At 38.9% G+C, this 72,089-nt stretch overlaps 4 protein-coding genes across 4 annotated transcripts; 1 reads left to right on the top strand and 3 right to left on the bottom strand.

Annotated features, from left to right (window-relative positions):
* Positions 1–33,727: 33,727 nt before the first annotated feature.
* Positions 33,728–38,607, top strand: LOC110941402 (eukaryotic translation initiation factor 3 subunit I). Its single transcript, XM_022183036.1, has 8 exons — positions 33,728–34,039; positions 35,560–35,775; positions 36,463–36,590; positions 37,558–37,677; positions 37,756–37,845; positions 37,983–38,069; positions 38,158–38,237; positions 38,349–38,607. The coding sequence occupies exons 1-8, from the start codon at positions 33,856–33,858 to the stop codon at positions 38,425–38,427; spliced, it is 984 nt and encodes a 327-aa protein (XP_022038728.1). The 5' UTR covers positions 33,728–33,855; the 3' UTR covers positions 38,428–38,607.
* A 1,790-nt stretch (positions 38,608–40,397) lies between these two features.
* On the bottom strand, positions 40,398–42,395 carry LOC110941403 (spliceosome-associated protein 49). The gene is made up of 4 exons (XM_022183037.2): positions 42,255–42,395; positions 41,662–41,873; positions 40,906–41,029; positions 40,398–40,798 (listed from the first exon to the last, which is right to left on the bottom strand). The coding sequence occupies exons 1-4, from the start codon at positions 42,286–42,288 to the stop codon at positions 40,677–40,679; spliced, it is 492 nt and encodes a 163-aa protein (XP_022038729.1). The 5' UTR covers positions 42,289–42,395; the 3' UTR covers positions 40,398–40,676.
* Positions 42,396–45,618: 3,223 nt separating this feature from the next.
* LOC110943677 lies at positions 45,619–46,260 on the bottom strand. Its single transcript, XM_022185410.1, has one exon. It carries the CDS (start codon positions 46,258–46,260, stop codon positions 45,619–45,621), a length of 642 nt encoding a protein of 213 aa, XP_022041102.1.
* A 1,705-nt stretch (positions 46,261–47,965) lies between these two features.
* Positions 47,966–48,706, bottom strand: LOC110943678. Its single transcript, XM_022185411.1, has one exon. The coding sequence runs from the start codon at positions 48,704–48,706 to the stop codon at positions 47,966–47,968; it is 741 nt and encodes a 246-aa protein (XP_022041103.1).
* Between the last annotated feature and the right edge of the window lie 23,383 nt (positions 48,707–72,089).

The following is a 72,089-nucleotide window of genomic DNA, read 5'->3' as shown; positions in this document are numbered from 1 at the left end:
TCCACGAAGAGCAGGTGGTCAGTATTGCACGACCCGTTCGATTAGTTAGACTATTTACAAATAATGTACAATGTGATTATGAAGTTTGCTAATTTTATTTGTTTAATTAGTTTGAAAGGCTATCGGAGTGAACCGACAAATTGATATTATATAAAACAATGATTTATTAACTAAAATTGTAAACTAAACTAAAAAGTTAAAACAATAAATTAGAATACGGATCACACCCGGTTCGATAATTGCAAGACCTAGGGTTCCTACATGTTTTAATTCAACTCAATTGCATACGATTAGCGGATTAGTGTACCGTGACTTAGGTGCCAATAACTATCAACGTCCTGAAGAACGGACAAGAATGCACTTTGTAATCAACACAAGTAAATCCTAACCACGACAACGCATAACTACACATAACCATTTCGCAAAGTCATAACTTTTAACATCGTTCGACAATTTATGAATACGAAACAAATGTAAACTATTGTCAATGGTTTCAAAAATCAATACAAGTTGTCACAAAGTCGAATCAAAGAACAAATGCATAAACCCTAGAAAATACAACTACCTACACCGGGGTGAATCCGACGAAGCTAGCCGCTCATGATGTGTGACAGATCTTCAAAAGCTTGATATGGTCGATGGTCATAAGTGATGAAGTTGAGAGACCAAGAGTGATGTACGGCTGCCAACTCTTGTCGATTCCTCCAAAAAATAAAGATTGCCCCAAACCTCTGGTGATGGTGGCTGCCCTCAATCCATGGACTAGGAAGCCCAACTTTCGTGGATAATAACAATGAAGTTGGGCCGTAATTATGAGCCCAAAAGTCCATCTATCTTTCTTTATTTGCACCAATAACCGATGATGATGTTGTGTGCTCTGTATTACATGTGATGGCTCCCCTTTTATGCGATGATGTCACCCATGAATTCAAGGTTTATGGTCTTTGATGGCTGCCTTCTTGTCTGCCGTAATGATGAAGATATCATATGATGATGTTTTTTATTTATTTTTATTAGGTTTGTTAAAAACCTTTTAAACCACCACAAAACATCACATGACATTCCTCCATTTGACTTTAGGGTTTAAAACCCTTTTAACCTTTTCACAAATCACCAACAACTCCACATGATGTTCTTCCAATAGTCCTTTTTTTTCTTTTGTGAATGATGGTTGCGTGATGATTTGTACCGTAGCCCACAAGCACCTGGATTTTATTGGTTCACATTTTTCTTGTATATTCAAGCTACTTATTGGCCCAAACAACTCCCGACCAATGTGATATATTTTGCTCATCATCCTTGCTCATTACATTTCACCTCCAAGCCCGTTAACTTTACCGATTTAGACGGTTAACCTGTAAAACCACAACCAGTCGCAATAATCTAATTCCAATCATATAATCATATAAAACAATCTAAACCACACAGAATCAACCCTTAAACACCCATGTTTCACACTCTACATCACATCCCCACACTTGTCGTTTGCTTGCCCTCAAGCAAATCTGTCTTTCACTTTCACGTGGGTCGAACGAGAAACACACTTCCCATTCCCGAGACAAAGGCTAAGGTCTAATGTCATACCCGGTTCAAACTTTGACACATTCGGAAATATTTAACGGTATAGTGAATAATCACATAAGAATGGTTACCCAAGATTAACCCGCCCTTGAAACTAATAATTCATGCACATCCCTCACAATGTTCTCTCCACTCGGTTTAAAATTGGCTAATAATTGATGCATTAGAGCTTTTGAAATATCATTCAAACCGATTAGAACACGTACCCGCATAGGCTTGCAACTCAATCGTTCTCCACCACCGAACACGAATACTAAGTACAAGTCATAAGGTCTTTGGAGGGTTGTAATGGGGCTAGGCAAAGGGTAGGGATAGGATATTTGAAAGTGGCTAAAGTGATGAAAATTCGCCTTTTATTCAACAAACTAACACTCGTATTTTTTTGTTCTTTTCTCAATGATTTCTCTATATTTTTTTCACAACATTTTCTGTTTTTTTTTTCTCTCTCTCTTTTTTTTATTATTATTTTTTTATTTATTTTTTTTTTTTGCAAACACAACTATACAAACACATAATCCTATAATCGAATTTTCAACACACGGGTTTAAAAAGAAAAGGTTTAATGGTTGTGGGCTAAATGGGTTGGTCAAACGAAAGGATTAGCCTCAAAGTGGGCGACTAGGGGATTTATTTGGGTAAGGATGGATAAATGGTTTTAAAGGAAAAGGTTTACCTAATGCCTTAATCATTCTTGTGCTTTTATTCGGTCTATGGTCTCAAACGTATCAAAAGATGCAAGTTCTACAATACATGACTAATGGTCCACTCAAACAAAGAAACATAAATATGTAATTCTATGATGTAAAAGTGGCTCAAAACCTCACATATATAAAGGGTATGGTATGTGACATGCATAATGTACTAGTTTCTTAGGTGGATTATTCCCAAATAACCACCCGCTAAATACTTGTCATGCTATTAACTTGAACTTGACCATGACAAAAGACCAAATGGGTTGTGACATCCCTCGTTGACTTAGTTACTTGTGCTTTTAAGATCGCTTTTGAAACAAGATATTTTGAAAAATTTTTGAAATTTTCCCACATCCCCACACTTGAGGTAAACATTGTCCTCAATGTGTAGTGTTTAAATGAACGGGTCAAAAACGAAAATTTTTACTACTCCCCCATCCCCACACTTGAAGTACATATTGTCCTCAATGTGTAAGAACTAGAGTATTAAACGCACAAGGGATGTGACACGGCTAATTCCCCCAAAATTTCACCCAGGAAAAATAATATACAATTTACATTCCACTTATTTGTTAACTAAAAATCAGAAGTAAAAAGAAACGTATGCACCTGATTTCTGAGCTCATTCCTCGTGTGCTCCTCTTCTCTTCTTGAAAGTGGTTGTCCCACGAACCCAATGTACCTACAAATCTTAATCCTTGTGTAGAAGCATGCTTCTCACAACCATCAAACTTTGTTAGTTACCTAGTTCTACCACTTTTATGAAATTATTACCAAGTCATACTTTATTTTACTTTGATTTATGTGGAAAATAATATACAACAATAACAAGCCTAACTCACTTTCGTAGGAATCACGGTTGCATTTAGCTTATGCAACAAGCCCTTTTAAACCCCCCAATAGCTTGGGAGGACGAGAGGTCTCGTGAGGGTTATATAGGGAACACACCCACAACGTTCATTTATCTAAGAAAATAAAAATAAGACGAAAATAATACAAACTCTACAACAATTATACCTGACTTACCTCTCATGGCGGTCGAAGTGCACATTTGCCTACCGAGTTTCCAACATACGCTCGGTAATTAGCATGCCGAATCCATACTCTTTTTATTATACTCGGCATGCATATTGTACAACTTTGGGGTCGCTTCTTACTAAACTGGCCAATGTCTTGCAAGACCACCCTTCGAATCCTTATACCCGCACCTGCATCCCCAACTTTGTTAGTTGGAGTGATAAGTTTGGGAGAAGGAGAGATATGACTTTGAGCTTCTTTCAGATCCGATTCGTCTTGCGGTGTCATGTCTTCCGCTCGGTTCAAACATTCATTTTCTTGCTCCAGAAGATCTATAACCTCTTCCACCACATCACTATCAACCAGGGTACCATTAGCCAAAACCTCTTTGTCTCGCCTAAGTTGGGCCATCTCCTCGGTTAGTTGACCAACCTGAATAACCAAAGCCTCAAATGATTTGTCTCTCTGCTCGTCTTTCTTTTTCATTTCTATCATCATGTCCATAATCATATCGAGCTTAGAGTTTAACGAATCTTGAGGCTCCTCGTATGTCGGCTGAGGGGAGTCATGATAATAGTCATCATACTCCTCCTGGTAACTCGGGAAATGTGGCAAGTCGGGTTCATAGTTGTTGTAACCCTGCTCTTGCTCATAATGGTAATCCATCTGCGAATAGTAATATTCTTGGTAATCTGGTGGTGGTGGTGGTCTATCGTATGGATAGTGTGAGGATGGACCATTGAAATTTTCATAATCCGCCCTCCTATATTCATACAATCTGCTGAGGTAGTCTTCCCGATCCTTGTTAGCTTGAACTTTTTCGTAGAAAACAGAGCAATCCTCTAAATAATGCTCTCCGCTTCCGCAACACTCACAGGGATCATCATCTACCCAGTTCATATTGAAAAGTAATTCCTGCAAAACATGTACCTGCACACACAAGCTCGACCACCCAAAGTAAAATCACAAAAATACAAGAAAGAAAACTAACACTAAAATCGAACAAGTAATGAAATACTAAGCGTACTAGCTCCCCAGCAGCGGCGCCATTTTGACGTGACCGTGTCGTCCCGATCAGTCAAAAACCCAATTAAACCTAGGTAGCTAGGGTAAGTAGGGTATCGAATCCACGAAGAGCAGGTGGTCAGTATTGCACGACCCGTTCGATTAGTTAGACTATTTACAAATAATGTACAATGTGATTATGAAGTTTGCTAATTTTATTTGTTTAATTAGTTTGAAAGGCTATCGGAGTGAACCGACAAATTGATATTATATAAAACAATGATTTATTAACTAAAATTGTAAACTAAACTAAAAAGTTGAAACAATAAATTAGAATACGGATCACACCCGGTTCGATAATTGCAAGACCTAGGGTTCCTACGTGTTTTAATTCAACTCAATTGCATACGATTAGCGGATTTAGTGTACCGTGACTTAGGTGCCAATAACTATCAACGTCCCGAAGAACGGACAAGAATGCACTTTGTAATCAACACAAGTAAATCCTAACCACGACAACGCATAACTACACATAACCATTTCGCAAAGTCATAACTTTTAACATCGTTCGACAATTTACGAATACGAAACAAATGTAAACTATTGTCAATGGTTTCAAAAATCAATACAAGTTGTCACAAATTCGAATCAAAGAACAAATGCATAAACCCTAGAAAATACAACTACCTACACCGGGGTGAATCCGACGAAGCTAGCCGCTCATGATGTGTGACAAATCTTCAAAAGCTTGATATGGTCGATGGTCATAAGTGATGAAGTTGAGAGACCAAGAGTGATGTACGGCTGCCAACTCTTGTCGATTCCTCCAAAAAATAAAGATTGCCCCTAACCTCTCGTGATGGTGGCTGCCCTCAATCCATGGACTAGGAAGCCCAACTTTCGTGGATAATAACAATGAAGTTGGGTCGTAATTATGAGCCCAAAAGTCCATCTATCTTTCTTTATTTGCACCAATAACCGATGATGATGTTGTGTGTTCTGTATTACATGTGATGGCTCCCCTTTTATGCGATGATGTCACCCATGAATTCAAGGTTCATGATCTTTGATGGCTGCCTTCTTGTCTGCCGTAATGATGATGATATCATATGATGATGTTTTTTATTTATTTTTATTAGGTTTGTTAAAAACCTTTTAAACCACCACAAAACATCACGTGACATTCCTCCATTTGACTTTAGGGTTTAAAACCCTTTTAACCTTTTCACAAATCACCAACAACTCCACATGATGTTCTGCCAATAGTCCTTTTTTTTCTTTTGTGAATGATGGTTGCGTGATGATTTGTACCGTAGCCCACAAGCACCTGGATTTTATTGGTTCACATTTTTCTTGTATATTCAAGCTACTTATTGGCCCAAACAACTCTCGACCAATGTGATATATTTTGCTCATCATCCTTGCTCATTACATTTCACCTCCAAGCCCGTTAACTTTACCGATTTAGACGGTTAACCTGTAAAACCACAACCAGTCGCAATAATCTAATTCCAATCATATAATCATATAAAACAATCTAAACCACACAGAATCAACCCTTAAACACCCATGTTTCACACTCTACATCACTTGGCACCACATCCCGCGTATTTCTTGATCAAAGAATGAGAAGTCGGAACGTCTACAGTTACCGCAAACAGCGATGCCGCACCGCACCGCACCGCAAGTGGGACTGACACCACAGAGCAAGTAGCACCAATGGCAGCCGCCTGTCAGGTCTACGTAAGCGACAGACTAACGTGGCATCACCTCCACAACCGACATGCCTGACACACCTGCAAAGGTGCAGCATGCCGTCAGTCTATCCATCCACCTCCTCCTTCACTCCTCGGCTATAAATACCAACCCCAAACCAGGTTTGAAGTATCTCTTCACAACTCTCTCACTACTACTACTATCATACTTTGCTTCCCAAGCAGACTACTGATTCTCACGCCGGAGAGTGGTAACAAGGAGCACCCCCCACCCCATCCTCCTTGTTACGAGTCACGGTTTGTTTCCTTGTGCAGGAGATCAACCCACCGGTGATCCAGCCAGCGATCCTTAAGAGGAAGGGATTAACCCTTCTTGACGAGACCAGTGAGTTAACCCTGCCGGTTAACCATTGTTTCATCAAGTCAGGAGGAACATGAGCAGCACTTACGGCTTATCTTGGAACTTCTTCGAAAGGAACAACTGTACGCCAAGTTTTCAAAATGCGACTTCTGGCTTCGTGAAGTTCACTTTTTGGGCCATGTGGTAAACAAGGATGGGATTCATGTTGATCCATCCAAGGTAGATTCGATCAGGAACTGGCCTGCACCACGTACACCAACGGAAATACGCCAATTCTTGGGTTTGGCGGGTTATTACAGATGATTCATCAAAGACTTCTCAAAGATCGCACAGCCGCTTACATTACTAACACAGAAAGGTGTTACCTATCGTTGGGGTAATACACAAGAAACGGCTTTTCAACACCTAAAGGATAGGCTATGCAGCGCACCTATTCTCTCATTGCCAATGGGCACAGACGATTTTGTGGTCTACTGCGATGCGTCGATTCAGGGTCTTGGTTGTGTATTGATGCAAAGGGATAAAGTCATTGCTTACGCCTCGCGCCAACTTAAAGTTCACGAGCGGAACTACACTACACATGATTTAGAACTTTGAGCTGTTGTTTTCACGCTTAAGATATGGCGACACTACCTGTACGGTACCAAGTGCACTATCTACACCGATCACAGGAGTCTCGAGCATATTTTCAAGCAGAAGGAATTGAACATGCGGCAACGTCGATGGGTCGAGCTACTTAATGATTACGAATGCGCTATCAAATACCATCCAGGCAAAGCGAATGTTGTGGCTGACGCCCTCAGTCGGAAAGATACTACGCCTAGACGCGTGCGAGCATTACAACTTACTATTCAGTCCACTCTTCCTGCACAGATACGAGATGCTCAGGTAGAAGCATTGAAACCAGGAAACGTCAGGGCTGAAGCCCTACGCGGCTCAAGGCAGCGATTAGAACAAAAGGAAGACGGCGCCTATTACGTAACAGGACGCATTTGGGTTCCACATTATGGCAACTTACGCGAGCTGGTAATGGATGAAGCTCATAAGTCCCGCTACTCGGTACATCCAGGTTCGGACAAAATGTACCACGATCTTAGAACTACGTACTGGTGGCCTAGCATGAAGGCCTACATAGCAACTTACGTCGGCAAGTGTTTGACCTATGCGAGGGTCAAGACGGAATATCAGAAACCATCAGGCCTACTGTCACACCCCCAAAATCCCACACGCGGAGTACCACCGCTTGGAGGCGTGACTGACCAGGATCAAACCATCAATTATATTAAACATAGCATTTAATAATAATCATAAGTATAATTGATATTCAAAACCAAACGTTATATATGTAGCGGAAGCATTAAATGTAAAACCCAAATCATAAGTATCAATGTGTGAATGTAAAAGTGTTTAATAAGCATTCACGAGTTCTTGTCCACAACGACCCGCTTCTCCTCTGGTGCAAGCTCCAAGTATACCTAAGGTCCTGCAAGGCATGCAGCAAATAATCAACAAACTAGTTGAGCGAGTTCACAGGAAGTAAGTTCATAACATAATGCATAAGTATAGCTAGTGGGGGCTTCCCATGTTTATCCTGGCTAATGAGGGCTTCTCATTAACGGTACTTACTAGACTAACTTCCGACCATGTGTTCTTCTTTACCGAGAACAGGAAAACGTACAGGGTCACGTAGGCTTTACGTGACGTGCCCTTCCCCGAGGACAGTGGTACGTGTGGGGGCTACGTAGGCTTTACGCAGCGTGGCCTTCCGTCCTGGAAGCCAGTGAATGGTATTGGGTTACGTAGGCTTTACGTAACGTGTCCTCCCGACCCGGGAGACATATGGCAAATAATCTGGGTTACGTAGGCTTTACGTAACGTGTCCTGACTAACCTGAGGACGATGGTCTATAGTCTAGAGAAATGCGTAAGTACGAGTAACCATTCCACATTCAACATATCCAACCCAATTCCCAACCCGGGAATCCCATGCCTTGGCTGTGTGAACTCACCTTGGTTTGCTCGGCAGATACACAAGAGAACAGGTAGCAAGTAATTGATCAATCACGTCCTATCATGTATTTATTCAAGTCAGGTTCGATTCATGTATAGCACGTAGGGTTACACAGAGTTAACAAGCAAGCACACTAAGCATGGCCCAAACAAATCAAATCAAATCGTGCGAGTGGTAACCAATCCGTCCGGATGGGCATTCCGTGCGGGTGGCATTTCGTGCGGATGGCCACTGGTCCATCCGGGTGGAAATCCGTGCGAGTGGCACTTATCCGGGTGACAGTTCGTGCGGACTGCCAGTTGGTCCGGATGTGGTTTAACAATTCGTGCGGATAGTCGGATCGTGCGGATTGACCATCCGTGCGGGTAGTCAGTCCGTCCGGATTGACAGTTCGTGCGGATTGTCAATCCGTGCTGACTGTTGGTTCGTGCGGATGTCAGTCCGGGTGATAGTTCAGTTCGTGCGAGTGAGCAGTTCCGCTCGTGCGGACAGTGGGTATGGACAGTCCGTGTTACTCGGTCCATTCTATTACTCGTGTGATCCAGTTCATGCTTACCCTTGTGCGATCGGTTGAATATCCGGATGTTAAGCATTCGGTTACAATCACATAACAGTTTCCAATCAATTAACATCTTAACAGTTATCAATTAACACCGATTCACAAATCAATTAACCCAATTATCGGCTAAACCTGGTATTTTATCAAGAACCCTAACGAACCCTAATTTATGAACATGCATCCAATTATCATCAAGTTGACGGTCCGATTAACGAATCCGAACATATATCAATTCATAACGTCCGATTTAACATCTATGTCCGGCCGATTAGCAAATCTGTTCGGCCAGTTATCATTACACGAATCGTTCAACAACAATCAAATCAAACAATCATACTAACTGAATCGATCAATCATATTAACATCATGACATCATCCGGCCGATTAACAACTATCCAATTATCATACAGGCAATATCCGGCCGGTTAACAAACGATCCGATCAACACACATTTGATTAAATCACAAAATCACAATTAAACACTAACCGATTAAGAAGAGGTGATCCGATTAAGAATGATGTCCGATCGGGAATATGCTTGTCGTCTTGGGTTCGCGAACGAGAGGGAGAGAGAGAGTTTAGCTAGGGTTTTGTGTGTGTTAAGATATTTTGTAACAATGAGAAACAACCAAGTCCCTAAGGTGTTTAATTGGTGCGCATAAGGGAGTGGGCCGGCCCATCCGCTTGGGCTGCCCTTGGGCCGAGTGTGTGTGTGATCCGATTTTTATTAACAACAACCACATTTAATACACAATACACGTAGCACATAATGACATATCATTTATTTAAATCAAATCTCGTAATCATAACATGTACGAAGTAGGTCTAAAGTCCGAGTTGTCACATTATCCCCAACTAATTGGAAATTTCGTCCCGAAATTTGGTATGCACTCACTGAGGAAGCTAGGTAAGTTCCAACGTTCACTGATTTTCCTGGGGTGTCACATCCTCCCCCCGTTGATCTGGAATTTCGTCCCGAAATTCCGAAGTAGTAGCTTCAGCCTCAGTAGTGGTAGCATTGGTTTCGAATAACTGGGGGTACTTTTCTGTCATCCTGTCTTCGCGTTCCCAGGTGTACTCTGGGCCACGTTTGGAGTTCCAACGAACTCGTACAAGAGGGATTCTCTTGTGTTTGAGGACCTTCACATCCCGGTCCGTGATTTCAACTGGTTCCTCGACGAACTGCAACCGCTCGTCGATAGTGAGTTCTTTGAAAGGAATGATGAGGTTCTCATCAGATAGACACTTCTTTAGGTTCGATACGTGAAAGACATTGTGAACTGCCCCGAGTTCAGCTGGTAGATTCAACTTGTAGGCTACCTTGCCAATCTTTTCTATAATTTCGAATGGTCCGACGTATCGCGGATTCAGTTTGCCCCGTTTGCCAAAACGTACCACGCCCTTCCAGGGTGAAACTTTCAATAAAACCCGGTCCCCGACCTTGAATTCCAATGGCTTTCTACGCTTGTCCGCGTAGGCTTTCTGACGGTCGCGTGCTGCCGCCATGCGTTGTCGTATCTGTGCAATCTTCTCCGTGGCGTCCACAACAATCTCTGGACCCGTGATCTGACTATCTCCCACCTCTGCCCAGCAGAGAGGTGACCGGCATTTACGCCCGTACAATGCCTCAAATGGAGCGGCTTGAATGCTGGTGTGATAGCTATTATTATACGAGAACTCCACCAAAGGGAGATGCTTTTCCCAGCCGTTGCCGAAATCGATAACGCATGCCCGAAGCATGTCTTCGAGAGTTTGAATCGTTCGCTCAGACTGCCCGTCCGTCTGAGGGTGATATGCTGTGCTCATGTCTAATCGTGAGCCAAAGGATTTATGCATTGCTTGCCAAAGTTCTGACGTAAATCGTGCATCGCGATCCGAAATGATAGATGTGGGCACTCCGTGCCTCGAAACAACTTCCTTAAGGTAAACGTCTGCGAGTGTGGAGAACTTATCTGTTTCCTTTATGGGTAGGAAGTGTGCAGACTTGGTGAGTCGATCAACTATGACCCATATTGTATCGTTCCCACGCTGGGATCTAGGTAAACCCGTAACAAAATCCATGGAAATTTCCTCCCATTTCCATTGCGGTATCTTAGGCTGCTGCAGTAGGCCAGCTGGTTTCTGATATTCGACCTTGACTCTCGCACAGGTCAAGCATTTTCCAACGTACGTAGCGATGTGGGCCTTCATACCAGGCCACCAATAGGTTGTGCTGATGTCGTGGTACATTTTATCCGACCCTGGATGTACCGAATAGCGAGACTTGTGAGCTTCATCCATCACAAGTTCGCGTAGACCGCCATAGAGAGGGACCCAAATCCGGCCCGTTACATAGTAGGCGCCGTCTGCCTTCTGTTCCATTTGTTGTCGTGAGCCGCGTAAGGCTTCAGCCTTGACGTTTTCGGGCTTCAGTGCTTCTGTCTGAGCAGCTCGTATCTGAGCAGGAAGGCTAGACTGAATTGTAAGTTGTAGCGCTCGTACACGCCGTGGTAAAGTGTCCTTTCGACTAAGGGCATCAGCCACAACATTGGCTTTGCCTGGGTGGTACTTGATAGCGCATTCGTAATCGTTCAGTAACTCGACCCATCGTCGTTGACGCATATTCAAATCCTTCTGCTTAAGGATATGCTCGAGACTCCTGTGATCGGTGTAAATCGTGCACCTGGTACCGTACAGGTAGTGTCGCCATATCTTAAGCGCGAAAACAACAGCTCCCAGCTCTAAGTCGTGCGTCGTGTAGTTCCGTTCATGAACCTTTAGCTGACGAGAGGCGTAGGCAATAACTTTATCTCTCTGCATCAATACGCAACCCAGACCCTGTATTGATGCGTCACAATATACTACGAAGTCATCTGTGCCCTCTGGCAATGAAAGAATAGGTGCGCTGCAAAGCCTATCCTTCAGATACTGAAAAGCAGTTTCCTGCGTGTTGCCCCAACGGTAGGTGACACCCTTCTGTGTCAGTAGTGTAAGTGGTTGTGCAATCTTCGAGAAATCCTTGATAAACCGTCTGTAATAACCTGCCAGGCCCAAGAATTGGCGTATCTCTGTTGGTGTACGCGGTGCAGGCCAGCTTCTGATCGAATCTACCTTGGATGGATCGACATGTATCCCATCCTTGTTCACTACGTGGCCTAAGAAGTGGACTTCACGAAGCCAGAAGTCGCATTTAGAAAGCTTGGCGTACAGCTGTTCCTTCCGAAGGAGTTCCAAGATAAGGCGAAGATGCTGCTCGTGTTCCTCCTGACTCTTGGAGTAAATCAGAATGTCGTCGATGAAAACAATGACGAACTTGTCGAGATAGGGTTTGCACACCCTGTTCATCAGATCCATAAATACTGCAGGCGCGTTCGTTAACCCGAATGGCATGACCAGAAACTCGTAGTGACCATAACGAGTTCTGAAGGCTGTCTTGGAGACGTCCTCATCCCGGACTCTCAACTGATGGTACCCCGACCTCAAGTCTATCTTCGAGTAGTAGCACGACCCCTGCAGCTGGTCGAATAAGTCGTCGATGCGTGGAAGAGGATAACGGTTCTTCACCGTCACCTTGTTGAGTTCACGGTAGTCGATGCACATCCTGAACGTACCGTCCTTCTTTTTCACGAAAAGTACTGGAGCTCCCCAAGGCGAAGAGCTTGGACGTATGAAACCCTTTTCCAAGAGTTCTTGCAGTTGCTTTGACAATTCCTCCAATTCCGATGGAGCTAGACGATATGGTGCGCGAGCTATGGGTGCTGCTCCTGGAGCGAGCTCGATCTGGAATTCGACCTGACGATGAGGCGGTAATCCAGGTAAGTCTTCAGGAAACACCTGAGGATAGTCACGTACAATTGGAATATCCTCCAATTTCTTTTCCTTTGCTGATGCATCTGAAACAAGAGCCAAAATGGTTGTGTGACCTTTACGTAAGCACTTCTGAGCCTTCAAGAAAGAGATGATGCCAACCACTGCACCACTCTTGTCGCCTTGAACTTCTAGAGGTTCCTGACCCAAACGAGGAATGCGAATAACCTTTTCGCTGCATAAAATTTCTGCCTGGTGTTGAGATAACCAATCCATCCCAATCACGACGTCGAAGCTACCCAAAACTATGGGAATGAGATCAATAGAGAAGGCTTGACCAGCTAAGATAAGATTACAACCCTGAACTACGTGCGTGGCTTCTAGACTTTTACCGTTAGCTAACTCGACTACATGTTTGGTGGGTAAAAGTGTTGGTGCACGTTTTAGTAGTTGACACATTTTCACAGACATATAGCTTGTATCCGCACCCGAATCAAATAAAACAGTAACGTAAATATTGTCGAGGAGAAACTTACCCATAACAACGTTGGGATCGTTCACTGCATCGCCTCGACCTAGCACAAAAGCACGACCACGAGCTTCATTGCCGTTGTTGTTGTTGTTCCCGCCGTTATTGTTGCCGTTGCCCTGGTTGTTATTGTTGTTGCGGTTCTGGTTCAACTGAGGGCAATCGCGTTTGAAGTGACCTTCAGCCCCACACTGGAAACATCCCCGGTTTCCACGCTGTGGCTGCTGCTGCTGCTGCTGGTTCTGTGGAGCTGGTTGCTGAGGCTGCTGAGTCTGATTCGCAGGCCGTGGACTCCTACAGTCTTTGGCCTCGTGCCCCATCTTAAGGCACCTTTGACAACGACCCTTGTTACACGGGCCGTGGTGATGCCTGTTGCAGTTGTGGCACCTGGGTTGACTACCCTGATATCTCCTCTGTCTGTGACCACTAGAGGATTGCTGACTGGGACTCTGATAGTGATCGATCTTCTGCTGCTGAGCTTGTGGCTGAACAGATGCTGAACCTTTGCTAGAATCTCCATCCCATTTTCTTTTACTGTCACCAGATGTAGCAGGAGTAACTGAGGTGGTGACGTTAGCAGTAGCATTAACACGCTTGGGCAGTCTATTCTGATCCACTGCCTGATCAGTGATGCGATGAGCGAGGCGCTGGATTTCTTGGATGTTTTCGAGGTTAGCCGACGTCACGTGGCTCTGAATCTCTGGCGCCAATCCCTTGAGATACAACTCAATGCGCTTGTACGGAGGGTCCACCATAGTTGGACACAGAACGGCCAGCTCATTGGACCGTTTGGTATACGCCTCGATTTCCGATCCAACCATTTTCAAGTTATACAGCTCGTCTTCCAGCTTGTGTATATCTTCCCGCGTGCAATACTCACGCTTGATGAGTTCCTTAAAGTCGTTCCATGGGGTGGCGTTAGCAGCTGCCAACCCTAAGATCTGGACTTGGGCGTTCCACCAAGTCAATGCTATCCCCTCCAAAGTGCCGGTGGCAAACTTGACCTTGCGAGCTTCAGGGCACTCGCACATTTCAAAGACTGATTCTAGCTTCTCGAACCAGTGGAGTAGTCCCACTGCTCCTTCCGTGCCGCTGAAGGTGTTTGGACGACAGTCCATGAAATTCTTAAATGTGCAGACAGGCTGCTGCGCGTGTTGACCTATTGTGTACGAGTAGGGCAAAGTTTAAATACAAGAGCTAGTTTAGGAGTGTAGGATCTAAAGATCCTAGCGTAAGTTATGACTACAGGTTATCCTACCTGCTTGAGCAGCCGCAAGTGCCGCTGTGACTTGGGCTTGAACGAGAGCCTCTAGCTGGGCTTGTGTCATGTTGATTCTTCCAGACATGATCTTCATTGTAACAAGTAGCATAGGTAAGATTGGTTCGCGAATAGGGCGATGACAGAAAAGTATAGGCATATAGGTGTTCTCATGAAATCAAAGCATGTGTATCTAAGCGTAATGCGAGCAAAGTTCTAAACAATTCTAGCATACAGGCAATAAACATAAACCTTATTACCTAGGATGTCGAGTCTTGCACGTGGAGCGAAGCGTCGTTGTGGATCGTTGAGAGCACTGTTCTGGTTATAGTCCGGTTTTAATAAAATACGTTTTCCCATATTAAAACCAAGTTCTCTATAACCAATGGCTCTGATACCAATCTGTCACACCCCCAAAATCCCACACGCGGAGTACCACCGCTTGGAGGCGTGACTGACCAGGATCAAACCATCAATTATATTAAACATAGCATTTAATAATAATCATAAGTATAATTGATATTCAAAACCAAACGTTATATATGTAGCGGAAGCATTAAATGTAAAACCCAAATCATAAGTATCAATGTGTGAATGTAAAAGTGTTTAATAAGCATTCACGAGTTCTTGTCCACAACGACCCGCTTCTCCTCTGGTGCAAGCTCCAAGTATACCTAAGGTCCTGCAAGGCATGCAGCAAATAATCAACAAACTAGTTGAGCGAGTTCACAGGAAGTAAGTTCATAACATAATGCATAAGTATAGCTAGTGGGGGCTTCCCATGTTTATCCTGGCTAATGAGGGCTTCTCATTAACGGTACTTACTAGACTAACTTCCGACCATGTGTTCTTCTTTACCGAGAACAGGAAAACGTACAGGGTCACGTAGGCTTTACGTGACGTGCCCTTCCCCGAGGACAGTGGTACGTGTGGGGGCTACGTAGGCTTTACGCAGCGTGGCCTTCCGTCCTGGAAGCCAGTGAATGGTATTGGGTTACGTAGGCTTTACGTAACGTGTCCTCCCGACCCGGGAGACATATGGCAAATAATCTGGGTTACGTAGGCTTTACGTAACGTGTCCTGACTAACCTGAGGACGATGGTCTATAGTCTAGAGAAATGCGTAAGTACGAGTAACCATTCCACATTCAACATATCCAACCCAATTCCCAACCCGGGAATCCCATGCCTTGGCTGTGTGAACTCACCTTGGTTTGCTCGGCAGATACACAAGAGAACAGGTAGCAAGTAATTGATCAATCACGTCCTATCATGTATTTATTCAAGTCAGGTTCGATTCATGTATAGCACGTAGGGTTACACAGAGTTAACAAGCAAGCACACTAAGCATGGCCCAAACAAATCAAATCAAATCGTGCGAGTGGTAACCAATCCGTCCGGATGGGCATTCCGTGCGGGTGGCATTTCGTGCGGATGGCCACTGGTCCATCCGGGTGGAAATCCGTGCGAGTGGCACTTATCCGGGTGACAGTTCGTGCGGACTGCCAGTTGGTCCGGATGTGGTTTAACAATTCGTGCGGATAGTCGGATCGTGCGGATTGACCATCCGTGCGGGTAGTCAGTCCGTCCGGATTGACAGTTCGTGCGGATTGTCAATCCGTGCTGACTGTTGGTTCGTGCGGATGTCAGTCCGGGTGATAGTTCAGTTCGTGCGAGTGAGCAGTTCCGCTCGTGCGGACAGTGGGTATGGACAGTCCGTGTTACTCGGTCCATTCTATTACTCGTGTGATCCAGTTCATGCTTACCCTTGTGCGATCGGTTGAATATCCGGATGTTAAGCATTCGGTTACAATCACATAACAGTTTCCAATCAATTAACATCTTAACAGTTATCAATTAACACCGATTCACAAATCAATTAACCCAATTATCGGCTAAACCTGGTATTTTATCAAGAACCCTAACGAACCCTAATTTATGAACATGCATCCAATTATCATCAAGTTGACGGTCCGATTAACGAATCCGAACATATATCAATTCATAACGTCCGATTTAACATCTATGTCCGGCCGATTAGCAAATCTGTTCGGCCAGTTATCATTACACGAATCGTTCAACAACAATCAAATCAAACAATCATACTAACTGAATCGATCAATCATATTAACATCATGACATCATCCGGCCGATTAACAACTATCCAATTATCATACAGGCAATATCCGGCCGGTTAACAAACGATCCGATCAACACACATTTGATTAAATCACAAAATCACAATTAAACACTAACCGATTAAGAAGAGGTGATCCGATTAAGAATGATGTCCGATCGGGAATATGCTTGTCGTCTTGGGTTCGCGAACGAGAGGGAGAGAGAGAGTTTAGCTAGGGTTTTGTGTGTGTTAAGATATTTTGTAACAATGAGAAACAACCAAGTCCCTAAGGTGTTTAATTGGTGCGCATAAGGGAGTGGGCCGGCCCATCCGCTTGGGCTGCCCTTGGGCCGAGTGTGTGTGTGATCCGATTTTTATTAACAACAACCACATTTAATACACAATACACGTAGCACATAATGACATATCATTTATTTAAATCAAATCTCGTAATCATAACATGTACGAAGTAGGTCTAAAGTCCGAGTTGTCACACCTACTCCAGCAACCAAAGATACCACAATGGAAATGGGAGGAAATTTCCATGGATTTTGTTACTGGCCTGCCTAGATTCCAGCATGGGAACGATACTATTTGGGTGATCGTGGATCGACTCACAAAGTCTGCTCACTTTTTGGCTATCAAGGAAACTGACAAGTTCTCTACATTAGCAGACATTTACTTGAAAGAAGTTGTTTCGAGGCATGGAGTGCCAACCTCTATTATTTCAGAGCGTGATGCACGATTCACTTCAGAACTGTGGCAAGCGATGCATAAATCTTTCGGCTCTCGATTAGGCATGAGCACGGCTTATCACCCTCAGACGGATGGGCAGTCTGAGCGCACTATCCAGACTCTGGAAGACATGTTACATGCATGCGTTATCGATTTCGGCAACAGCTGGGAAAAACATCTCCCGTTAGTGGAGTTTTCGTACAACAACAGTTACCACACCAGCATACAAGTCGCTCCCTTCGAGGCATTATACGGACGTAAATGCCGATCACCTCTTTGTTGGGCAGAGGTGGGTGATAGTCAGATCACAGGTCCAGAAATGGTAGTTGATGCTACTGAACGGATTGCACAGATACGACAACGCATGGCGGCAGCTCGTGACCGTTAGAAAAGCTACGCTGATAAACGCAGAAAACCGCTCGAGTTCCAAGTTGGGATCGAGTGCTACTCAAAGTCTCACCCTGGAAGGGTGCGGTTCGTTTTGGTAAACGAGGCAAGCTCAATCCGCGGTATGTTGGACCGTTCGAAATCATTGAAAGAATAGGCAAGGTGGCCTACAGAACTCGGTGCAGTTCATAACGTTTTCCACGTGTCGAATCTGAAGAAGTGTCTGTCAGATGAGACCCTCATAGTTCCTTTGAAGGAACTCACTATCGACGAACAGTTGCATTTCATCGAGGAACCTGTTGAAATCACGGACTGGGATGTTAAGGTCCTCAAGAACACTAGAATACCTCTTGTACGAGTTCGTTGGAACTCCCGTCGTGGCCCAGAGTATACCTGGGAATGAGAAGACCAAATGGAACTCAAATATCCCCAGTTATTTCAGAACAATGCAACTACTACTGAGGCTGAAGCTACTACAGAATTTTGGGACGAAATTCCAAATCAACGGGGGGATGATGTGACACCCCAGGAAAACCAGTAAACAACACAACACAACTAGCTTCCTCAGTAACCGCATGCTAAATTTCGGGACGAAATTTCTTTCAAGTTGGGGATAATGTGACAACCCGTAACTTCAGGTTAATGCTTTAACTTAACACAATTAAGTTGGTCACACAATCTTTAACATTGCATGGAACTATGCATTACTTTATGCATTATTTGACTTACATGAGAACTTTGTGCCTTGACTGTAAATTATATGTGGTGTGTGTGTTTTATGCAAAAGATGATGCTTAGGGGTGTTTAGTCTTAATAATGAAAAATAAAACAAAACCTCTCAACCCTAATCATTCTCACCAATTCCAATCATACGGCAGTTGCAAGTTCTCTAATCATTTAGGGTTTCACTGATGGAGAGTGTGAAACATGGGTGCTAAAGTGTTTATCTTACGCGATTTAATCCGTTTTATGTGATTATATGCTTGGAATATGTTCACTACGTGTGTTTGTGAGTTTTACAGGTAAATCACCTAATTCGATGAAGTTAGAGTGTGTGGTGATAAAGCAGAACAGCCGGGAATAATAAATAAGTGAATCACTTCGTTCGAGAATCGGTTAGGTAAAAAAGATCGCTATATAATATGCAAGAAACACCGAGGAGAAAGTGGCGTCATATATGCACATACATGAGGGGCGGCAAAGAATGATGATTGGCTAACATATTAGGTGGAGGTGATTATTATTATGAAAACAAAATATATCAATCATCATCACGTGAAGCAAGTGAAGGATTGAGTTTGTTGATTTTTTTCCACATCATATATCATCATCATCGAATTGGTGAACTTGGGAACTTTTTGAGAATTGTGATTGGACCATTTGAAAGACATCATTATCATCACTTTGGCAGCAAGGGTCACGAAAATAGTCAACAACATAATTTTCATCAATGCACATGAAAGAAAAAATGGCGGCTGAATTCTTTTGGGATTCACATGAACACAAGTCAGCAAACATCATCATTATTAACTCTCGAAAATTGGGCAGCAACTTCACCGTCATCCAACATGTCCGTAGACAGAAGACTAGGCCGTCGGCACCTTTTGATATTTTGGCACACCGTCGGCGACGGGCCATAAGGTCGTCGGCGACGTTCCATCCTTCTTCCAGACGCGTTTGTTGATCTCTTGGGTGTTTTAACAATCTAAAGACATTTTAGTCATTATTATTCGGGAGTTACACCTTGACCAAGTTTTGAATCATCTTTCACCTACCATTCATGATCGATCTAACACCTCTCTAACCTACTTTGAATTGATTCTAACACACACCTAAGAACTTTCTTTCACCTCTAACATTAAAACCCTAACCAATTCTCCATAATCCCTAACCTTCAATCATTCCACTATCACCACCATCTTCAACCTTCCATCATCACCTTCAACCCTAACCTCCACTCCTCAAGGCTTAAAGTCATGGCTCCGTGTTCGTGTTCGTCGGCCGGTGATCGCGTCCATCCAACCATGAGCGGCTAGTCTCCTCGGTTCACCCCGGTGTAGGTAGTTGTATATTTCTAGGGTTTATGCAATTGTTCTTTGATTCGACTTTGTGACAACTTGTATTGATTTTTGAAACCATTGACAATAGTTTACATTTGTTTCGTATTCGTAAATTGTCGAACGATGTTAAAAGTTATGACTTTGCGAAATGGTTATGTGTAGTTATGCATTGTCGTGGTTAGGATTTACTTGTGTTGATTACAAAGTGTATTCTTGTCCGTTTTTCGAAACGTTGATAGTTATTGGCACCTAAGTCACGGTACACTAAATCCGCTAATCATATGCAATTGAGTTGGATCTAAAATATGTAGGAACCCTAGGACTTACAATTACCGAAACCGGGTGTGATCCGTATTCTTAATTCTTGTTTTTCAATTAAGTAGTTTAGTTTACAATTTTAGTTAATAAATCATTGCTTTAGATAATATCAATTTGTCGGTTCACTCCGATATCCTTTCAAACTAATTTAATAAATAAAATTAGCAAACTTCATAATCACTTTGTACATTATTTGTAAATAGTCTAACTAATCGAACAGGTCGTGCGATACTGACCACATGCTCTTCGTGGATACGATACCCGACTTACCCTAGCTACCTAGGTTTAATTGGGTTTTTGACTGATCGGGACGACACGGTCACGTCATTCACTAATCTCTAAACTCTTGATCTTTGATCTCTCAATCTTTCCAGAGCAAACCCCACGTCAAATCTAAGGTAATGTTTACATCATACGTTGTTATTCTTATTCAATTGATCTCATGCAAACCCTAGTTCTCCAAACAATGATTCTGTGATTAGTTGATCTTTTAGATTGTTTGTAAGATGATTTGTAATTGTCTGATGATTTGCCTGTGATTAGGATCAATCCACATGCTAGAATAGTTAAACTTTTGGTTGATTCGTATGGAAGAATAGGGTTTTGATCGTACTGATTTATTGTAACTGTTGCATCAGAAACTATAATTTGGCTTTGTTGATTCGGTGTGTTGTTGTTTGGAGTTAACAGTCCGGGCATTGTGAAGTCACAAAGTCCGATGAATGTGATTATGAGAGTCAGGGTTTTAAACCTTACATGGGGTCCGAGTTTTATTGATGAAACACATGGTCCGAATTTTTGTAATGAAGCATGGTCCGAGTTTTAGGATGATGTATGGTCTGAGTTTTATGCTTGATGTTTGGTCCGAGTTTTATGCTTGATGTGTGGTCCGAGTTTTATGCTTGATGGTTGGTCCGAGTTTTGTGCCTTGATGTTTGGTCCGAGTTTTTGTTGGTTGTTTGGTCCGAATTTCACCCAAGGACTAGATGTCCGAGTTTTAGGGTTAGCATGGGGGGGGCGAGTTTGTAACAAGGACAAGAGGGAAGTCCGAGTTTATGAGAGGATGCTTAGTCCGAGTTTGATGTGTGTGCGTGTAGTCCGAATTTCATGTATATATAAGTGCCTGAGTTTATTGTAAACACCAGTATTAGAGCTTAATGTTAACATTAGGGATCCGAGTTTACTTATAATGCTAAGTTCAAAACCCAGTATGAGGAACACCTTGCATGCTGTGTGTTACTGTATGTTACTGTATGTTACTGTGTGTTACTGTATGTTACTGTATGTATGTGCAATCTATGTCATGTCAATCTGTAAACAATTATCACATGGAACACAGTTGTTTGGACACCAAGGAATTGTAAACCTTAATTGAACGTAAACACTTACATTGAGTTTATGTGCAATGTACCTTAGGTCGTGTGTAACGGACCTAACCATTAATTAACACTAGAAGCACAATAACATACCGAGCAAACCAAGGTGAGTTCACACTCTTACCAAGGCATGGGATTCCCGGTGGGTAGGGAATGGGATTGAAGAAATGGGATTGAACAATTACTTGTACTGACACTGTTACTAGACTATCTACCATCGTCCTTGGATGTGAAGGACCCATACGTAAAACCTACGTATGCATGTACTTACCCCTGTCCTCAGGTTGCAAAGGACACTTACGTAAAACCTATGTAAACTTATACTCACTACTGCCTCGGGTTGTGAAGGGCACCTACGTAAAACCTACGTAACCCCCGCGTACCACTGTCCTCGGGATAAGAAGGACACTTACGTAAAACCTACGTAAACCTCGTACGTACTACTATTCTCGGGTTAAGAAGAACACTTATGGTTACCTCTAGTCTAGTACATACACACATGGGAAGCCCCCACTAAATGAACATACAATTGACTTAGTTAATGACGCATGGTGATGCAACGAACTTACTAGTACGAACTTACTTACTGTGAACTCGCTCAACTAGTTGTTGACTCTCTGTTACATGCCTTGCAGGTCGTTAGGTATACATGGAGCTTGCACTGGGAGGCGTGGTCGTTGTGGACAAGGATCGTGAATGCTATGATTAAACATTTTGACATTACATATTCATACTTATGTTGGGTTTATTTTTATGCTTCCGCTAAACATTGATATTGCACTTATGTTTTGAACACCTTTCATATTGGTTTGGTTGAATTACATTTACATTTACTTTTACTTATTACTTACATGTTCAATATGATTGGTGGCATGATCCTGGTCATGTCACGCCTCCAAGCGGTGATACTCCGCAAGTGGATTTTGGGGGTGTGACATATGATACTTACAACGGAGCAGAACTTCGCTATTAAGGGGGGTATTATGCTAGAGTATAGTGTATACTACTTGAAAATTGAGAGAAAGAAAAGAAATCTGAGCGACGTAAACTGAAGGCCCAAGCTCCAGCTTTATAGGGGTTGGGTTTGGGTTTCTCGTGGCCCGCATAAAAGTAGGCTAAGGCCTACGCGGCCCGCGTCAAAGATGGTCAACAGCATAGGTGATTCGGGTCAGCTAGTAGGTTTGACGGGTGTTGGGCCACGTGGCGGCCCAGGGTTTCGCCAGCTTTCACCTCGTCACAACCCGATAAGGGTTAAGGTTTGGCTTACGCGGCCCGCCTCAAACCCAAAAATTGATTTTTAATTATTTTTAATAATATTTAAGGTATTCGGGGCCCGTTTTCACGTATGGGGGGTATTTTAAGACATATTAGGATATTTGTAATATTTTTAGGGTGTCGAAAAATATTACGAGGGTTTCAGTTTAGCGTTGTTATAATCATGCTTTATGACTGCTTTAAAATTTATGTTTCATTTTGATAGTTTTTTTTTTTTGCAAGTTTTAAAAGAATCTAAATCAAATCGAATTTATTTGAATTCGATTCGAATTCGAATTTTTAATCGAATACGAATTCAAATCGAATTGAGTAGGTTGTAATCGAATTCGAATTCAAGGAAAAATTAAAAATTATTCGAATAATTCGAAAATTCGATATTCGATTTGATGAACACCCCTACTCAATGGACAGTTTAAGGTGGTGTTTGTTTTTCTAAAAAAATATATGTGCAGGTTCTTCTGTCTACGTGGCACAGACATTGCCATCTACAGACGTTTGTTTTTCCGAAAACCTTTCATTAAATAACGTCTGTGCGAGCTTTTCTTGGTACAGACTTGACCCAACCACTTCTAAGATCTTATAAGGTCCGCAGAGGGTTAAACACCATCATCCACCACCACCCACCACCATCAATCACCACGACCACCACGACCACCGTCCATCACCACCACCACCACCACTGTCCACCGTCCACCACCCACCATCACCGTCTATCACCACCGTCCACCGCCATTGTCCACCACCTACCACCATCGCTCGTACACCACTACCAGATTAATTTTAAAATCTATATACATTAAAAAACAAACAACCTTCTTCTTGCATACTCCAGAGGTTTTGTCCACCTTTTCTTCTACAGATACCTGTAGATGTGGTCCGCATATTGCATACATTTTACCTCTTAAAAATAAACAGCACCTAAGATTTTTAATTTTAGATAGTCATGAAAAATTTTAAATAAAACCTTTAACATTGTAAACAAACTAACAAAAAAAAAGTTTTACAAATTTATAAATTATATTTGCTATGTTTTTTTTCATTTTACAACCTATTATTTATTCATCCTCGCGAAGTTCATGGGTATTAGCACTAGTTAAATTGTATAGATAAAGAAAAAGACTCAGATTTAGACAGTGGAAATTATTTATTAAATATATTTTCCACCAAAAATAAAAACTAATCACAATTAGTGGAAGGGCATAAAAGGAATACTACATTAGTTGGTTTTCAATCTTCACATGTAAGGCACGTATCAATTCCTCCTATTAAACTTCCATAACTTCTTTATACAACATTTTTTTAAATCGCCATAATAACGAGCATTTTTTTATTTTTAATATTAGTATGATATTGCAATATACAAATAAAATAAAAATAATCATTTTTACTAGGTTTTCTTTGCATTGCGTTAAATGTTCTGGTCATTGTGTCTTTCAACTGTGTTTTTGTCATTACTTTTTTGTTAGGGTTTTTATACATTGTGTTATTATGAAAACCTATAACACAATGTTAATTTGGGTTCTGTCTATTGCGTTTTATTAAAACCTATAACACAATATATGACACGATGAAAATGGTGCTATATTTGGGTTTTCCATACATTGTGTTATTGGTTCTGATTATTGTGTTTTTAAACTGTGTGGGTTTTATATACATTGTGTTATAGGTCCCGTCATTGTGTTTGGTCTGCTATCCATTGTGGTTTAATCCGTTGCCCATTGTGTTTTTGTTTTCTTGTCCATTGTGTTTTAAATTTGTTGTTCATTTTGTTTTAGTATGTTGTTCATTGTGTTTTTTTAGTCTGTTATCCCGTTATGTTTTAGTATGTTATTCATTGTGTTTTTAGTCTGTTGTCCATTGTATCTTTTATCTATTGTCATCAATTGTGTTTTTAAACTACTTTCCATTGCGTTTTTAATTTGATACTCATTGTCTTTTAGTTTGTTGTTCATTGTGTCTTTTATCTGTTGTCATTGATTATGTTTTAATTCTACTTTCCATTATGTTTTGAATTTGATATTCATTGTGTTTTATGTTATGTCCATTATGTAATACGCAACTGAGTTTTCTTCTTTTTTTTTGAAAAGTATAACAACAAGGTACTCGTGTTAAAGATCAGAAGACATTTGATTTTATGGTATAATTTAAAAAAAACAACAACTGATGCATAGAAAAGTTAAGGGCGTTAAAAATGGGGGGGGGGGTCGCATGTGACTTGCATATGCATGTTTCATAACATGTGCATATTGAGTTTTTTCTCTTGGATGAAACTACCATTCACACTTGTCATTCTCTAGTCACCTTTCTTGTTATTTTAGTTTTTGTAGAATAACTTAACCCTATATATTATATAATTATAATTATGTATTATCAAAGTTAATTACATATTAGTCCCTGTGGTTTGTGGAAAGTAACAAGGTTGGGTACTAAAAGTTTGGTATAACAATATAGCGTATTAACTTTTGATTTTGTAAAATTCTAGGATAGTAAGGCTAGCATCAGTTATAAACTAACCGAGGATAATTTCATCATTTCACATCTTAGTAACCCGCCCTTTTACTTTTGAGACACCACGTGGACTTATCATGTAATTAACTCTTATTATTTAAAACAAAATTTTACTTTTTCTTTTGTTAGTTAACTAAACCTTTCTTAATTAATCAACTAAATAATTTTTGAAATGGTAAACTTGGCTTGATCTCACACAACGAAACGTAGATAAAAAATACGTCGTGACATATATAAAATCTTTTAGAATATATAACTTTTTACACAATGAAACTTAGATAAAAATTACGTTGTGACGTGGATAAAACTTTTAGAATATATAGTTTCACACAACGAAACATAGATAAAAAAATACGTAGTGAGTTCGGTTTTGTTTCACACAACGAAACATAGATAAAAAAATTACGTTGTGGCATAGATAAAAGCTTTTAGAAGATTTAACTTTTCACACAACAAAGCATAGATAGAAAAATACGTCATGAGTTTGGCTCGATTTCATACAACAAAACATAGACAAAAAAAATATGTCGGGACATAAATAAAATCATTTTAGAATATAACTTTTCACATAACAAAATGTAGAATTAGAATACGTCGTGAGTTCGGCGTGGTTTCACACCACGAAACACATATTTTAAAATAGTTGTGACGTAGATAAAACCTTTTAGAATATACAAATTCTCACACAATGAAACATAGATATATAATATGTCGTGAGCCCGGCTTAGTTTCACACAATGAAACCTAGAAAAAAAATGTGTGATGACGTAGATAGAAATAAAAGAAATTGATTTAGCTAAATAGTTAGAAATATATAGTTAGATAATAAACGAAAAAGAAAAAAAAAATGTTTTTTAAATGATAAGAGTTAATTACGTGGTAAGACCATGTGGTTTCTCAAAACTCAAAAGTAACAAGGTTGGGTATTAAGATGTGACATGATGAGCATACCCTTGGTTCTCAACAAATTTTTAACCGGGGTTAGCCTTAATACTGTAGGATGTTGCAAAAGCAAAAGTTAATACCTACATTGTTACTTTAAACACTTAGGTAGCAATCGTTTCACATAATGGAATGGAATCTAGATAGAATTGGAACTTGGATTCCATTCCATATATTGTTCGTTGCAATAAATAAAGGAATTTGAATATCAATTCCATTCTTGATTGTGTTCAGTTAGCAAAGGAATTGAAAATGAATTCCTTCAGATTCATTTAACCAAAGGAATTCAAAATCCTTCCAAATTTTGAAGGAATTCGAGTAAAGTCAATGGAATATTTGACCGGTCACCGATGTCGAAAACGTCTAGACCCGAACTGGTTCGTCGCCAACTCACAACGCCTTTGTAACACCACGTGTTTTCGAAAGTCAAAGTCAAGATTGAAGTCAAAGGGAGACAAGATTGCTAATTGCGATCTGTCACTACTTGCTCAATTCCTGTTTTGACTTCTTTGACTCGTAGATAGTCTTTTTATGCTTTTACGTTAGTTGTATTATGTGGAGTATCTATTACTAATCGAGGTTTATTCGATGTTTTATCGCACATTTAATCGCTTTATCGCTTATCGCAATCGCACTCGCAACTGGAATTACGCATTCTGGATATTGTTTTACGTGTGTGTGTGTCTTATGTGTTACTTGTGCATGTTTATTTATGTTTATGTTGTGGTGATTAATCAAAACGCAATCGAAACTCGAATCGCAATCGAATCGCAAACACTAAACGCAAATCAATTAAGGATGATTGTATGTTGATATAGTAGTTGGGATTAAAAGTAATTTGAATGGGAAACTCTATCGCATCGCAACGCTCAGCATACGAATCGAAATCGCAAAACTCGTCGCGCCGTGCCCTCCAATCGAGTGGCCAGCCGATCGAGCTGCCACCCGATCGGGTTACCACCCGATCGACCAGCCCTCTCCTCTCCTTTCCTTTTTTGGAAAGCCTATAAATACCCCTCATGTCAACATCATTTGATGTTGACAACTCTCTCTCCCCCTCACTCGCTCCAGCTCGCTTTTCTTCAGATTTCTCGCGATTCTTGTAAGTTTTCAACCTAAATCTTGTACTTTCTTAATCTACACGCACTCCTACACCTTTCTATCTTTCGAATCTTAACTTTTAACCGTGAAATCACTAGATTTGAGGTGTTCTAGGATGATGTCATCATGGTGTTCTTATGAACTTCATGTTTGGGCTTCAATCCACCAGGAACAACTTAGATGTGAACGATTTCCACACTAATAAACAAAGATCTCTCATAGATCTGAACGTATACATGGTGAAAAGGATTGAAAGATGGTTTTCCAACTTTCTTTCAGCTCTTTTACACTCAATGCACTCAAAACCGATAGAAACGGAGCTTGTTCTAACCTTCTGCTCTTTCGTGTTGATGTGTTGGTTCAAGATCTGGATTCTATCCATGAGAATACCGATTTCGGGTTAAACATGAAACACCATCTCGAACAGTTAAACTGGTCGGACTAGGGTGATTCCTGTCCGATCAGGTTACCAAGTATTGACGAGGTTTCTGTTGTTCAGCACGATATCAAATCATCTCGAGAAAATGACAAACTATTAAAACAACCAAGGAAGAAGACGACCAGGTCATCTGGGACGGACTGCCGTCTGATCAGATTGTCGTCCGATCGGATAGCCACCCGACCGGACTGCCACCCGATCGGATTACACCTTGGGACCCACACTCAACTTTTATTTTCAAACTTTTGAGGTTGAACATTGAACGAAATGTTGTCCGATCGGATTACCACCCGATCGGATTACCACTCGACCATGTGACGTTCTGACTTCAACACCTAAACAATTTTCAACATGTTCAATGCACAAGGGTTGCCACCCGATCGGATTGCCATCCGATTGAGTGACCGTCCTGCGGTGAACTTGTTCTCAACCTGAGAAGCCTCGCCAATCGGATTGTTGTCCGATCGGACTACCGTCCGATCAACCGACCTGAAAGGTATGGATACTTCTCTGTTTTCAAAATGCTACAACAAAAACTTCAAAAGACAAGCCATCATACACAAACACATCCTTCCCAAATGAGGTAACAATCCAATCGCATGGTCACCCGATCGGATGACCGTCCTAACGGAGTGTCACCCGATCGACCGGCCACCGGATCGGATTACCACCCGATCGGATTGCTGTCCGACCCACTGACACATTGTATCGTTTTACGCGCCGCTTATCGTTTATACTATCATTCTGATCAGGCTAACTTACTCTCTAGCGCTCCCTTCAATCCATCAATCGCTGTGAGTATACTCGATCCCTTTTTGCTTTACGCACTTTTGGGTGTTACATACGTTACTTATTCTAAATCACATCGAACACACTACGCAATCCTTTAAATGCTAACCGTTACCGCATGTTATACGTGACTTAATGAATGCTTGTTTGTTATGTTTACACATGGAATATTGTCTACCTACCTTAGCAACGATAGTACTATATGTGACACCCCAGGAAAACCAGTGAACAATACAGCTTACCTAGCTTCCTCAGTGAGTGCGTACCAAATTTCGGGACGAAATTTCTTTTAAGTTGGGGATAATGTGACAACTCGAATTTCCAAGATTTCTATTTCGCATTTATTGCACGTTCATTGTTCGTATAGTTAATTATTTGCACAATTGATTGCTATGGAATGGTATACGTTTTGATGAAATAAATCGTATTATGTGATTGTGCATGGTTGTTTGATTAATTGTGATAGACTTGTCAATTATGTAAACTTGGTGGTGAAATTATGAAATGGTTATGAGATGGTGTACATGTGTAATATATGATACTTAGGGAGGTAGAGGGTAATTAATGAAATTCTAGAGATTCTTAACCCTAATCTCCTACCCTAATCATTCTCTAATCATTCACAAGAAACCAAAACACGTACTCTCACATTCCCTAATCCTCTCTACAACCATCTTCTCATCAATCTTGGATTCACAAGTTCTTTTGCATCAAGTCGATTACCAATCCATCTAGAAACAATCCAAGGTAACTGTTAATGAATTGTTGTTGTTCTTGATTCTTGATTATGTGATTTATGTTAAAAACCCTAGTTCTTCATATATGATAGTTCTGTGACTACCGATTGAAATCTGATTTGTTGTGAAATAATATTGATCAGTGGTGTAATCGTCTGCTTAATGTCAAGATGCTTTACATGCTAACTGTTGAATGATAATCGGATTGATGCTAGACTGCCACAATGTAATTAGGGTTTTTAAGATCGTATGGATATAGGAACGTAACTGATGCAATCTCATGGAACAGGAACCATCGTATGTTTATTATTTGTCTGAGGTTTGCGAATGATCATAGTCTGAGTTTTGTTATGCAAATACATGTAGTCCGAGTTTTTGATATGACATATCATGTCCGAGGATTTATAAATATGCTATCCTGTCCGAGTTTCACTATGGTAACACCTTGCCCGAGCTTTATAAGAGACAATAGGTCCGAACTCTTTGCTATGCTTGTAGTCCGAGTTTAACCCCCCAATGTCTGAGTTTTATAAACAAAGCAAGTCCGACTTTTGTATACTAAAAAGTATAGCCCGACTTTATATATATATATATAAGATGGTCCGAACTTTTAAAGGGAGGGTATGAGGTCCGAGATTTATATAAGCAAAAGGGGGTCCGACTTTGTGTTGTGGTGGTCCGAGTTCTGTATGCATAAGACCACTAGTCCGAGTTTATATATTACTAACCATGGTCCGACTTTTTGACCCTCACCACTCTACTCCGAGTTTTACATTATAAATGGTGGTCCGAGTTTCATGCCCCCTCCCTTTGTCCGAGTTTTTGTAAGGGACTCCCCTGTCCGAGTTTAAAGGGGGGGAGCTCCTAGTCCGACCTTTACAACAACCCTTGGTCCGAGGTTCATAATCTAGTATTGATGTAATGCACTTAGAATGATAATTTGATCTCTCTGATGATCGAATACTGAATGATATATATATATAGTTTCATGATATGCATGCAGAAAGTGATTATATTAAACTGCTAATAATCAATAACGAAGTTGATGATGATGAGCACACGATTTGAATGATGTTGTCTGGACTTTATAAATGAAGTGTAGCCTGAGTTTAGGACAAACAGTTAAAGATTACTGCATGTACTATATGTGACTATATGCTATTGATTGGTACTACATGATCGTATATGTGCGAACAATTCCTATCATCTCATTCTGCACACAACCCTCACACAGATCACAACTGTTTAGACATAAGTAACATGCAAACCCTACTTGAATGTAACACTCACATCATATTATGTGCAACATATCCTAGGTCGTGTGTAACGGACTTAGACGTTTGATAAACCCTAGAGCAATGCATACCGAGCAAACCAAGGTGAGTTCACACCCTTACTAAGGCATGGGATTCCCAGGGCACGGGAATTGGGATTGAAGGATTGAGATTGAATAGAACTGTACTTACACTATTACTAGACTACCATACCATCGTCCTCGGTTGTGCAGGACACATACGTGCAATTTACGTACACATATACTTACTACTATCCTCGGTTGTGAAGGATACGTATACATATTACTATCCTCGGTTGTGAAGGATACCTATACATATTACTATCCTCGGTTGTGAAGGATACTTATACATATTACTATCCTCGGTTGTGAAGGATACCTATACATATTACTATCCTCGGTTGTGAAGGATACTTTTACTTAATTACTATCCTCGGATGTGAAGGATACCCACGTAAGACCTACGTGAACTTATACTTACTACTGTTCTCGGATTGTGAAGAACACATATGGTTACGAATAGTCTAGTGGTTATACAACATGGGAAGCCCCCACCTATAGAACGTACTAACGGCCCAGTAGAGCCACCTGTTACAAACGAAACTTACTATTACACATTTACTTTCTGTGAACTCGCTCAACTAGTTTGTTGATCCTCTGTTACATGCCTTGCAGGTCGTTAGATACATGGAGCTTGCACAGGGAGGAACAGGTTGTTGTGGAGCATGGATTATGTTTTAAAACTTATTGAACTTATGTTACACGTTTGGGTTTTCGTACTTATGCTTCCGCTATACTCTGAAACTATGATTATGTTTTGAACACCTATCGTATTGAATGATTGGTTTACATTTATTACATTTGATATTAATTACATGTTCGATATGATTGGTGGCTTGATCCTGGTCAGTCATGCTCCCAAACGGTGATACTCCGCAGGTGGATTTTGGGGGTGTGACACTATAGTTTGGACTCAGCACCTGTTCATTCAGGGGTTGTTAAGGACAAATTTGTTACATGGCTCACAGTGGTGAGTGTGTATTACGAACTGCCTTAGGCAGTCAACCCGCAGTCATTGGTATCGATAGGTTCATGTCGATAACTAACATGTCTCATTTTACACTGTGTACGTGCTAGTTATGCGTAACGATTTCGAACTCTATTATATCTATTAAACTTGTATGCTCACCTTTACACTATGTGTATTGACTTTTACTTTAACGTATGTGATAGGTGCCTAGGATGTTTATATGCTTGGCTTGCTGTGAAATCGAGGCTAGGAAAGGTTTAGAAACAAATAAATAGTTGTCTGTATTTTGAAATATGAGTTGTTGGAACAGAACAATTTGACTAGATCTTGTCTGTAATAATTATGTTATCTTTTATGACATGGTATGGGACATGTTGCTTTAAATAATTGGTAATTATAGTTGTTATGGAAACTTCTGGACAATCTGTTTCGCTCAGTGCCGCGCCTTGATGATTCCGCCATCGGTTGGGGTGTGACAGCCTTGCCTCGACCCAACCTACCTCCGACCTGCAACAATTCGACCTGATTATCCCACGTTAGCTAGCAACGTCTCTACGCGACCCAACCCAAGGTCGACCCGACACGTCTCGAACTAACCTGACACGTCGTCGACCCAACACGTCTCGAACCGACCCGACCCGTTAACGATCTGAAACGTCTCAACCTCGCCCACACCGTTAACAAGCTGAAATGTCTTGACCCAACTTGTTATGGACCCATACTGTTTTGAATTGACCCGGACCATTAGTGACCCAAAACTTCTCGACCAGGCCCATAACATCTCGAATCAACACAACCCATTACCGACCCGAAACGTCTTAACCCGACTGTTTTGGTCAAAAATCTGATCAAGGATAATGTAACCAAATTTGTAAAGTGAGGTAGAGTGCTTAGATAATGAACGGTGATGAAATGAATGTCAAACGTATAAGATAATCAAAAACAGAGATTTATACGAGGAAAAGCCCTTGATCACTAGTAGATTGCCGGCACAAAAACCTGGGGCAGTGAAAACTATCACTACCAGCTATATTGCACAATCGAAAAATGATTACAACTTTGTATGTTGATCAAGCATTTTACAACCGATTGCTAAGAGTGTTATGTGTGTTCTCTGGTTCGTAGTGTGTATATGCGAAATGTGAATTGTTATCTACTAACACTTGATCAGCCCATTTTGAATAAAACTAACAACTAAGTCCAATAATCATGCAAAACCACGTCCACTCCCATGACCGTTTGTGGAAATAGCATGTGCAGCATCTTGAACGAATCATCCCCGATATTCCAGCTAAGACTCAGTCCACTTCGTTGATAACCTGCACGCGAATATTAACAAGCATCGAGGACAATTATAAGAAACTATAAGTAATAATAAGGATCCTTGATCCTCTGAGTCCCTGCACTGCCCGCTAAGGATAACTGATCCAGGCAACACCTCAGAATAATGGATCCATAATTAGAAAAATCTATGCCCTAACACGGACCATGCTCGATGCCGAACTAAAAGGTAGATTCTAATTCATTCACCAACCGAACACATCAAGGATGGAATTGAGATTCCAATTCCTATTGGAATATTAAATTCCGAATCCAATTCTTCCAATTCCAATTCCTATGCAATTCCAATTCCGATTCCATCACATTCCATGAAACGAACACTACCATAGTATCAAACCTTGTTACTTTCTACAAATCACAAAGACCAACCGTGTTCCATACCCGATCGGAAACCAGGTAAGGTTTCTTAGGCTAAAAACCGGAACCCGTTCTTTCAATACTTGGTCTAAGTGGTAACCGACTTTATCCGAAACCGGTTCCGTACGCGGAAACGGGTGTTGAAAGTAGAGATGGGCAAAATCGGGTATTATTAATACCCGGAACCGGTTCCTACCCGTACCCGGGTACTGATACTAGTTAGGGGAACTGGGTTCTCTGAAGAACCGGTTCCGGCTTAAACCCGGGTAGTCGTCAATAAAACTAGAACCGATGTAACCAGTTACGGGTTTGAAACCGGTTATTATGCCCATCTCTAGTTGGAAGTGCACCTCTAACTATGGTAAATACTGGTCCGGCCCCAAAATGGCCCAGCCCAGTCCAACCATCAACCCAACACACAACCTACCCAGCACAAATTCTCACATCTTCTTCAAACTTAGGGTTTCCAATTTCAATCGTCAGAAAACCTTACAACGATCTCGTACCTTCGATACTCTTCGATCCACAAACAAAAATGAGGCCAATATTGATGAAAGGCCATGAGAGGCCACTCACTTTCCTCAAGTATAACCGAGACGGAGACCTGCTCTTCTCCTGCGCTAAAGATCACACTCCAACTGTTTGGTTTGCCGATAACGGCGAACGATTGGGCACTTACCGTGGCCACAACGGTGCCGTTTGGTGCTGTGACGTTTCAAGTTAGTTTCTTTTTCTATAATTTGGATATACTTGATTTTGTTTTCATCATAATTGTTGTTTGATATGTGCTGTTAACATGTTATAAGTGGTAATCATTTGGTTCAAGTGAGTTTCTTATTGTGTGAATTTGTTTAGTGTAAGTTGGATTTATGATTTTGTTTTGATGCATTGTCTCATAATTGTTGTTTGATATGTGTTGTTATTAGCGGTAATGATTTATGTTAACTTGAGTTTTGTGTGAATTTGTTAAGTAAAAATTTGATATCTGTTTTTTTTTTTTTTTTGATGCATTTTTTATAATTGTTGTTTGATATGTGTTGTTATTAGTGGTAATGATGTATGTTAACTTGAATTTTGTGTGAATTTGTTAAGTAAAAATTGGATTTTTTTTTTTTTTGATGCATTTTTTTTATAATTGTTGTTTGATATGTGTTTTTTCTAGCGGTAATTTGGTTCAAGATAGTTTTTAAATGTTAACTTTAGTTTGCGTGAACTTGTTTAGTGTAAGTTTGATTTTGTTTCGATGCATTGTTTGATAATTGTTGTTTTATATGTGTTGTTATTAGCGGTAATGACTTGGGTTCAAGTTAGTTTCATATTGTGTGAATTTGTTTAGTGTAAGTTGGATGTTTGATTTTGTTTTGAACTTTTGATGCATTTTTTTATAATTGTTGTTCGATATGTGTTTTAGTAGCGGTAATGATTTGGTTTAAGTTAGTGCTTTATTGTTAACTTTAGTTTTGTGCATGGTTTAAAAAACGGCTGAGGCGTGCGCTTTAGGCGAGACGCCCAAAAAACGAGTCTGAGGCGGCACCTATGCAGTTAATAGCAGTGGTATATAGGTTAAAAACGGCTGAAACGTGCGCCTCTAGTTAGTATTGTATTTTTTTGTACATGCGACTCATAGGGCTGAGGCGTTAAGAAAAGTTGCGCATCAGGGGGGTTTGATGTTTGTTTTTGATGTTTTTGACTTTTTTGTCAATTTCAAACATTTCATGTCTTTTTTATGTGTGTTTTTTATGAATATGATGATGAAATTAAATTAGTTAGTATTTTATTTTTTATAAGATATATTTATTTTTTTATTCCAGTGAGTGCCTCGTGTGGCCAAGGGAAAACGCCTTGAGGCACGATTCCGTACTTTCAAACCTTGGTTTTGTGTGAATTTGTTTGGTGTAAGTTTGATATTTGGTTTTGTTTTGATGCATTGTTTTATACTTGTTTGATATGTGTTGTAATTTACCGGTAATGCTTTGGTTTAAGTTAGTATAAATTGGATGTTTGATTTTGTTTTGATTATTGTTGATTGATAAGTATTTTAGTAGTGGTACCAATTTCGTTCAAGTTAGTTTCTTATTGTTAACTTGAGTTTTGTGTGAATTTGTTGTTCTGATGCATTGTTTGATATGTGTTGTTATCAGCGTTAATGGTTCGGACCGTTTGGTTATTGTTTTGGAGTTGTGAGGGATTTGGTTTTGTGTGTTTTTGGTTGATAGTTGATTGGTAATTGGGTTTGCAGGGGATTCAACGCTATTGATTACTGGGAGTGCGGATCAATCAGCTAAGCTGTGGGATGTTCAAACTGGAAAACAGCTTTTTACTTTTAATTTTGATTCACCTGCTAGAGCTGTTGATTTTTCTGTTGGTGATAAGCTTGCTGTAATCACTACTGACCCTTTTATGGGGCTGACATCTGCTATTCATGTTAAACGCATTGCTGCCGATCCTGATGACCGTGAGTTTGCTGTTTTCTTTTTCATATCTGGCCTGGTTTATCTCATCATCATCATCATCATACTCAGTAAATCCCACCAATAGCAAAGCTAAGGTAGGGTCTGAGGAGGGTAGATGTAGACAGCCTTCCCTCTACCCCATAGGAATAGAGAGGCTGCTTCCAGTGAGACCCCCGGCTCGATTGTAGTTTTGTATCAAGCCTTGGACCTAAGACATATAACACTCAAACAATTGGGACAGAGACTGATTGGTGCATGTACCCCCGTGTCCTTCAGCTATCAACGTCACCACATGATGCATGATTAACCATCTACCGCTTTTAACGTTATTTTCACAAAATTAGTAAAATAACGACCGTGAGTTTGCTGTTTTCTTTTTCATATCTAATGGTTTAACTTTACTGTGTTTATCTAATTATGTTTGGACTTTTAAGCTTCCTATTAATATGATTTGTATAGCAGTATATGGTGGTAAGTAGTGATTGGAAAGAAGCACTTTTATGCTTGATTTCTCTACAAAATATATTAACATTGATGCGTTATCTATTATGTGAAACAAATAAATAATACAAGCAAAACTAGAGAAATCATCTTTGATCTCTTTTGTTCCACACTGTGTATTGGTTTATTCTGTAAAATGATTATTTTAGTATATCATATAGTATGTTCTAATTAACGTAACTTTTCAGAGATTGCTGATTCTGTACTTGTACTCAAGGGCCCTCAAGGAAGGATCAATAGAGCGGTTTGGGGACCTTTAAACAAGACAATTATTAGTGCTGGTGAAGATGCTGTGATTCGAATTTGGGATACAGAGGTATGCTTCTTCACATTTCACATGGTTAACTTATATCGGTAAGAGTAATACTTGTAAAGTCACAAAAAATGCTCAATAAATATGGCATCGTCGTAAAATAGCTGGTAGTGTTACCCGCATTCTCACATAATAAGTTATCAATGGTTTATATATGTGTGATTACCGATTGGTAAGTTATTGGGGTAACTCTAATTAGGTTATGACAATATGGTAGTCTCATGGGCTTTACGGGCGGCTTTTTCCATCTTCATGACATTGATTTTTTGTTTAGGCATATGAAGTTGCAAATAGATTGTAGCATTTTGAAATCAATTTTTATGTCACATTTTAAGCAAAAGTTGTCACGGTTTTTGGATTTTAGCTTTAATTTCAACTTACAGTGTATCGGTTAGGTCTGGCTCAAAACAGGTTGTTATAGAAAGTATTATTACAATGGGTTCACCTACTTTATTTGTTTTTCTCTGGCGGTTGGTGGCGACAATGGTGGTGCATATCGGTAACGATGGCAGCAGTGGGAGTAGCGGGTCGTTGGCGGTGACCCTAATTATTCTTTTTATGGTTTATCTATGGTAAAGTAAAAGTATCACACTCACTTCAAAGTGGTTATGGAAGTGATGGCAGTGGTTGCACTGGCATCGGTAGTGACGGAGATCTGCAGGTGGTGGCTTATGGCGGTGGGGGTGTTAGCAGTGACCGGTGATGATGGCATGGTAGCGTATCTGTGGCGGTGGTGGCAGTGGTTATGTTGGCGGTGACCGGTAGCCAGTGGCGGTAGACAGTTAGACACTAGCCTGGGCGGTGGTGCTCATTTGGGCCCTTTTGAAGTTAGAGAGTTTTCTCTGTTTTGTTTATTTTTTTATACTGTAATAATTTCAGCCATCATTATCTTAACATCATTTCTGGTCTCGCTCTTTATATTCCAATTTATATCAAACCTACGATTAATTTCTTCTTTATAAACTGGCAGACTGGAAAATTGTTGCAAGAAAATGAAAAAGAAGTTGGCCACAAGAAGACAATCACATCACTTGCAAAATCAACTGATTGTTCACATTTTCTCACAGGGTCTCTAGACAAGTCTGCAAAGGTATTTTTTTCATTTCGTATGGTTTTCATAGTCATTAAAACACCATTCTTATTGCTCCATTTTCTTCAAAATTATTAGCTATGGGACAGCAGAACATTGACATTGATCAAGACATATGTTACTGAACGTCCAGTCAACGCCGTTGCAATGTCTCCGCTTCTTAACCACGTAAGTTTGATAATTCACTTTCAATAAAGTTCATTTTATATAATATTTTTTTTTTATAATTTTGCGGTCAAGCTTATGTCAGAGTATTTTGAACTTACATAAACTAATAAGATAAAGATTATGTCTCTGCTTTTCAGGTGGTGCTTGGGGGTGGCCAGGATGCATCTGCTGTTACCACAACCGATCATCGTGCGGGGAAGTTTGAAGCCAAATTTTATGACAAGGTAAACAATATCTTTTGTCAAGTTTTGATTTTTCACATCAGTCTATATATAATACCTATAAGCTAATGGTGTATGTAAAATCACTCAGGTTCTGCAAGAAGAGATTGGAGGCGTTAAAGGACATTTCGGGCCAATTAATGCTTTGGCATTCAACCCGGATGGAAAAAGGTACATTTTTCATCTCCGTTCGAGCTTCACAAATGGATCATTTAGTTGATATTTTTTTTAGGGTTTATGTTCGATTTAGTAGTGATTTTTGTTTTTTTTAATGTAATATAGTTTCTCAAGTGGAGGCGAAGACGGTTATGTGAGACTGCATCATTTTGATCCTGACTACTTCAAGATTCCATCAATTTGATTTCACGGGGATATTGTTGACTTTCCCAACTTGGTTGCTTAGCGGGGTCGAGAATGCGGTGGTGCGGCTTCTATTTAATTCAAGTACTGTTGAATGATTGTTTCAGTTTTGGTGATACAAGATACTCGAACACAAATCATTGCAAGCATGGAATGCAAATAGATAGTTTTGTTGAATTTATCTTTATTTATTTTTTTGCGACCAATATGGAAAGCATCATAATAAGCAAGGTTGGGTAAAAAGCATTCTAAAAAATTGGTTCAAACTAGGATGCTACTTTCACATATGGATTACTGCATTTTTAAATTAAAGTTTAATTCATTTAAATTGGTTTGTTAATAAAATTCAAATATATACGTAATATAATGATTATATTATCAATGTTGTAGTTTTATACACAGATGGTTTCCAATGCATGTACTCGGAGTACTAACTAATACAATCTACTCAACATTCAATGTTGCCTCGAGGCCGGCTGTATTTGAAAGGGTCAAGGTATAGGAACATTGTGGGAATGCAGCGTAACATACACAACCGTTAATAATGGTTTGAACTCTACAGAAATTGTAGTATTGAATGTGCTCACTCGTTCCTTTTGCCACGTCATATGGGTGCAAAATTAACTTTGTGGGTGTTGATAGATTGAGCTGCCTATTATATAAAGTTGTGTTTTCTAAAAAGCCATATATTACCCATTATCATTTCTTCTACTCTCCATTTTTCACAAGAGTCCTAGCACCACCGGTCGCCAATTGGAAAATCCCATTCCCTTTTAACCACCTCTCATTATAGCTTTCATGGGAAATGATATATAAGAAACTCTTTTAGTTGAGAAAACCTTCGAAACTCTAATCTCCCGACACTTTTTGCTTTTGAAAAAACCACACGTGTAATATACATGGTTTTTAAAGGTTTTGAGCCAACCAATCAACCATATTATTAAAAAAAAATAAACAAGTTTTTGTGTAACATATGTTACAATCATGTGTAACATGTTACAGTCGCGTTGCGCAAAACTTGTTTATTTATTTTTTGTAAATATCCTCTCGACGTTTTTTTTGTTTTTTTGCTCAAAACTTTTAAAAACATGTGTGATTTTTTTTCAAAAAAAATGTCAGAAGGTTAGAATTTCTTAGGTTTTCTCAATTAAAAAAGTTTTCTCCCAGTGCTTACATTAGCTTTCATTGTATACAGATAATATGACATACAAAGGGCTTATACGGTTTAATTGATTATGTATTAAACTTACCCATATATACATATATCTTCATATGAATTTACGTTTTTGTTCAATACACATGTCACTCTCTAGTTTTTTATCATAACACTACGAATTAAATATATATATATATATATATATATATATATATATTCACAAAAAAAATGGCTTTATTATTATTAAGTAATTGCTAGTTTACTGAAAATAAGTGTTACAAAAAAATCAACAAACATGCACAGAATCTTGTAAGAGAAAATGAGGAATGAAAGAAAATAAAGTAATTAAATTGGAAAAATTACAAGTTTTGTCCTTTATCTTTATACCACTTTTCAAGCGGTGTCCTTTACTAGGTATTTTGTTGAAAGTTTAGTCCTTTACACCCAACCCAGTTAAAAAACCCTGTTGTTTGTTGCAATTAACAGAGTTTTTTTAACTGGGTTGAGTGTAAAGGACTAAACTTTCAACAAAATACCTAGTAAAAGACACAACCTGTCAACATTCGTTAAAAAGGACACCACCTGAAAAATGGTATAAAGATAAAGGACAAAACTTGTAATTTTTCCTAATTAAATTAGATAGAGAAATCAATTAATCAACTAGCATATATATTATAAGTTAATAATAGTATAGCTAAAAATAAGTTATTTAGAAGCTGTATAACATCAAAGGGTAAATTTATAAATAAAATATTTAAGCTTTAATGAAAAAACAAACTCTTTTAGAAAATATATGTCTATTTAACCAAGTCCAAAACCAAACAACAATATATGTTTTACCAATTCAATCATCAACCTCAGCAAGTCACAAACAAACACCTACATATATCCTCCCAAAAAACCTTGATAAGGAACATTAGATCCACAGTTTAAAACCTTTTAGCTATCACCTTAACACTGATAGCTAATCACTGGCTGACTACAGGTCTAACAACTGAATTAACCGGTTTCAAATCTGACACCTAAAATTTAAGCATTCCTGATAATACCTAAAACATCAATTAACAACAAGGTTATCACAATTACCAACGGATTTAGCGACGATCATACATGTTGGTAGCATCCCATGTTGCCGCGTGAGTTCTTCGATGCTCATAATTGTTGTGATCCCCATGATATCTATGTATGTTAGAATATTGGGGGGCACCAGGTGAAACTGACATTTCAACAAAACGATTGTTCATCAAAACCCGTCACATTCTGACATATGGTTAAACTGCCAAACGTAAATACACAAAGACGTGAGGAAACGAGACACTTTACCTTGTGTGTGATATGACGAAGAGTTTGGAGAAACCTCTACGTTTAACCTTGATTTGAAAGAAGAATTTGACGCAAGCATGGGTGACGTCTGCGGGTTTGGTGCAGCCTTGTCTTGCCCAGAAATCTTTTTTTACATAATTCAAATATTGAAAGTGTAAATAACAAACATAGGTAATAACGTTGACTTGATTACTTATTAACGGATTCACTAATATGTCAAACAGGCATAATAAAAAGAAGAGTAAAATGCCATTTTAGTCCCTGTGATTTGGGTCATTTTGCTAGTTTGGTCCAAAGGTTTGAAACGTTGCCATTTTAGTCCAAATAGTTTGAAACGTTGCCATTTTAGTCCAGTGGGTTAACTTCATCCATTTTTTCTGTTAACAAGAAGGGCAATTTGGTCATTTTATATGCAATTTTGTTAACTAGAAGGGCAATTCGGCCATATAAAATGACCGAATTGCCCTTCTCGTTAACAGAAAAAATCGATGAAGTTAACCCAGCGGACTAAAATGGCAACATTTGAGAACTATTTGGACTAAAATGGCAACGTTTCAAACCTTTGGACTAAACTAGCAAAATGGCCAAACCACAGGAACTAAAATGGCATTTAACTCTAAAAAGAAACATGCCAAATGGACCGAACTTGTCAAAAGTCATCCACCAAAAGTTTTTCATATAACGCGAAATCTCCTAAATCATTTTATTCACTATAGTATCTTGTCTAAGCAGATCAAGAGAAAAAAGATAGCTTACTCCAAATCTTAACGTTCGGTTGTAAAGAGTGACGAGGCCAGAAAAAAGCTTGACAGCATAATCAGCAATTTCTTTGGTTTCATATTCTGCAAAAGCGAAACCTTTCGGTTTATCAGTTTCTCTATCACGGGGAATGTGCAAGTCAACCACCCGCCCAGCTTGAATAAGGATATCGTATAACACCCTATCAGTTACTCGTTCATCCAAGTTACCTGAGTATAAAAATTAAACATCAGTTGGCAGATGAAACAGAAAATGCTTTATGCTAACGGATTCCATCCATATTACTTATACTAGTTGTTAACCAAGTAACTAGAAATCTGAACATTTGTGGAACCTTCCAAGAAACCAATTGATTGGATCGGTTAATAATAACCTAAAACCCAATTAAGACCTAGGTAAAGCATTCACTAGTTTTACATATAATCACAACTTTAACCTAACAATAAACCATTCCAACTGAATTGCGACTGCAACATACTCAAAAAAAAAAAGACAATTAACAAGCCCTAATTAATTATCTCATCCAACAGTCGACAATTAGATGTCTGAGCAGGAATTCAATCAAATTGATAAAGAAATATAGAACATACCGATGTAAACTGTGCTACTAGGGTTTGAAGACATGACTGGCACAGGCAGGAAGATCAACGGATTGCTCTACAACAGACAGGACTACAAGACTACTGAAGATATATAAAGTTTATAAAATAATTATAAAAAAAGTAAGTTACATAAGGATTTAGAAGGGGGATTTTATTCGCAAATCTATCTCCACACTTTGACAATTAAATACGGATCGTATAGGCCTATACGATTCGTATCGAATAAAGTTAAAACATGATAGACTGACAGGTGTAGGGGATATCTGGTGGCTGGCTTATACGGATCGTATAGAGCTATACGATCCTCCGTATTAAGGCCCTGATTTTTTTGAGGTTTGAATTTTGGTGTGTTGTGTTTGGTTTTTGGTGTTTTGGGTTTGGCAACAACAGTTAAATCATAACGGCACATCTAAAAGCCTTCGTAATAATAAGTAAATATATATTTTTACCTCGTTCAGATATGGTAACAACAGTTGGCAGGGCTCAACAAACTAAAAAAAAAACAACGGGTAAAATGTAATGGTAAGTTTAACGCCAAATAAAAAAAGTAAATAAATACTTACCTCGTTGAGATCTGGCAACAACGATTCATTATGATGGGGGCGAAAGCCGGACACGACCTCCTCTGCGTGATCATTATTTCCTCTCTCATCGTAAGAATCAGGGACAGCAGACCCTTCCTAATACAAACAGTGTGCTAAGTATTTCATAAACAAAAAAAAAAAAAACAAGTTAAAGAAATGCTATACCACACTGCTTTCCATAATAAACGTGCTCGTGTTTGTGTCGGACGACTCGCCGAAAATGTAATTAAGGTTGAACCAAGACATGGTGTTAGCGAATATAAAGAAAAAACGAAGACAAATTCACAGAAGACAAATCGAATATAATGGTCTTCATCTTCCCTTATAGTTTATACAGGCCAAACAGAATGCAAATTCACAGTCCAATACGGGTTGTATAGGCCTATACAACCCATATAGGGCTGACGAAATGCTCTTTCAATCGCTTTATGCCACTGTTGAGTGACAGAAAGCAACCTCGTACTATATAATATGGATCGAATATGAATCATTTATAAAGGCCAAGCATAATGCAAATTCACAGTCCAATACGGGTCGTATAGGCCTATACGACCCGTATAAGGCTGACGCAATGTTCTTTCAATCACTTTACGTCACTGTTGAGTGACAGAAAGCAACCTCGTACTAAAATACGGATCGTGTAGACCTATACGATCCGTATAGGGTTTGCATGGGAACCTTATCTGTCAGCTTTGATAGACAACCTATGACTAATACGCATCGTATAGGCCTATACGATGCGTATTAGTCCGCATGAGGAGATAGTGTCAGCCTTTGACTGACCTTGGAAATTGAATTTAACCTAATACGCATCGTATAGGCCTATACGATGCGTATTGGTGGTGTCGATTTAATTTTTCAAAGTGTGCCAATAATACTACGACCCATTTAGAAACCTCAATTTGGATATCTAGAGGAGCACCTAGATTATATCTCGGTTAAAAGGGCTATGAGCCGGATTAGTTACCCAAGATCTTAGTTCCCTTGGAAGAATTAAGCTTTTTTTAACGGCAAATTTGGATTACTGACGGGCCAATCATCGTGCCACCAGCGGAATCACCCGATCATATCCATCTCCACTAGGCAATAATATTTATACACAAATTCAGAAGGAAACGCACTAAATATGAGAAAAAACCCACTTATAGAAATCGAACCCAAAACTCATGATCACTAAATCTTATCATACCTATAAGATGTCAGTATATAACAACAATTAAGCTTGTTAGATTAATTGGTTAAGTCCTTCCATCTTTCTGTATTTAAAGACCTTACATTGGTCCAATGATACTTAGTTTTGGGTGTGAAATACCATAAGATTAAAAATAATAATTACAAGTTAATTATTATTTTTAATCTTATGATATTTCTCTTAGAAGATACAGGTTCAACTCTTATTTACTGCAGAGTGAGACATTGGTGGGTAATAATAGGAGACCCAAGGAAACATTGGTTCGATCCTTAAGCCAAATGGGTTTTTTCTGGTAATTTTACCGTCGTGTCTACGGGGGTGAGTTACCGGGTTTTCCCCGGAATTTGTGGTGGACTTGGGTTACTCTCAGAGTATTCCGTTTGGTCCAGTGGATGCCCCGAGATTGCTCGAGATTGATTCTGTTGACTTGACCGTTAAAAAAACTTACAAGTTAAAAAAACATAACTGTGTATATAGATAAATGAGGCATTTAATTTCATTTAAGTAAAAATATTAGGTGAATTGTAATTTAATAATAATTAAAACTATGACTTGAATTTGCCTAATAACGGTTTTTCTTTTTTTTAACATCAAAGCAGACCATATATTAGCAACACAACCAGCAAGTTGCTGGGCAGATTTTCATTTTCATTTTCAATACATAAAAAACAAGTGTGCTTAAATCAATCGGTAATAGTTCCGCCCCTCAATTGGGCTAAATGGGCGGCATGTGTAATAGTGCCAGGCAGCTGTCTGGCACTCCCCTACTGGCCCAACAAATTTACGATTTTATTCCGATTTAAAATTACGTTTTTGCCATCAGTTCATAAATATGTTCTCGCCCCCGCTTAAAAATAAATTTACGCTTTTGCTCCCAGCTAAATATTTCAATTTTACCCCCGGTTAAAAATTACGATTTTGACTTTATGTTTTTGCCCCCACTTAAAAATAAATCCGCTTTTGCTCCCAGCTAAAAGTTCCAATTTTCCCTCGGTTCAAAATTTCGATTTTGCCCCGTATAAATTTATACTTTTGCCATTAGTTTTTTTTTCTCAAAGCAAAGTTACGAATTTGCCCTCAACTTAAATTTACATTATGCCCATCGTTTTTTTTTTGTTTTCCTGGTGAAGTACAATTTTGCCCCTAGTTTAAAATTACTGTTATGCAGGCAGCTTCCTGGCACTTCCCCATTGGTCCATTTAATTTACGATTTGTCCCTGAAATAAAATAATGATTTCGCCCTTAGTTAAAAATTATGTTTTTCCCATTGTTTTAGTTTTTTTTTACCAAAACTATAAAGGTTTTTTTGTTTTAATTGGTTTACTCGATTTAATATTTTTTCGTCTCAAGGAGCTGCCTAATACTGGCTCATTAGTCCTGAAAAATTATAGTTTTGCCCTTAGCCAAAAATTACGATCTTATCATCATTTTTGTTTTCTTTTTTCCTAGCAAAATTATAGTAGGCTTTTTTTAATTGATTGAGAATTACTCGGCCATCGCCCCACAACGCGGGCGGGGCATCAACTAGTTATAATACAATCACAAAGACATGAAAACACCCAAACGCACACTTGATTTACACACTCGCAGCTGGACTATTCCATAAATCCCATGCCCTGCAGTCTTCTTTTGATCTCATACTTAGCCATAAGATAGTTATTTCTTTGACCTCATCAAACACCGCTTCCATCTGGATGGGTTTATTATTAAAAACCCGATCATTCCGAGCTGACCATATCCTCCATAAAGTTGTTGTTGCAACTAGGTTCATCAATCTCTTATGCCTTTCTGAAGTACCTGCAGCTGTTATGTAATTAACTACCTCAGCCACCGACTCCAGAGAAGTGTACATTGGGATCCTTAACCACAAGCATATATGCGTCCATACATGATTCGCCAACCCACATGACACCAGCAGATGATCGCTACATTCCATTGCAGCCGAGCAAGCTGGGCATCGGGTGTCCTGCATCTGAACACCCTGTCTTACCAATGTAGTCCTCGTCGGAATTAATCCGTCCTGAGCTCTCCACACGAAATAGTTCGCCTTCGCCGGAGCCCATGGATTCCATTTATACTCCTGTCCGTTGTATTGAGTCAGTCTAGCCGATTGCAGCTCCTTTCTCACCAATCCAGCTGAGAATACCTCCCCCTTATCGTTCGCCCATCCCCACTTCGCTTTGCCTTCTTTTAATACACATCCATTTAAATGTGCCATAAGCCTTGCAAATTCATTCTACTCTTCTGTTGTTTCAGGTGCCGCATTCTATTCCCATCTCTAAAAGTTTGTGCTTCCTGTGTTCATTCCACACTCCGCCACACTGACATTTTTTGCTTTTGCTAGCCTATACATGGCAGGGAAAAGATCGCATAAGGCACCCTTTTGATGCCATTTATCACCCCAGAATAGAATGTCATTCACATCCCCCACCTCTGCTTGGATTTTATCGAAAATGTTAATATTGTAGCTTCTTAAATCATCACCAACTGAAGCAATTTGTTTTCAAAGTCCCGGACATGACTTTTTAACAGGAATAATGCGATGTTGCCTTGCTCCCCCATGTAATGAACGGATTACCTGTGCCCACATTTTATTGTCATCACATTTATACCTTATCCACCATTTCACAAGCAATGCTAGGTTAGCCTCCCTAATCGCACCCACCCCCAAACCTCCCTTCTTTTTTGCGCTTGTTATCCTTTCCCATGCCACCCATCTTATTTTGTTACTCGAACCCGCCCCACCCCGCAGGAACCTTCTTCTAATCCCTTCCAATATATTCGTGACACTTTTCGGGGCACGGAATATAGACAAGTAGAATAAGGGCAAGCTTCCCAAGACAGATTTTACTAGTGTTACCCGCCCGACGAATGATAGCAGTCTTGCTTTCCACCCCGAAAGTTTCTTATTAAACCTATCGATAACCGGTTTCCACATTGCCACCCTAGTCGTCTTTGCCCCTACTGATAATCCTAGGTATGTAAATGGAAAAGACCCGGCATGACAACATAATGTAACGGCCTCCCTATTTACCTCACCTTCACTTATACCCATGCCAAAAATTCTGCTTTTATTTAAATTCACTTTCAGGCCCGAAATTAGGTGAAAAACAAGAAGTAAACGGTTCAGGTTCCTCATGTTATCTCCGCATCATTTGCCAATGAAAATTGCATCATCAGCATAGAAAAGGTGTGAAAGCTTAGGCCCATTATTAGGGAGATCTAGACCAGTAAAAACACCCGCATCCGTTGCCCTCTTCATCAGGTTATTAAGCGCCTCCATAACCAATATGAACATAAATGGGACAGCGGATCCCCCTGTAGAAGGCCGCGATTTATATTAAATTCATCTGTCGGGCTGCCATTGACCAAGACTGAGGCCCTAGTCGTGACTAGAATTCCCAATACCCAATTACGCCACCTTGAAGGGAATCCCATATGCGTCATAATAGACAATAGACATTGCCAACTGACTGAGTCATAAGCTTTTTCGAAGTCAACTTTAAATAGAAAGATCTCCTTTTTGCATCTTTTCGCCCAATCCACCACTTCATTGAGTATCAGCGGCCCATCAAGTATAAATCTGCCCCCCCACAAAAGCCGACTGTTCCGGACCGATTAGGTTATCTAACACTGGTTTAATGCGAGAGGCAAGTATTTTCGAAATAACCTTATTCACTACACCGATTAGAGAAATAGGTCTGTAGTCCGCAATCGAAACCAGGTCTTGAACATTAGGTATAAGAGCAATGAATGAGGAGTTGCTACCTTTTTGAATGGACCCATGTACGTAAAATTCATCCAGCACCTTTCTAAAATGCCCCTGAAGAAAATGCCAAAACTGTCGAACAAACGCAAAGGTGAAACCATCAGGCCCGGGTGATTTACCACCTTCACATCCCCAAACTGCATTTCTTATTTCTTCATCGGTGAATGGTGCTGTTAGGGTCGATTTTTGGCCTACTTCCCAAAGGTTCCTTGAACTTATCTTTGAAGAATTTAAATATCTCCCCTTTAACTAATACGGGGTCCTTCGACCACTCCCCATCTATGTATAAACCCTTGATCCGATTTGCCGCGTTGTAACATTTTAACAACCCATGATAGTAAGCAGTATTATCGTCCCCAAACTTAATCCATTTAGCATTTGATTTCTGTACTAAATCTTTTACTTTATCGTCGCCCCATTTGTTCAACACTTTTTTATTTAACATTCTCAGCTCCTTTTCTTCCTCGGACAGGTTTCTATCTTCCGCTATCAATTCTAATATGTTTACCATCTCTAGAGCCTCGCTATAAACCTTCTCCTCTGTCTCCCTTTCCACCTGTCTCCATTCCTTTATTTTAATTTTCATCCTCCGGAGTCTTTCAGATAGATCCAGATCTGCTGTAGGTTTATCTAATGATTCACCCATAACCAAAGTCACAATTTCCACCAACCTTCTATCTTCGAGCCACCTATTAAAAAACCTGAATGGGATTGGACCGAAATTTTCCGACTCCGTACACAACATAAGTGGGCAATGGTCCGAATATACCCGAGGATATGGTTTTAAACCCGCATTCGGCCACTTAGACATAAAATTATCACTTACAAGCATGCGGTCAATCTTGCTTAACTTGTTACCATCGTCTGACATGTAGGTGAACTTCCTGCCAGTCATCGAATATTCGAGTAACCCCCCCTAAAAATGAAGTTGTTGAATACCATTGCAGCAGATGTATCGAAAGCTGAGTTAAATTTGTCTTCAATAAACCAGACTTCATTGAAATCACCCAATATAATGCACATACCAGGACATTCACATCTGATTGCCAAGAGTTCGTCCCATAGTGATCGTCTTCTTCCCGTGTCATTTGGCGCATACACGTTAATAACCCATAACAAATCCGTTACCCCTACCAACAAGCCTTCCACCACGATATAATTTTGTGCAACCCTCACGTTCGATTTGATGAAAACAGATGGATCCCACACGGACACTAACCCACCCGATCTACCCTGTGCCTGCACAATTTCCATATCCGGCTGCTTACCACCCCAAAACTTCCTTACTTGTATTGGCGACAAACTTGCCTTTTGTGTTTCCTGTATTGCTAAAAAAGAAATCTTACCTTCCACTGTTAAATTTCTGATCCAGTTGGCTTTCATACGTCGGCCAGCCCCCCTAACGTTTATAGTCATAAAATTCATTGATGACCTGACTCCTCCTTATCACCCAAAACCGAATCCCTCACAAGATCTTCGAAGTCCCCAAGCTCAACCCCAACAACTCTGCCCAGAAGTGTTGTTTCCCCTACTTCCTTAACAATATCCAGGTCAGAAGGCCCAATTTTGTCATTAATTTGGACCCTTATGTTTTCATTCTCGACTTCCCCATCCTCATGGTTGTTACACGTCAGGGCAACCTCTTCCTCGACCGAATCTTCCCACTCGGAGCCTTCTTCCTCCATGAACCCTGATAACATCCCTTCCTCTTCCATCATATCCTCCATTTGTGACCGGTCATTCATGTCGGCACATGCAGCCCTTGACAAAGAGTTCCTCCTCTTCCGCTTGCTTCTCATCTTGAACTTTCTAGCCCCCTGATATTGATTTCTGGTACCCTCCTCCAGAAGATCTGGATTCGGATCAGTGGCCACCTGTTTTTTAACCTAAAAATTCGGTCTGAGAAGAGATGCTTTGAACGCTGACAAATTTCTCACTTTTGTTCCCACATGACGACTTGGATCTGGTCTGAGGGATATTTTTTTCTGCCCCAGACTGAGATTGGGTCTCATAGTTGGGCTCCTCAGAATTATTGGATTTAGGCGGTACAGGCCCATCATCTATCTTTTGACTTACAATAATTGTGGGACCCCCTTCATTACTGCAAGGCGGCTTTCCACATCCCTTGTACATCGAACCATCCACCTGTCCTGACTTTTCCACTTCCGAGGCTTTTGATATTGGCTCCACGTGCATTGAATGCAACTCTTCGTTTCCTTGAACCCCCTCTGCCCCATGCAACGTTTCATTACCCGCCGGAATGTTTAACTCCGGTTGTATATCCACCGGTGGCAACACATCGCTACTGTCATGGGCCTGCTTGTTGCCATCCAACCCCTCAACGCCACCTTCCAAAGCCGATCCTTCCTTTTTCCGTTCCACCGGGCGAGCCAAGAAGTCCGGTGCCCAAAGAGAGTTGTTTTCCGATACCCATATCGGAAAAGCACCGCCTCTCCAATACACCAGAAACTTCTCCACAATCGGGTCTCCGCCTTTTACTACCATTCCTACCATATCGAACGACAAATCCCCATCCCCCAGGTTCGCTCTTGAGGTTACGACTACCCTTCCGAATCGATTACCGATCCGATTAAAAACCTCTCCTTCCCATAAATGGACTGGAACCCCTTGGATCTTCAGCCATACAATTCTTTCGAACTGAACCTCTTGTCCCTCCCACACTTCCGCCTTTTTCAACACATTAACCCACGCCTAATAACGGTTTTAACATTTGTTTTATATCTCAATATGATAATCATTATATATTTGCGCTTGAATTTCAACTTGATTTCGCCCGTAAGGATGATTATGAATAAGCCGGAGAAATATACATTCCATATGAGCGAAGCTAAGCGTAAATAGAAACCATTGTTGCTTATTTAACATGTAAACGTGGGTTAGTGTGATTTACACATTTGAAAAGCAGGATCAGTCTTATAGTTCAAGTAACCTAGGCGTAGGCTTAATGCCCTCAAAAAATAGGGCCCCCACTTAGTGTATGTGTGTGCATTAAATAAAAGTTGCAATGTAACAGAATTAAAAATCCAGTTATTTGCAATGTAACATAATTAAAAATCCAGTTATTTTATAGAAGATTTGCAGGCAACGAAACTAGGTGAGTATGAAGATGAATGCGAGTTTCTGGGAAGTGAATCGACAGGTTCTACTATTGTGCTTTGATATATCGCTACAATACTATAAATCTATAATCATGGTCATTCATATCGCATGGTTACTTGAGTTCCAGTCACTTAAATCATCGCTTGGCTACTTCAAATCACAATTCTAATTAAACCAGCTTCAATTCTTGAACCCGGTTATTGTTGATTGAATGGCAATCCTGATTTTTTTTTCGTAAATCGCAATTATGCTTCTTCTCTTTTGGCTTAAAATTGACTCAACATGTTAGTAATACTTAAACAAAATAACAAGTTATTTGCTTAATTTAATTGTTTAAATTGATTTATCCATTTAGGTAATAAAGTGATTACTTTTTTACTTTATATTTGATACTTGATTTGTTTATTGGGGTGGAGATACAATAAGAAGTTTATTTGACTAGGAAGGATTGGAAGTGATCTTGACCATCCATTAAGTTAATCAAGGGCTAAGATTAAATCAGGGAAATTGAAAGGAAGAAAAGAGGCACGTGAGTTTGTTCAAGGGCATTCTAGTCAATCCAAGCCAATAGTTTCTCTCTCCTCCAATATCCTCCATTTTTTAAACGTTAATAACTCTTTCATACGACATTATTTTTTTATAAAAATTGCACCAAAAAAACGAGCGTTTTTTTATCTTTAAAACGAGTATACTATTGCTATATTTAAAAAAAAAAATTAAAACCCAGTTGCGTAAAACGCAATAGAAAACCACCAGTTACGTAAAACGCAATGAAAAAAAAAAACCTAAAAAATGACATTTTTCTAAAACGCAATGCACCAAAAACACAAAGAAATGACTTATTTGTAAAACGCAATGGCCAGAAAACACACAGAAATGTCTTATTTGTAAAACGCAATGCCCAGAAAACACATAAAAATGTGTTTTTTTCTAAAACGCAATGCACCAAAAACACAAAGAAATGACTTATTTGTAAAACGCAATGGCCAGAAAACACACAGAAATGTCTTATTTGTAAAACGCAATGGCCAGAAAACACATAAAAATGTGTTTTACCTAAAACGCAATGCACCAAAAACACAAAGAAATGACTTATTTGTAAAACGCAATGGCCAGAATACACACAGAAATGTCTTATTTGTAAAACACAATGGCCAGAAAACACATAAAAAAGTGTTTTACCTAAAACGCAATGCACCAAAAACACAAAGAAATGTCTTATATGTAAAACGCAATGGCCAGAAAACACTTAAAAATGACTCATTCTAAAACGCAATGGACTGAAAACACCTAAAAAATGTGTTTTACCTAAATGAGCAAATTTATGGAAAATTAATTTTTCTCAACCCCAGCCAGGGGCTCTGCCCCTTGGACCCCGCCAGGGGCTGCCGCCCCTGGGACCCCGCTACCGGGGGCTGCCGCCCCCGGACCCCCGCAAAGATCGTAAAACGCAATGACTAAATCAAAAACCCAGATCATGAAAATAAAATTAAAGAATTTCTTACATGGATCGAAGCCGATTTCTTCATCAATTGACAAAAATTGAATAATAGAAACACTTATCAACGCTCGAATCGAACGAATCGAGTGATTATCTCCAAAATCATCGGGAAAAACGAGATTTTTTTATGAAATTAAACTGAGTTTTCTTCAAAAAAAGTTGAAGAACACGTTGATCGGGTTCTGAATCATTGATTGGTGATGAAAATCGCACTATAATGTAGTGATTATTGAATAGAAAGTGAAGAAATAGTTGAAGATGGTGGGTTTTGAAAATGGTGGGTTTTTGAATTTACTGGGTTTTGAAAAAGGAAGAAGAAGGAGTTGGATTGACTAAAATACCCTTTCTCTTTATTTTAAAATTTGCCACATGTCATAATCTTATGACTTTCTATCCTTCTTAGCGAAAATTAACTTCCTATTTGATCTTTTCCCTTATTTATTGAACTATTTTTCAAGCTAGTAAAGTAATAGATTATAAGTGACTTTTTAGTTCGACATTGGATATGATTATTTGGCTGAATTGAGTGTTGATGTTCATAGATTAGGTTTAACCATAAAGAAGTATGGTTTATGACAATCAAAGACGAAAAAGGGGCTCTATAAGATATCATTCGCCTTAAATCCCAAAAAAAAGGATTGGGCCGACCCTATTGAAAATTTTACTTTATCTTGACCACTTAATAAAAGAGCATGTTACCAATTAGGACATTAGTACTTGACAACCAAGTGTGTTCCTAATCATATTTGGTTATCTTGTCCATATATTGTATATTTGTACTAGATAGAGTCAACATGTCTAATCAACTTTAATTGTTGATAGGATGTGACGTTAAAGATAATTTTTGCTTATTTAATTGGTAAACGGTTTTTTAATAATATTATTAATAGTGAATCAAAATTTCTTCTTATTTCTATATTATAAACTAGGTTAGAACCCGTGTATACACGAGTTGAATAAATATAATTTTATATATTAAATAATAAAAATTATATTTTTATAAGTTATATATTTGAAAACCATGTGTATTACACAAATTAAATAAATGTAATTTTGTATACTAAAAACGTTGTATCTTTAAAAAAAACCGTGTATAATCGGGTTGAATAAATCTACCAAATAATAAAAAAATTATATCCTTAAAAACCCCGTATGTTACACGTGTTGAACCAATCTAAAAAGAGTTATATATTTAAAAATCATGTGTATTACACATACTAAATAAATGTAATTTTGTATATTAAATACTAAAAAGGTCGTATCTTTAAAAAACCCATGTATAGTTGGGTCGAAAGATCTACCAAATAATAAAAACATTATATCCTTAAAAACCTCTTGTATTATACGTGTTGAATAAATCTAATTTTACATAGCAAATGATAAAAAAAGTTATATCTTTAAAAACTTCGTGTATTACATGGGTTATATAAATGTAACTTTGTATAGTAAATAATAAAAAAATTATATTTTTCAAAACCCCGCATTTTAGACTTGTTGAATAAATATAATTTTGTATATCAAATAATAAAAAAGTTATATTTTTAATAAATTAGGATAACATTTAATATTAATTTATTATTTATATATTTAATATAAGATAAGTAGGAAAGAGATATATTTGTTTTAAAAATATATTAAATTAACAATTTAGATTTGAGAATAATATTTTATTAAAGTATGATAAGATTTAATATTAATTTATTATTTATTTATTTAGTTAATATAAGATAAGTATAGATTTGAGGATACCTTCAATGAATGACACGTGTCCAAAACTTGGTTTCTTTTAGGCCATGGGGTATGGGGCTTGGGTTGGGGCGTGGCCCTTGAGGCTTGGGTTTCAAGCCGGGCGTGGGGCGGGGGAAGCGAGTTGACATGACGGGCTGTGTATGGCCAAAACAAAATAGCCGTTGGCCAACAGCGATGTTAAAAAAAATTAATTTTTCACTATAAAACTCACATTTTTCTTCCATTTTTACCACATTCAACCACATCTTCTATAATCATCTTCAATTCTCCTTCTACAAAACGAAAAAATGCATCCTTATAACCATCCTTATGACCCGAACAACCCGTATGCATTCCAAGAAAATAATCCTAGCCCACCACCCAATCGTCCAATGCCACCCATTTTTCATATTAAAAAAATTAAATTTGTTGTTTTAAATTATATTCAAATAGCCTAGCGGGTCAGCCTAGCGAAGCCCACCAAACCCCCGCCCCACCATACCGTGTTGAATGTGAGTTAAGCCCATGTCTGCCCTCCAAGTCACGTGTCAACTAATGCCCCAACCCAAACACAACCTCCGCCCCACCATACCCCACAGTCTTATTATAGTAGATAGATTATTCTTTTGAAAAGCATTAAATATCGAAGATTTTTAAAATTATTTTGTTAATGATTAGCATGAAAAATTTAATATTCTTTATATACTTATAACTTTTAAATTATTATTAAATACTAATTCTAATTCAAAATTAAAAATATTAATGAAATAGAATGATTTTAGCAGTACCGTTACTAAATTATGTTTAATATAAGTTAATTACAATTAATTTTCTAGTTGTTTGTTATTTAATATCTTTGTTTTAAAAAATGACCATAGATTACGTTGTAATTACTTTATTCACACACACATTTATATATGTATATATATTAATAATAAAAATTTGTATTAATTTAGATTAAATATTATTATTATTAGTATTATTAATAATTTTAATCAATTAAATGAGGGAATGACAAGTGTCCCAAAACAGGTTTCTTTTATTATATAGTATAGATTAGGTTATCACTCGAGACTGCTTCCTGAGCTCGAGAAAGTTTTTATACTCTAATTTTATGAGTAATATCGTATTTAGAATAATACAATAAGTTATCTATAAACGAATTTTAAAGTTTTGGTATAATTAAATATGGGTTTTTGAACATGTAGAACAATGTTAAAATCGTACTAATGACTTGCGATTAAAAAAAAGACAAATGATAATGTTCAAATATTTCAACCAACAAATAAACAAACAATATTGAATATAAAGAAAACAATGTTGTGCGAAGATGATTTTGATAAATACGATTTTAAGAACTATTAAAGGTTCTGATCTATTGCAAGCAAAAGCTTTCCTAAGGTCGTTGACCATTTGAAAATACCCATCTTGACTCATGGAACTCCCCCAAATTTTATCAAATTATTCCAACTGACAACATTATACCTGTAATAAACAACAATTAATAAATGTAGACAGGAAAAAAAAACAAATGTACTATATTATAAATAGATTACAAATTGTAGTATATTATAAATAGATTGTAAACCTTGTAGTTTCAAAATACCCTTCTTCTGTAAATATTTTCAATTCCCATTCATATCCACCAATCATCTTTATAATTATTTTGGATTTTTTGTGTAAACCAGCGAAAATTCCGATGTGTTAGGTAGCCACTACAAAATAAGAACAATTTGTTAGTAATATTAGAATGTAAATTGTTAAAAGTTAATAAAAACAATACAAAAAAAATTAACGCAATAGAGTAATTTACCAAGGTATAGACTATTCAACTTTAAAAAACATGATACTTTAATTCATTAGACCATGCGTAGTGGTAAGGTGAATAATGCCCCCACCCTTGAGCGTTTTCCGCCATGTGGCAGTCCAGTCAGCAAGGGGCATTATTGGACGTTTTTTCTAAAATGGGTGTAGTGGGATTGTGGGTATTATGTTAAAAAGGGGTGTAAAAAATCAAATAAAAAAAAAACTAATCAAAAAAAGGGGATTGGACAAGAAAAAGAGAGAAACATCTGATTGGCCAACCAATTTGCCATTTAGCATGATTTAAAGCACGCCTGGAGGCCTTTTTGCGAGATCACGCCGAAAAATGCCCAAGGGGGTGGGGAGGTGGCGTGTTGGGCGTGTTTGGGGGCTTTTTTTGAAAAAATCACACCCGCTCGTAGCGGAAGCGCGAGGTGTGATCTGATCGGTTCTCATTGCATAACAATATAAGTGAACATACTAAATGAATAAAAACATGCTCCAATGCCTTACATAGTTGTTTCAAAAGAATACACAAGAGTTAAGTGTATCGGTTACAAAACATTAACATGAAAAATAAAGTGTCATAACTTCATATATCAAAATGTAAGTCCTAAAATGTTAAGGCTTTGACCACTATATCACCGCAAAGAGGCGGTATATAACGGGCAAACCCTTCAAATGGTGGCATGGAGCCATGGAGTCTTGATAATTTCTTTCTTGCCTGAAATAATTGCATGGTCCACTAATTCCCTGAAATACATCTTAAGTTGAAAACATCAACAAAAGTTGGCGAGTTCATGCAGTTTAGTTGTATAAGATGTATCTTATAAAATGTGGGTTGCATAAAATGTATATGTAAAACGTGAGTTGTATAAAATGTATATGTAAAATGTGAGTTGTATAAGATGAAAGCCAGTATGTAAAGATGTAGTATGTAAAGCGTCAATGAAATTGTTGATCATTAATGTTTCGCGAGGATATTAATATGTGTGAAAAATTAGGAAGCAATCCAAACCTAGACGATTTTGTGTCGACTACTATCGACCGGGAAAAAAACGCACTCTTCTGTATGGGTCCACGACCAAGAGTGGGGCTCGCCAAAACCCATTAGATCTAACCCTCTGTACCTAGGTCCAAACTGGATTAATGGTGCTTAGATGTATAACCCTAATCGCACATGATCTAAGGTGTTTCATTCCATGACTTAACATACAATTGAACATGTATTTTCCCCGATAGTTATAAAGTTGTAAAGCATTTAAAATGAATAGGGGACATGAACTCACTTAATTGCGTTCCGTAAACTGCATATAATTGTAACCTCACTTGCAGTTGTCTTGAATTGTATCACGACCTACAAAGGTCCTAGATTTGTTAGACACTTCGGTCTATGTAATGACTCATGTACAAGTCTTTTATCTTGAATATGTGTTAAGTCTTGTATGTATTTGTTATTCGTTAAACTGTGTCTTAGATGTATTAACTGATAACTGTTTAGTGTATATATTTCGTCAAATATATATATTCTTGTATCTTGTGAGTGGTATCGTAGTTGTATAAATGTGTGTTCACCAAGTGTTAGGTGATGTAAATGTGTATATCGTTGTACGTATAGGAATACATATGTCCGCGTTGTTCATCATGCGATCTTATATCCTTAGAATATATACCTATATATTCTAAGATATATTTCATAAGAATATATATGTTATACTTGGTAAAAGGTATAGAAAATATCTTAAAAATAATCTATTTTTAAGATTGGTTCTAAAAATATAATTTTAGTCTTTTACTAAAACAATATATTTTAGATAGTAAGAAATATATATGTATGTTTATATATTTCAAAAACAATACCTTTTTAATATAAACCATAAGTAATATATTTTGTATATAGTAGAAAATATATGGTTACTTATTCGGTTTAGAAAATGTAGTTTACCAAGTCGTCGATATATTGTGTATTATAGTACGTAATACTTATATAGTCCGTATATTTGTCCGAAAGTCCGATTTGTCCATAAGTTGTGTCCGAAGGCTCGGATCGTCTTTAAGTTGTTTTTAAGGTGTCTTTATATGTGTAGTCTTGTAAGACTTTAGTTGTAATGTGTCTTGTGTCTATTTGTACCATTGTATTCAAGTTACTAGTTTTCATACATATAACTAATACAACCAAATAACACATAGCACATAAGTTGTTAAGATAACTAAATATATATTTTCTTAAAAATATATATATTTATATCTAGTTTTGCTTTTATAAAAACTATTCTTTAAAATCTTTTTATTCTAATAAAGATTTTGTCAAAAATGATAGTTTTTATAACATATGATTTTTTTGAAAACTGGCCATATTTCCTTTGAAATATATACTTTTGCCATGTTTAATAATGTAGGAACCGTTCGCGTAATTTAAATAAAATAAACAAATTTTTATTCAATGATTACAATACAGAAATAAGAAAGCTAAAAACTATTACAATTACAACTGAAATAAAAGAAAATACAAGAAATGTAGAAGAAGCAGATTGGCTGAGTCGCGTGTATACACGCTTCCCTTAAAACAAATTCCGAGTCTCCCAGGAGTACTCGTTTTGTTTCCCAGGGTACAACAGCCGGAGCAGTAGTACTGCCGGAGTTGGCCTACAACTCGAAGGTTACATTGAAAGCTGCAAGAAAAGGATCAGAAGTAGGAAGAGGGTTGTTTGCATAAGCTGTTGTGTTGCTGGTGTGTTTCTGCAGTGGGTATGGAGCTGTATTTATACATCTCCCAAGTCGAAACAGTCAAAAGGAATCAAGGAGAGATATAAATTGCATTAAACGTCTTCAATGCAATTTAATACGTCATTTAATTCGCTGTTAAAACCGTTTGACTCGTCAGTTTTGAACGCAGAACTGAAAAGTGCAAAGTGCGCCATCAAATCGCCACATTGCGCCTCATCACCCACGCCGCGCGCGCGTGTGCGAGTGCGAGTGCGAGTTAGGGTGCTCCGCACCCTTCGCGAGTACCCTTAGTGTGTGCTTCCATGAAACAATAAGGATGGAGAGTTCCCTCTTAAATAGCCATTTAAGTTTCATCTCTCCTCCTATGTGGGACAAGGTGCCACTTTCCCTTTTGTTTCAGCATTCAATGTTTCAAACACCCAACTTTAAGCATCAATATCTCATTCATCTTAGCTCCGTTTTGGACGTGGTTTAGTTCGATGTGTCACACCCCGATATTTCCACGTATTACCGGTGGGCCCGGTGGGGAGTATCGTGACGTAGTTGATATCATCATAGTCAATTTATCACAGTTTAATGCACAGCAGAAGACTAAAGTAACAATATTACAAACCGATTGAAAGTAACATATGTATTACAAACGGAATGTAAAAGGATCCACATGCGGATCAAAACAAAGGAAATATTGTTCAACAGATTTTTAAGTGATAAAGCTTGCATAACTCTTTATTTAATTCACTCAGGAGTAGCCAGCCTATTCCGCCTAGTACCTGCACTTAACCTTTTAGAAAATACGTCAGTTTACAATGGTAAATACAATTAACCGACTCTTTTGAAAACCTTTAAGAAAATTGATTTAAATGCACAAGGCACAAATAGTCTTTTATAACCTAGGACAATTATTTTAAAAATAATCTTGTATACAGATTTATATGTTTGTCGTCCGTCAGGGCTGGTTAGAAGAGCCGGACAAGATTAACTGACACACCATAGGTATAATGCCCACAAGGAGAACTCCTTATTATGAATTACCATTTATACGCAACTGTCAGGTGTATGCCTACACCCCGTGCTTAAGTCGTGGCCATTTCAATGAATGAGCCGAGGATATCCAGGACATGGTCATTAACCCCCTAAAGGCCATATACCAAACAAAACAGATTAAAACGGGTTATGTAAAATATATTAATCACAATCCGATTTAAATAACTACACACCGGACCAAGCGGTATTATTATAATACCGTATCCCAAGCCCGTATAGCGGAAAATAAATTAAAAGTATTTACCTGAGCAAAATATTCAAATTTATCTCAGTCGTATACAATCAGAAAGTGCAAATATCTTTTACTGGGCTCCTAAATCTGGAACGAAGGTTTTAGTAACCTATTAGATTCCTAACGGGCCTTACTTAAGTTTAAACTTAGACCGGTTAGTTTTAAAGAAAGATATACGGTTCAAAACGCAAGATTAAGCGAAGACCGGATTTGAATGTGATTTAGACCCGACAAGTATGAAGACTTATATAATATGGGTAAACTAAACACATTCTGGATTTTGAGGTAAAAATGATAAGGTTTGACCCGTTTCGGTCAATTTATGGAAACTAGTCACATAAACCGTATCGAACGCGAAAAATGCATAACGGGTAACCAAATAAGTCATGTACAGGTTCCCTAAGTTAATATGCTTAAAATTTGTTATGATATCAGTAGGATACCTTCCATTATGCCCAAAACGGATTTAAAACCAATTTATGCCACGCAGGGGTATTTTGGTCATTTTTAAGATTGTAAAAGAGATTAAATATTAATCTGAGGTTCTGGTCTAAAATGATCAGTAAAAATATTTATCTTTGTAATTCATATCAGTAGGGTATTGCATATATGCGAAATATATCATTTATAACCAAACTATGCACCCTAGGGGCATTTTGGTCATTTCACATAAGCTTTAAAGGTCAAATTTTGAAATATGAGTTCAAAACTTTTACTTACTGTTAAAGTATAAAAATTTACTTATAATATCAGTAGGTAATAAGTCTTATGTGTTAAAAATGGTTTTGACCCATACTATGCGTTTAAAACGCATAAAAGTCGGTTTTAGGCGATTTTCAGGTTATATAAGGAAAGCTGAGCTTTTTATCAGCCCAGAAGGCTTAAAATATTTTATTTAATATATAAAATCAGTAGCAAAAGGTTTGATATCAAAATGTTATGTAAAACTCATTTTATTAGCAAAAAGGGTATAACCGTCAATTACCGAATCAAAGCAATAACCCTATGTTATGATCAGTTTAAAAATTAATAAAAATCTTCAAAAATCCCAAAATATTATATTACATCAGTGGGTAAAAGGTTTGGTGTCAAAATTCATGTTTAAATAGGCTTTATACTAAAAATGCCGTTTAATTAATAAAAAGCTTTCAAATTACGATATTGAGCATAACTCCTAATTTAAACCTCAAACTGATGTCAATTTTTTAGGACAAGTTTATAAATCAGTAATAAAGGTTTTTGTCCTCTCACATTTTCAAAAATCTCGTTTTAATATCAAAAGGGTATAATGGTCAACATTTAAGCAATTAACGGAAACATGCAAATGAATCAGATAAATAAGGAACCATGTAGTATAACCTCAGAGAGTTTTACTAACTGATAATATAGTCCTAAAGAAACCTTAAGGTATATCTAAAACAAGCTAAATCGGGTCAGAACTGAAAGTCAAAGCAAAAGTCTTCTTTTGCGACTTTCGGTTCCGAACCGAGCCTAAACTCAGAATTGTCGGGTTGAACATGCTTAGACACGTTCTTACATTATTTACCAAGTTATTTTAGTGTTAAAATAGGTTCCATAACTTCTACATTAATAGTTATGAATTTATTTGGTAAAATAGCTTTCTGTTGACTTTTTAATATTAAGTTTGACCTGACAATTGACCAAGTTAGAGTGATAATCAGAGGGTGCCCTTTTAAGGACTTAATACCTACATAATTACCAACTCATAGCCATTTTTAATTCGAATAATAGCTAGACTGTTTGTGATTAAACACAAAGTCAAAGCGTAATTACGCTAACTTTGACTTTCGGTCATTACACTAATGAAAACTTAATTACAGAGGCTAAGCACACTTACAAGAGTCCTTAGCACGAAGAATAAGACTAAGAGAGCTTCCTTCCAAGGTAGGATGCTCCAGAGAATGATTTCAAAAGCTCCAAAGCTTGAGAGCAAGTTGGAGAGTATGAAATTTGAACTTGTGAGTGAAAATGGCTGCCAAACATCACCTGTTTATACTAATTGGGGTTGCTACTAGATCATTACAAGTGTTAGGGCTCTTCCCTGATGATCACAAGTGTCCATAGTGGTTTTTAAAACCATCAAACAGACCATAGAATCGAATTAAACCATGCAAGGGTGAAGAGAGGTGCAGTGACCTGCACCTGTGCATGTTTCTGTACAGATAAGGCCGTCGCGTCGCGTGACGGCAGAGGGTGATGGTGGTGGCGTGACACCACCATAGGGATAACCTGATCAACAAGTTTCAAACATGACATTTTCACCCCCTGGACCTTCTAAAGCGTAAATTCTTTCATTTTAAGCACATTTAATCCATTTAACTTTTATTCTTGTGATCCATGAGATATAACCAAACACCGTTAGGTCCGGTTTCGTTAAATGATAACCGAAAACACAAGTTTTGCCCTGTTGACGCTTTTAACCCCTTAATTACAAAAGTTAACGTATTTTCCTCATACGATATCGAAACCTTGTGAAATTTTTATCACTTATTCTTGGGAGCATAATTAAATGTTACAAGGCTCTGGGTTCGTTAAAAGGTCACTCAGAGGTATTAATTAAACATGTTGACACATTTAACCCTCGCGTCTTGTAAACTTTCACTTTCCTCCACAAACGGTTTCATACGCTTCATGATTCATTCGTTTAATGGTATAAACATCGTGTAGGGTTGTTGAAAGGCAAAATTATCAAATGTTGACACTTTGATTCCTTCCACACACATACTTTCTTTGTTTGTCAACTTTAGTTCCTCGTAATCAATTTGTTAATCGTTTAAAGTCCATGACACGTGTCGATATTATATTGGACATGATTTTGCGAGGTGTTACATCCTCACCCCCTTAAAAGAAATCTCAACCTCAAGATTTACTGAAATAAATGAGGGTACTTCTGTTTCATTATGGATTCAACCTCCCACATATATTCGGGACCTCTACGGGCATCCCATTTAACCTTTACAATCGGTACATGCTTCTTTCGAAGCTTCTTAACTTGTTGATCCTCAATTGACAAAGGTTTTTCAACGAACTTTAAGCTCTCATCAATATGCACATCCTTATGTGACATGGCTAGCGATTCATCGGCTAGACACTTCTTTAGATTGCAGATGTGGAATACATTATGAATTCCACCGAGCTCTTCAGGCAGGTTTAGCTTGTAGGCAACTGTTCCGACACATTCGATGATTTCGAATGGTCCTATGTATCTTGGGCTTAACTTGCCTTTCTTTCCAAAACGCATTACCCCTTTCCAGGGGGATACCTTAAGTAACACCTTGTCACCTACCTCGAATTTTAGAGGTTTACGCCTTTTATCTGCGTAGCTTTTCAACCTATCCCTGGCAGCTTTGAGATGATCACGTATCTGCACGATCTTATCTGTCGTCTCCAGGTCCTGTTAGTTGGACATCTCCAACCTCCGCCCAGCAAACTGGCGTCCTGCACTTTCTTCCATACAAAGCTTCAAAAGGTGCAGCTTGAATACTGGAATGATAGCTATTATTATACGAAAATCCAATCAATGGAAGATGATCATCCCAAATTCCACCTAGATCAATAACACAAGCTCGTAGCATATCCTCGAGTGTTTGTATAGTATGCTCGCTTTGATCATCCGTCTGAGGATGATATGCAGTGCTAAAGTTTAGTCGAGTGCCTAGGGATTGCTGAAAACTTTTCCAAAAATGCGATGTATATCTCGTATCCCTATCAGAGATGATAGACACTGGAACTCCGTGAAAAGATACAATCTCATCTACGTACAGCTGAGCTAACTTATCCGAGTTGTGTGTTTCCTTAATAGGTAAGAAGTGGGCTGACTTAGTCAGTCTATCTACTATAACCCAAATAGTATCATTTCCTCGCTTTGTCTTTGGTAACTTAGTGATAAAATCCATAGTTACCATTTCCCACTTCCAGGTGGGAAGTTCAGGCTGTTGTAGCAAACCTGACGACTTCTGGTGTTCTGCCTTAACTTGAGCACACGTCAGACATTTGGCCACATAAGTGGCTATAGATTTCGTCAAACCTATCCACCAGTAATTTGCCTTTAAATCCTGGTACATCTTGTCACTACCAGGGTGAACAGAATACTTGGAACTATGGGCTTCTTGGAGGATAATGTCCCGAAGTCCTCCATAGATTGGAACCCATATTCGTCCATTCAATCTTAGGATTCCATCCTTGCCATACGATAACTGTTCAGCAGTTACTCCCAACTTTTCATTTGGATAGTTAGCTTCCAGCACAGCTTCCTTTTGTGCGGCTAACAACCTTTCATTTAAACTGTTCTTCAATTCAATGCTCTTGGCATTGATTCTAATGGGCTTAACCCGTTCCTTCCTGCTCAAAGCATCGGCGACTACATTCGCCTTGCCTGGATAGTATCGGATTTCATAATCATAATCATTTAGTGTCTCTATCCATCGACGTTGTCTCATGTTCAGATCCTTCTGGTTAAACAGATGTTGAAGGCTCTTGTGATCAGAATAGATCACACACTTGGTACCATATAAATAATGCCTCCAAAGTTTTAGTGCAAACACAACGGCACCCAATTCCAAGTTGTGGGTGGTGTAATTATTTTCATGCACCTTTAACTGTCGGGAAGCATAGGCAATGACCTTGCCTCTTTGCATGAGTACGCAACCCATTCCAGTGTGTGATGCGTCGCAGTATACCACAAATTCTTCAATTCCTTCAGGCAATGTCAACACAGGTGCATTGCTTAACTTCTGTTTAAGAATATCAAAGGATTCTTGTTGCTTAAGACCCCAATCAAACTTGATATTCTTACGAGTTAATGAAGTTAGGGGGTGCTACAATCCTTGAGAAATTTTCAATAAAACGCCTGTAATATCCTGCCAGACCCAAGAAGCTGCGTATCTCTGTGGGTGTTTTCGGCTCTTGCCAATTCATGATAGCTTCAATCTTAGCGGGATCCACCTGGATACCACGCTCGCTCACAACATGTCCAAGAAATTGGACTTCACGAAGCCAAAACTCACATTTTGAAAACTTGACGTAGAGCTTCTCTTGTTGAAGGAGTTTAAGAATACATCGAAGGTGCTTCTCATGATCAACCTGGTTCTTTGAATAAATAAGAATGTCATCAATGAAGACGATGACAAACTTGTCCAAATAGGGCTTGCAAACGCGATTCATGAGATCTATGAACGCTGCTGGTGCATTAGTGAGCCCAAAAGGCATCACTAAGAACTCGTAGTGACCATATCGAGTTCTGAATGCAGTCTTATGCACATCTTCATCTCTGACCTTCAGCTGATGATAACCTGACCTTAAATCAATCTTGGAGAAGTAACTTTCCCCTTGCAGTTGATCAAACAGATCGTCGATCCTGAGCAATGGATATCTGTTCTTGATGGTAACCTTGTTTAGCTCGCGATAATCGATGCATAATGTTGGTGCAGTTGTCTGTCGACTTCATCTTCGTTCGAGTCTTAGATTAGTATTGATAGATCAAGGCACGTTATTCGAGAAAAGTATCAAAAATAGGATAAAAGGTAATTCCGCACGAAATTACCCAATGGTAATTCCGCACGGAATTACTAGCTAATTCCGCATGGTAATTCCGTTTGGAATCTTAATTTCGCTTGAAGTGTAATTCTGCATGGGTCGTGTTCATGCGAAATTACCTGTCCAATAAATAGGCGCTTGGTCGTGTCATTTGGTACGAAATTAGAAAGGTGTATTCCGGCGGCGAAGCTCTGCCGAAGTGTCTCCGTGCTGTAAATTGTTATCAGATCAATAAACAAGACAGTTAAGAGTGAATACAAGCTAAACGAAGGCTGAATCAATGAATTCCGCCTCTGATTCTATCTAAGATCTCTTCTGATCGACTCGTTTGGTCGGTAAACCGATCTTACACATGAACGCATCGATCCATCCTTCTTCTTCGCAAATAGAATCGGTGCTCCCCAGGGAGATGAACTAGGTCGAATAAAACCTTTGGCCAACAAGTCATCTAACTGAGTCCTTAACTCTTTCATCTCAGTCGGTGCTAACCTGTAAGGTGCTCTTGCAACTGGCACTGCTCCAGGGATAATGTCAATTCTGAACTCAACTTGCCTATCTGGAGGTAAACCAGGTAGTTCTTCAGGGAATACTTCGGGATATTTAGAAATGACAGGGATGTCTTCAACCTTGGGCTTTGGTTCATCAATAGTCACCTGTGCCATGTAAATGACACAACCCTTCTTCAAACACCTTGACGCCTTAAGCATAGACATTTGCTTAGGCAACCCATGCTGAGTATCTCCTTGTAAGTGGCTCACCATACGGAGTCTTGATAACCACTTGTTTCTTGTCACAAACAATCTGGGCGTGGTTATGAGATAACCAATCCATGCCTATTACTATGTCGAAGCCAGCTAATTTCAAAGGAAGCAAGGTTAACGGAAAAGAGTGGTTCCTAATGGATATAAAACATCCATCTAACACAGTTGAAGCAGTTTCTATGGTACCATCAGCCAATTCTACTTCATATTTTATGCTTAGGGTTTTAACAGGCAGATTTAACAACTTACAAAATTTATCATCAACAAACGACTTATCTGCACCTGAATCAAATAATACCCTTGCATACATCGTTGATAAGAAAGGTACCTGTTATCACGTTGTCATTCTGAATTGCTTCCTGTGCATTCATCTGGAAGACCCTAGCATTGGTCTTCTTACCTTCTTCAGGTTTCTTTGCATATTTTGGGCAGTTTGTCTTAATATGCCCCTTCTCGTTACTGTTGTAACAAGTTGCATCCTTTATTTTCTTGCAATCCAAAGTCTTATGTTCTTTGGATTTGCATATCTCACATCCAATCGGCTTTGACTGCGACTTTGATTCAAACCTGCATTTTCCAAAATGACGTTTCTGACAGGTTTGCATTTAGGCTTCTCATCCGTTTGCTGGTTACCCTTGTTAGACCCAAAATTCTTCTTGTGGTCTATGTTCCCCTTATGCTTCTTATCAGAACGTCGTGAGTTATCATCCTCACATTTCCTTTTTCCTTCTTCAGAACTCTTAAGCGATCTCAGCCTGACTGCATCCAGAGTAAGGGATAACGACAAATCAGCCGCTGACCTAAAAGTAGTAGGTCGAGACGCCTTCACACTAGCTTTAATCTCCGGGGCTAAACCCCCAATGAAACGGGCTATACGTTTTGGTTCCGGTGTAACCAAGTATAGAACCAATCGAGACATGGTATTGAAGCTGGTAAGGTATGCCTGACAGTCTAAGTTTTTCATAACCAATGTCAAGAAATCACTCTCGATTTTCTCAACTTCATGTTGAGGGCAATAATTCTCTTTGATCAAGGCAATAAACTGGGCCCATGATAAGTTGTATAACGGAATCTTTCCAGTAGCTTGAATTAAGGACCTCCACCAAGCTAGAGCTTCTCCCTTGAACGATTGTGAAACATACTTCATAATATCTTGCTCCGCACATCCGCTAATATCAACCACTGTATCCATCTCGTCTAGCCACGTCATGCAATCAATGGCTCCTTTTTCCCCAGCGAAATCCCTGGGCTTGCAGGAGACAAAATAATTATATGAACAAGTCTTTGTACGTGGCTCTTGATCGAATACAATCTTCTTAGATGGAACACTATGCTGATTTGAGGAGTGTTGGGCATCATCCTTCTTCGACTCATGAGTTTTAGATGGTGGCTTACTATGAGCCTCAGAGTGAGTCTTAGGGTTTGATTTGGAATGGGGTACTAATAAGGTCTTGCTATGTGTACCACTTGATTCTCTAAACTGCCTGTCCACGGCTTTAGAGACAGCATTATCAATCAATGCTCGAAGTTCCTCACCAATTATGTTGATCTTGGTCGTATCATGATTCTCTAGAGGGTGACTGTTGACTTCTTCAGATTCTGCCATGTAGCTTGATTGCTACATAAAATAATGACAACGATTTATTCAGAAGTCTTTAACAGTATTGTCATTCTTGATGATTTATTAACCATGGTATTAATAAACCATATTGGTTAATTTGTTAAGCATATTCATTCAGGATTTTTCATTTTAATTATCCTCAGTTATAATTCATTAAAATATTATAATGGCTGATGTGCACAAAATGCAACATATAAATTACATCAATTGTGGCATAAAACTAACTTTTTTTTAGTACTAATGTTGGAAAAAGTGTGTTTTTGTCTTCCTTTTGTATTTTCAGGATTAAATGAACTCAAATAAACAAAAGAAGCAAAAAGGTAGCTAAATCTAACATAAATACAAGAAAAGGAACAAACATGGCATGCCCGGCCTCACGACAGCATCTTCCCAAGCAAAACATGTCACACCCCAACCGATGGCGGAATCATCGGGGCGCGGCACTAGGCGAATCAGATTGCTCAAGAGAATCCATAACAACTATATTGCGATAATATTTATTACATTTGTCATCCCATACTAACAAACAATACAATCACGTAAGTCATCACAGATTTCTTGTCCTCTCGAACAATTCAAATCCGACAACCTAGATTTTAGATGAGTTTCTAGACTTCCTAGCTTGATTTGAGGTAAACTTCGGCTAAACCTGCAACATACGTTAAAACTTTGTCAATACAAAAGTATTGGCGAGTATACAGGTTTGATATGTGTAGTATGATAGATTAAAAGTGCTGCGAATTTCCACATGCATAAACGTAATACACGACATATATACTCACAAAACTGATACTACCAGCTAAGTCCTCGATGCTCGACTCTTGATGGCATAACTAGACCCCGTCGGGCGAAATAGTACTATACTAGTCTTGGTGGGACGTCACGAGTATAAGTCCTAGCATACATGTACTAGCATCACGTATATCTATGCAAACAGTTATTCGCAAGTGATAAATAGTCCAATTAAATCATTCGTTTGATAAGTTTGGTTGTTATGGAACGTATGTTACACCCAAAATTCGCTAAAAGGGGTCAAGTATACTCACAGTGGTTGGTTGTGGATTGAGAGGAGCACAGAGAATAGGTTAGCCTGAATAGTTCGATAACACAACGATGAGTAACGCGGAAAAAGTGAACAGTGGAAACTGGATCGGATAGACCAATCGATCGGACAGCTGTTCGATCGAGTGGGCTGTTCGATTGGTTTGAAAGTCCGTTCGAACATCCATTCGATCGGCCGGCTGGCTCGATCGGCTGGTTCCTTCAAGTGGATTGTTTCTTCCTTTGATGAGAAGGATGTGTTTGTGTATGATGGTTTGTACTACCTTTCAAGTTGGCTGATCGAACAGCTGTTCGATCGGTTAGCCCAACCGATCGGCTAGCACTTCATTGTTTTCAAATATGTCACTCGATCGGTTGGCATGCTCGATCGGGTGACATTCCAATGTTTCGAAAAGTCTGAGTGTTTTGAAGTGTAGTATCTCATGATTCGAGTAGTAATGATCACAATCGAGTGGCTCGATCGATCGAATAGAACTCTGTCAATATTACACTTCATGAGTTTGTGGGACTAAGTGCTAGTCGATCGGTTAGCCTAGTCGATCGGCTGGCATAGTCGTTCGGTTGGGCTGTTCGATCGAACAGCCTAGCCGTTCGGCCAGCGTCTCGATTCGGTTAACCTATCACTTAACACTTGGTTATTCCCGTTATTTGTTGACGTTTTAGAGATATTTTGACTACGAGTTGAACCACAAAGCTGAAGTCCCTACTTAGTCTACTGACTCGAGCAGGAATCACCCAAACTTGGTCAGAGACGGTTTGGAACCTAAGTTTAACGTTTAACCCGAAATCGGTATATCTCTCGGTAGAACCCGAATCTTGAACCATGTGTTTGTTTAGATTGATTTGTAAATCGGTTCAAGTCTCGTTTTCACCTTTTTGAGTATAAAAGAGTTGAAGATAGATGAAAACCCATCTTCCAATCCTTTTCCACCGTGAAATGTTAAGATCTTTGGTAGATTTTTGGTTATTTATGTGGAAATCGGTTAGATCTAAGCTATTCATGGTGGAATGATGTCAAAACTTAGTGTTCTTGAAGAACACATGATGACATCACCCAAGAACACCTAGATCTTGGTGATTTCATGGATGAAATCCAAGTTTTGAAAGATAGAAAGATGTAGAATCGATTAATGAACAAAACGTACAAGGATTAGAGCGAAATACTTACCGGTTTGAGAGAAATCTGAGATTTAGTGAGAAGAAGAGGCTGGTCGGTCAGAGCTTTTCCAAAAGTGGAAAGTTTGACAAAGACAGCCCTATTTATAGGCTTCCAAAAGAGAAAAGGGTCAGCTGATCGAACAGCATCCCTGATCGATTGGGCTGCTCGATCGAACAGACTGTTCGATCGGCTAACCTGTTCGATCAGGTTGCCCTGTTCGATCGGCTAGCCTGTTCGATCAGGTTGCCCTGTTCGATCGGCTAGCCTGTTCGATCAGGTTGCCCTGTTCGATCGGCTTGCCTGGTTTTGAGTGTTTCGCGACGATTTTTTGATATTTCGACGGTTTGAACCATATTTTCATATATTTATATAATTATTAAATTATTTATTATTATTAATCACAAAAGGGCCGTATATACGTATTTATGTATCCAATTCTCAGTGCGGTGATCGAGTTACGCGTGCCTTCGAGTGCGTTCTTCGATGTGATGTGCCACAATGATTATCGGGGCACCACTTACTCATATTGCCATCATCGTCATGACGGTTAGAGTCATAGTACTCACCTGATAACCCTCGTTAGCGTTGATTACTCACATTTTGACACCTCACGCTCATCGAGAAGGGTAGATTAGGCCTTTACTCGACATCATCGTGAGTGTTATGCAAAAATAGGTTTGTACTAATGATAGAATATGCGTAATCATTCGATTATACTTCGATTTAGCGATAAAATTGATATAGTTACATTATGATCCGAATCTCCGGTGCTAGGCGTAACGAGTGTATCGAGTAGTAACAACGCACGAAGGTGCGGGTTGTTACAGTATCCCCTCCTTTAGGAAATTTCGTCCCGAAATTAATCCAATAGTAGGGTCGTAAGAGTTGATGCGATTGAGAGTAGAGATTAATAGCGTCTAGATAACGAGCGATCGATTAAGATTTGACGAGTGAGAACGGAGAGAAGATACGACTTGATTAGTTAAAAGTGATAACACACACAAAAAGCAATTCCATAGCGTTTTAAACTTACCAATACTCGATTAATTTCCGAAGTTAATTAAGAAAAATCTCCTCATGGCGCGGTGTCGACCGTTTTGATGTCTACACCAGCGCTATGTGGAGGGTTTTGTTATTTGATAACAGGTTTTGAGTTTTACATTTTAAAAGAATCAGGTGGCAAAATAAGTTTTAAGAAAACTTTCCTACAACGTGGGTTCGAGCGGAACTCGACTGCCGAACCCTCGTTCTCGGGAAGATTCCTGTCGGTCATTGCAAAGGTTTTTAAGAAAAGAATTGGACTTATGAAATTTTCATTGGGCACGGAGCCAAACTGATTCAATGTTTTCTCCATGTTGTAAGGAATTTCATTTGTCCAACGGTTTTAGTAAAAATTTTATAAAAATAGGTTTTCCTTAATACTATGGAAAAATAACTTACATCGGGCCCCACGTGGCACCTTCCCACAAAAGTTCGTTAATATGGTTAAAACACTTATATATAGGAAGTACCAGCGGCGTATCCACCATGCTTTACCCATATTAACTCTGTTTCATGAGGCAGGGTCATGCGTGCCGATAAGACACAGATAGAATTTCGATTCCCTTGATCCTAGCGATGAGGTGCTAGACCGAGTTTTGAATAGTAATAAGTTGGATGCAAACCAAGCGTAGGCAGCGGGTGCGAGTAGTCCGGTCGCACAACGCTGATATGGTATGCTTGGTTGGGCAACGAATGACACGATTTTGATTCGGGTAAATGAGATTTCGATTTGATTCCACACGAAGTTCGCATGGCATGTTTCCACAAGACTTGCTAATATGACAAACGCCATGTTTCCATATTAGTTTTATCTTGTGAAGCAATGTCATGCACCCTAACATTACACCACCTGCGATGACTTCCAAGTAACATTCGAACATCGATAGACAATAGATTTCAACAGATTGATAAGCGACGATTGT

Source organism: Helianthus annuus, chromosome 5 (assembly GCF_002127325.2).
Source record: "Helianthus annuus cultivar XRQ/B chromosome 5, HanXRQr2.0-SUNRISE, whole genome shotgun sequence".
NCBI lineage: Eukaryota > Viridiplantae > Streptophyta > Magnoliopsida > Asterales > Asteraceae > Helianthus > Helianthus annuus.
The sequence above is the reverse complement of the archived record's forward strand: the minus strand, read 5'-3'. Positions and strand labels throughout refer to the sequence as shown.

What these genes read in the sequence shown, in the direction of transcription:
- LOC110943678 (XM_022185411.1), bottom strand. Translation starts at nt 48,706, where the DNA reads ATGACTGGCAGGAAGTTCACCTACATGTCAGACGATGGTAACAAGTTA.
- LOC110943677 (XM_022185410.1), bottom strand. Translation starts at nt 46,260, where the DNA reads ATGGCACATTTAAATGGATGTGTATTAAAAGAAGGCAAAGCGAAGTGG.
- LOC110941403 (XM_022183037.2), bottom strand. Translation starts at nt 42,288, where the DNA reads ATGTCTTCAAACCCTAGTAGCACAGTTTACATCG. An exon ending in ACCGAACGTTAAGATTTGGA is followed by an intron (nt 41,030 to 41,661) that starts GTAAGCTATCTT and finishes ATGTAAAAAAAG; the next exon opens with ATTTCTGGGCAAGACAAGGC. An exon ending in TTCGTCATATCACACACAAG is followed by an intron (nt 40,799 to 40,905) that starts GTAAAGTGTCTC and finishes TTGAAATGTCAG; the next exon opens with TTTCACCTGGTGCCCCCCAA.
- LOC110941402 (XM_022183036.1), top strand. Translation starts at nt 33,856, where the DNA reads ATGAGGCCAATATTGATGAAAGGCCATGAGAGGCCACTCACTTTCCTC. An exon ending in TGCTGCCGATCCTGATGACC is followed by an intron (nt 35,776 to 36,462) that starts GTGAGTTTGCTG and finishes GTAACTTTTCAG; the next exon opens with AGATTGCTGATTCTGTACTT. An exon ending in TTCGAATTTGGGATACAGAG is followed by an intron (nt 36,591 to 37,557) that starts GTATGCTTCTTC and finishes ATAAACTGGCAG; the next exon opens with ACTGGAAAATTGTTGCAAGA.